General features: G+C 34.6%; 1 long non-coding RNA gene across 1 annotated transcript; it reads left to right on the top strand.

The window, feature by feature from the left end:
* The first annotated feature begins 22,735 nt into the window (after window positions 1-22,735).
* LOC116597023 lies at window positions 22,736-44,162 on the top strand. Its single transcript, XR_004288443.1, has 3 exons — window positions 22,736-22,747; window positions 29,671-29,673; window positions 43,934-44,162. It is a non-coding gene; the product is annotated as an uncharacterized LOC116597023 (long non-coding RNA).
* Window positions 44,163-72,089: the final 27,927 nt, after the last annotated feature.

A 72,089-nucleotide genomic window follows, 5' to 3' on the forward strand; every position in this document is an offset into this window, starting at 1 on the left:
CACTTGAAACTAATATAACACTGTTATCATATATATATAATATATAATATTTACAAAATATTATATATTATATATAAATATATATATATTATTTATATATATTATATATACATTATAATGTAATATAATATGCTAATATATATTATATATTATTTAATATATTTTATATTATTTAATATAGTTTAATATATTAAAGTAAGTGCCCCAAACATATTTAGACATTTTTACCCTCACTTTCAACTCCTTGTGTTTTAATATTTTCACAAAGAAAAATGTGAGCAAAAGTATCAGTAAGATTCCTTAAGTCCTTAACTATAGATGGCTCTAGAACTTAGTAAGATTCCTTAAGTCCTTAACTATAGATGGCTCTAGAACTTACAGTTTTGTAAATGCACTGTTTAGTCACCTGGTGAAAACACTAAAAATAACATCTAAAGCAGTGATTCTCATCAGGGGCAATTAGGGCTTTCAGGGTGCATTTGGCTATATCTGGAAACAACTTTCGTCCCAGCTGGGGATTCTATTGGTATCCTAGTGGGTAGGGACAAGAATGCTGATAAACCTTTCACACAGGCTACTCCTCACGATAAATAATTTTCTGGTTCAAAATGTCAATAACACCAAGCTTGAAAAACCCTGGTGCAAATGTCTCGATTTGATTTAACATGTCATTTTAAATGAACTAAGTGGTCATTAGTTCAAAACAATCAGATCAGCTTCAAAATTAGGAACTTTATAGAGAAAAGCTGTGTATTTGTTTTTATACTTGTCAAAACCTACACTCAGAATCAAGAAACTTTTTGTTGTCACCAAATTGGTAGATTAAAATGGTGACTTTTAGCAAAATACCTGAGTAACTCTTTTCCTGAAATATTTCATAAGGGATAGCAAAAAAGAGAACTGAAAAGAACATGCTTTCTATGCTCTCTGAGGAAAAAGTAGCTGAAGAGAAAAAAATTTCCATAATTCCATCATTGTACCAGGCAATAGCATCTGAACAACTTGGAGTGTCTGAGGCATATAGTACACACTGAACCAAATTGAAGTAAGATATCAGGTTAATAGAAAGTGCCTTCCCAGAGGCCAGAAGAGAGTTACTAGACGTATCTTATAGGAAATCATAACAATATTTCCCATTGTAGGTTAAGGCTGGAGAGCCAGAGCCAGAAGGTGTGCCTATTCAGTGTTCTAGTTTATCCATCATCCAACCCAACCTCCTTCCCATGTAATTTCCTGTACTGCTGAGATTAGAAAGCAGGGAGCTATATCCAGTGAATTCACAGCAGCTGAATTCTCACACAGCTATGTGTGATTTAGATTTCTATCGGCAGATGTATTCGTATGAGATCAGAATTGAAAACTGATTTAAAATAAGGAAGAGAGAAGAAAGATCAGAGAAAAACAAAGACAGACAGAGATACAGATAAAGAAGAGGATCAAAGAGGCAAGGTACCCACCTGCCAAGCAAGTGCGTAGTGACTTTAGAGCCAATAGTTCTGGTAGTAACTACTTGATTTTTTTATTGCAAGGCACAGTTAATGTGATGGGAAACTGTGGTTGCCAGTTAGCACGACAGCTTTCTCATCTCAATTTCTGGTGTTGGCCAAGTGAAGTGTGTGAAGATTAATGTACTATGTACATTAAGGTACTATGAATGTACTAATGTGTTATCATAGTGTTATTTAAAATAGACAAAATATGGAAACAACCTAAACATTCCACAAGGATAGGTCACTTAGATAAATAAATGTACATAAATAGAATTTATATAAATTCACTTATTAAAATAAAATTATAAAATAATGTAGATCTGTGTTCATCCTCAGATGTGATGATCTAATATTCAGGCACTCATTTCCTTAACAAATATTTATTGAACACCTACTATATACTAATGATGACAAAATAGGAACATTTCTATCAATTAAATAAATTAATATTTTGAAGTTCATGACATAGCTTTAAATGAAAAATGTTATGAAATAGTATGAATGATAATGCTCTATCATTAAAAAGCATGTGTATTGCATATTCATTAAAAAAACCTAAAAGGTCATTCAGAAAATGCAAACAATGACTATTTCTGAACTATATGGATAAAAAATAACTTATTTCTTTATACACTGCCTAATTTGTATAGCAGAGGAAATAAATTATTTCCATTTTTAAAGTGTAATAATTTAGATATTTAGGATATACTTAAAATTTTCCTTTATTTATAATACATTATTTCTTCTCAATTCTGACATTTTTGATAATATAATATAAATGTACTTACATATAATGCATGTGTATGTATGTTACCTTACACGTGTCTAACATTTCATGTATTTATAACTGATAAAATTAATATAGTATTCTTTCTTAAATTGTGATGGAAAGGAAAAGAATTAGCCAAAAAAAAAAAATTCTAGACATGTAAAAATGCCATTATTTATTTTTTACAAATGGCATGATTTATTGAAAATTTTTAATGTGCAAGACACAGTGCTAAGTACTTTACATGAAGTTCCTTAATCAGTCCTTGCCACAACCCAATATACTTGATCAGTAACCGACCATCTCTTTACAAATTAGGAAACCATTGCCCAGAGTAGCTAAGTACTTTACCCACTGGATGTGCCCAGTACATGGACCATAGATTTTAAGAGTTTTCCAGAACTTCTGAGTACATGTTTTAAATATTACACCTTTTTATTTAACTATAATTTTATTTAAGTTCAAAATTATCTTCCAAAAAATTGTCCTTTCATCCTACAAAAAATATAAAGCATATTAAGTTCCTGATAGCATTTTCAATGCTGATTATCTTATCACAGGTTTTGTGATTGGTGTAGCATAACCCCTGACAGCTGGATTTTCTTTTCTTTTTTTTTTCTTAAGATTTAAAAAAAATTTTTTTTAAGTAATCCCTACACCCAACGTAGGGCTCGAACAGAAAACCCAGAGAGTAAGAGTTGTCTGCTCCACCCACTAAGTCAGCCAGATGCCCGCCTTTTCTATTTATAATGAAAGTGCCTGACTTACGTTTTGATTGCCAGGCCTTCACTTCAAGGAAACATCCACTTCAAAGATGGCTATCTTGAATAAGCCCATCATCAAATGTATAACTAAATTCAGGCCACCCTCAGTCTCTTTTGTTTTAGAGGTCATCGTTGCTTTTAATAACTGATCATTTGGACTGCTTCTTTTCTCTCTTTCCACATTTTGAATTCCCAATCTCATATTTTAAATTCACCAATAAAGAGTGAACCCTTAGAAACTCTACACCCCACCTTCAACCCCAATAAAGGCAGAATCCCATGCACTCTCTTTCTTCCTGTAATCTGGCTACGTGGCTCCAGGTGTGCTATGTAAATTCCAGGACTTATGTGTAAGTAATAAAACTTTCTCCCCTCACCCCCAGGCTGCTGGTTTTTGCTGTCGAGATCTTGCAGTGAAAATAAGAACCACAGGGGCGAGTCAAGCCACATGGGTCACCAATGGGCTGAGGCAGACACAAAACAGATAGGCTATGTGAATTTAGTCGTCTTACAGCATGGTGAAGAGGCATAAGCTTACTGTGTACATATTCACAGGTGTCAAGTTTAATGCCTGAATTTAGCAGACTCAATTTGTGATAACCCCGTGATTGGTAGTGAAATTCTGCTGCTTGCTATTCACAGAGCTACGCAAACATATGTTTTGTCTATCATAGTTTCCTTCTGCCATAAAAGAAATCTTGTTTTAGAACCTCTATCTTTCCACTTTGGAGGTGAAAATGCAGAAATAAATAAAGGAGCATATCACAATCACCTCAGAAGATTATTATGTAACTTTATAGCAGTAGCTTGCTGTCCTTCAAAAGAATTCTTGCTAAGAATGATAAGCTGTGTGAATCTAAGGAAGAAATTAGCATACTTTCTGAATTTCTGCAGTATGGATTTGTCTATCCTTGCTCTACCACAGCTAAGCAGGCTTCTTGTTTCTGTCTTTGCAGTTCTTAAGAAGTCATATCCTTTGAAAGAAAGTTAATGATTGAAAGTTACCTTCCTATTAGTTAAGTGATTGATGTTAGATAATTGCATTGTGAAAGAAAGCAGCTACAAATAAGATCCTTTCTATTTTCACCAGCTTGACACTCTTTCTTAATAAAGCACCAGAATGTTACTTCTCAAATGCTATTATTCATACTTTGTTTTATAACCAAAGCACCACCTAAGAAAAGAACAAAGGTGGCAGTGAGAAATGAAGAATGCTAGTGTTAGATGTGAATGTGGTTTATATTTTTCCTAAATTTGCAATAATGCTAAATATATTAGTCCATATCTAAGGCCAATGCAACCAGATGAACCTCAAGCATAATATGCAGAAAATAAATCATGAATCCCATAGCCTAGTGGAATATGCTTACTAATATGATTATGAAATAAGGAATTCTCTGATCTACAGGACTGTGCAATTCAAATCATTTAAATACTCACATGTTAAACTACATATTGTACTAAGTACTTGGAATTCAAAATTGAAAATATGAAACCTCTGCTCTCAAAGTGGAAATGTGACACCTAACAGATGAATTCGAGTCAATGCAATGGAATGTAACAATGAGTTTGTGCAAATACTTTACACAAACTCAAAGTAAAAGAACACGAGATGCGGGGCTATAGGAGCTAAACTTTATGGATTGATGGATTTTGTCAAACTAGGAAGGACAAAAAAAAAAAGATAATTTCAGGCAGAGGAAATGGCATAAAAGTAGTACAGGTGGTGAAACTGCATGGGGCACTCACAAAATGGGTTGCAATTCATTCAGCTAACATGGAAGGGCCATGGGATAAGAGATGAGAGATCGAACTAAAAGGTGGGTTAGAGACACATTGTGCAATTTAAATTACCATCTCCGTTTTAGGAAAATGACTCTTATGGTAATGATGGGTGGGGTGGAGGATAGGACCAAGGACCAAGGATCATTTTTGAGTCTATTGTAGGAAGTTAAGTGAGAGATGAAGACAGAGATTGAACAAGTAGATTGGAGGCTGACTAGGGGGCAGAAGAAGACCTGGAGAGGTATAGCGGTAAAGTCAACATGAAGATGTTCAACTTCATGGGGGAAATTTAAGAAAGAGCATGAAACTTCAAGTTTAAAAGTGTGTGATGATTTGAGAATTTTCATTCATTTCATTTTATAACATCTCTGTAAGATAGTCAGCACCATGCCTGACTTGTCAATAAAACAACAGAAGTTCTGACATCGGATAGTTGGTCTAGTTCAAAAAAGATTCAAATCTAAAAGCATTAGCTCTCCTGATTATTGTTCTCATATATTTTTCAGAGAAGAACTTAAGTTTATATACAATTGTGAAAAATTCTAGGACATACTAATTCTCCATTTGAAAATACATCTCTATCTATATATTTAGGTCTTTATGTCCACATTAACATCTATAAATCTATACAGACATATGTCACTTTATTGTGGTTCACAGTATTGTGCTTCTTTTTTTAATTGAAGGTTTATGGGAACCCCACATCTAGCAAGTCTATCAGTACCATTTTTCCAACAGAAAAATTTGCTCACTTTGTGTCTCTCCATCACATTTTGGTAATTCTTACAGTATTTCAAACTTTTTCATTATTTTTATATAAGTTATAGTGATCTGTGATCAGTGATTATTACTTACTATAAGCTCAGATGATAATCACCATTCTTTAGCAATAAAATATTTTTTCATTAAGGTACGTGCATTCTATTTTTAGACATAATGTTACTGCACACTTAATAGACTACCGTATAGTGTAAAGATAACTTGTAAATTCATTAAGAAACAACATTTGTTTGACTCAATTTATTATAATATTTACTTTATTGCAGTGGTCTGGAATTAAACTCACAATATTCTCTGAGGTAGTCATGTATCTATCTACATCCACATCTCTATCTGTATCTATAATGTACATCCATCATCTTTCTTCAGCATAATCTTCAAAAATAGGAGAAATTATGGTCTTAAAATCTGAAAAGAATTTCTTCAAAGTAACAGATTTACAACTGTTAATAAAACAGTATTTTTTGGAATATTGTGGGACTTGTGATTCTTCTTTTTCCAATTCAGTTTCTATGAGGTCTTTATGACTCTACTCAGTCTGGATACCTATGTTCAGAAACTTCTGGAATGTCCTGACAAACATTTTACATGTCTTAGTTCCAGCTTTAAATACTAAAATTATCAAAAGTAGGGGTGCCTGGCTGGCTTAGTTGGTAGAACATATGACTCTTAATCTCAGGGTTGTGAGTTTGAACCCCATGTTTGGCATGGAACTTACTTAAAATTAAAATATAAATAAATAAACAAACAAATAAATAAATAAATAAATAAAATTACCAAAAGTCATTTGGTAATTTCTTCTTATGTTGCAGGGGGTTGTTGTCAAGCAATAAAGGAAGGTTTAGACCCAGCCCATTAAAAACTCAAAATATTTCATTTTAATCATATTCTAGTTATGGTTTGGAAAATCTTACAGTCATCAATCCATGTACGTAAAATAACTTAAAAGGAGAACATAAAAGTATTTAAGTTACTATATTACTATTGTTAATATTAATAATAGTGAACTAGAACTTATTGAGTATTCACTGGTGTCAGTGTTCTAAATGCTTTCCATGCATTCTAAAAGCATTATCCCATTTAATCCTCACAACGGATGATGATGATGGTGATGATGATGATTGTGCATCAATAGCCCAGAGGTTTAAGAACAATAAACAAATATTCCAAGGTCACACAACTAGTAGCTGTCAATACTACAACTCAAATTCAGTTTTGTTTGGATCTAAAGTTATTATATTACATTATACTAGTATTATATATTAGAGTTCTTCATGCAAAGTCCCTACCACAATGCATAGAAAAAGTTGGCACTAGAACTGGCTTTAATTAAAAGTCACAGTTGCAGTTTCTTATTAAATTAAAAGTCATAGTTTCTTATTAAATAAGAAATAAATATATCAAAATAAATGCAAAGACAATGAACACAACAATGCAAGAAGATTAAAAAAAAGAGTATTATTGATTGGGGATGCATATATCATAATTACTATTTACATTTTAATTCAAAGCCAACAGCATAATTGCCCCCCTCCTGATTTTTACCCAAGCAATCCTTGAAATAATATGATAAATTCTACACATTTTTAAAGAGTAAACTCATAATCACGATGGAAAATCATACAATAGGTAAGCAGTAGATCCTATATATCAAGAAATTCTTGGAAAATAGGAGGTAGATGGGGTACGAATTATTGACAAGAAAGAGCTGAGGAAATGACAACCAAAGCCACATCGTGGAAGATTCTGAGGTAATCTCGAATGACAGTGAATAATAAAAAACAAGAGAGGATTCCCATGGACATTCTTTAGGATTTTGAAGATCTTTGTTCTGACAAGTTGCCCATTGGCAGCATGAGTAGTAGTTTTCACTCTCAGTCTCCCTCATACATTTTCTAAACACAGTGAACCATCTACTAAGGCAGAGCAATGACCACAATAACCAAGACTAGAAATTTTCAGGAGATGATATAACTCTGGACCACCACCAGGACCTCTGAGGCAAAAACAAAAACAGAAGAAACACATCTGACTCAGGCTCCCATGCAGAAACAGTGACTCTCCCAGAGGCAAGACCTCTGACATCCAGACTCTAACTACAGAGAGAAAGCCGAGGGGCCCCCAAACTCTTGAGACTGAGAAGGACACGCAATTGTCATGGCTAGAAAACAATTAACTTCACACTCTCCCTTCTTCATAACCAAGCAGAGTGTTTAGCTATAGTAAGACTTGAATATTCAATATCTTCAATAAAAATGTCATGCTAACAAAAAGACAGAGTATTTTAAAAAGTTAAAAGAATATTTTAAAAGAAGTAAAATAAACATGAGTGAACATTAACTTAGTAAATTGGATGGTCTAATTAAAAATTGCTACCTAAATGCTGTGCTAAGGGCAAAATTGTAGAATATATTAGAGAAAACACAGACAAAATGAAAAGATCTGTATGTTCCAAGATACATCTAAGAGAAGTAAATTTAAAAAGCACAGAAAGAATGAACAGAGAAAAATAGAGACATGGCTGAATAAATTTTTTAAAGTGTGGAAATATACTCTTGTAATTGAAAGGAGTAATGGGGGTCTAAGCAGAAAAAAATGGAAAAAACAATATATTTTAATGAAACAAATTTAGACATATCCTTCTCAAGTTTCAAAACTCCAAAAATAAATATAAATAAAACAACAACAGAAAATTCTTGGCATAGTTGTTTTTTTTGTTGTTGTTGTTGTTGTTTTGTTTTGTTTTTTATCTCCACTAAAAGATAATGACAACATGAAAGGAAATTATTTTAAACATATCATCTTGGGGTGCCTGGGTGGTTCAAGACTAAGCTGGTCAAGTCTGTCTTCGCCTCAGGTCATGATCTCAAGGTCCTTGCATTGAGCCCTGCATCAGGTTCCCTGCTCAGTGAGAAGCCTCTGCCTCCTTGTGCTCTCGCTCACTCTCTCTGTCAAATAAATAAATTAAATCTAAAAAAGAAAAAAAAAATATCATCACATGCAGAAAAAAACTAACATTCCAATTTTAAGACTAAATCAAACATTCTCTAAAAAATATTTTTGCAAAATTCATTGATGATAAATTAAAGAAAGCAAAAATCAACCCCCCCACCAAAAAAAAATATGATACAAGGCATATTGTTGAGGAAAATAAAATAAAACAATACTATATTTAAAAAGTTATTTATAAAAATGGACCTTAATCAAAAACGTGAAATGAGGGGCGCCTGGGTGGCTCAGTGGGTTAGGTCTCTGCCTTTGGCTCAGGTCATGATCCTGGGGTCCGGGGATCGAGCCCCCTTCGGGCTCTCTGCTCAGCAGAGAGCCTGCTTCGTCACTCTCTCTCTGCCTGCCTCTCTACCTACTTGTGATCTCTCTCTGTCAAATAAATAAATAAAATCTTTAAAAAAAAAAAAGTGAAATGATATTGTAGGCACCTCTATGTCACTATTAAACCTGAGATCCAAATCCTGATTTGCAAGACTAAAAATTAATTGTCTTAAACTTCATACTAAAAAAAGTAATAGTAATAATTTTGTAAAAACACAAAATACCCTCAAAATATATTTAAACTAATATGAATTAACATGGCTTGAAGTAAGAAATTTCTGATCATTCCATTTATTGGCAAAATTACTATTAGAAAATATAATTAAAAGAAAACATTCTGCTGAACATAGTTATAAGTATAAAAATATTAATATTATCCATTGCTAATAAGTGTGTGATAAAGTATAGATCATCACACATTTTTGGTGGGAGTGTGAAATTTCTCATCCTTTTTGGGAGGAACTTAGAATTGTCTATGAAAAAAATGTGTATATTTTGTTCTGACAATTTAACTTTTAGTTCTTTCTCTTTCTGTCTCTGTCTCTCTGTTTCTCTCTCTCTCTACCTCTTTCTCTTTCTGTGAGTGTGTGAGCATGTGTTTACAAAGTGAGAGAAAGAAATATTAACAATAGCATGGATTATAATGAAAAATATGGAAACAAAAAATGTGTTCAATAAATTATGATAAGCCCATAGCCCATATCTTGATGTCCAGATATGGAGAGCTCTCCAAGCCACATTATTAAGTGAAAAACAACAAGCTTCTTAATAATAGATATAGCATGACCCTTTATTTAAGCATACTTTGAGAAAAACTGGGCCCTTGAGTATATGCCTTCTATATCTATTTTTATAGAAAGATTATAATCGTTGTTATTTTAATAAATATATCTGAAATACATACTTAGTGTTGTTCATAATTTTCATATAATAATACTGAAGAATTCCATATTTTCTAAGCTTTAATTTTTAACTTACATGAATAGACTATTATAAAATTATAAACATCTGAAAGTAACAAATTTGGCCCAAATAGGAGTTTGTCACTAGAGTTATTCAATGCTCAGTATTTATTAAGTATCTGTTATATGCATAGTAACAGGCTAGCCTCACATTTTGTGCCAAAACCTGTGATAGACTTCCCTTTGATTGTAATTACAAACTGAAACAATCACTTCATTGATTTTAACATGAACTAATAAATATCTAGATTGCTTTGCCTTATGATCTCTTTTCCTCCCAGCTTTAGTGAGAAATAATTGACATACAGCACTGTATACAATAAGTTTAAGACATACAATATGATGGTGTGATATTGTGAAATGATTACCACAGCAGGTTCAGCTAATATCCATGTTCTTACAAACACAATTGAAAAGAAGAAGAAAAAGAAGAAAAGAAATAAATCCTCTTCAAGAGGAGAACTTGGAATTTACTCTTTTAACAACATTCCCATATATCACGCAGCAGTGTTAGCTATAGTCATCATATCACACATTACATCCCTAGTACTTTTTTATTGCATAACTGGAAATGTATATCTTTTGGCAATGTTCCATCAATCCTTCTTTGTCCTCTGCCTCTGGTGACCACAAGTTTGATCTCTTTCTTTATAAATTAAGACAACTTTTTTTTGAGATTCCTCATTTAATTGATATCATATAATATTTATCTTCCTCTTTCTGACTTATTTCACTTAGCATAATGCCTTCAATATTCATCCATGCTGTGGCAAATGGCAGAATTTCTTCATTTTTTGTGGCTGAGTAGTTTTTCATTCAATATATATACTATGACTTCTTTATTTATTCACCCAAGATGGCCACTTACACAATTTCCATGTCTTGGTCATTGTAAGTAATGTTGCTAATGAACAGGGGGGTGCACATATCTTTCTGAGTTACTGTTTTCATTTCCTTTGGATATATTCCCAGAAGTAGAATTGCTGGATGATTATGGTAGCTCTATTTTTAACATTTTGAGGATCCTCTATACTGTTTTCCACAGTGGCTGCACCAATTTACATTTCCACTAACAGTCACCAGCATTCCTTTTCCTCCATGAATTTTATGTGACCAGCTTTTGTTATCTCTTGTCTTTCTGATGATGGATTTTCTAAAATGTACAAGGTGTTATTTCATTGTGGTTTTAATTTGTGTTTTTTTTAATGACTAGGGATGTTGAGCATCTTTTCATGTACCTATTGGACTTTTATATACCTTCTTTGGAAAAATGTCTACCCAGGTCATTTGTACATTTTTAAATTGGGTTATTTGTGTTTTTGCTATTGAGGTGTATGCAATGGTGGGTGTATGAGGTGTATGAGGTGTATGCTATGTTTTGGATATTAACTCCTTATCAGATATATGGCTTACAAATATGTTTTCTCATTCTGTAGGCTGTCTTTGCTTTGTTGATAGGTTTTTTGTTTTGTTTTGTTTTGTTTTGTTTACTCTGCAGAAGCTTATTAGTTTGATATAGTCCCACTTCTTTATTTTTTATTTTGTTGCTTATACTTTAGGTATCCTATCAAAAAAATTATTAGCAAGATTCATATCAAAGGGTTTTATTCCTATGTTTTCATCTGCGAGTTTCATTGTTTCATGTCCTACATTTATGTCTTTAATCCATTTCAAGTTGTTTTCACCACTCTGTCAAATGGGGCTGAAAGGTACTCTCACAGTAGGGGGTGGCAGAGCAGTCTCAGCTTCCTTTCCTGGGTGGGAGGGAGAGAGACTACTCCAGGCTACGCTCAGTTTCCCCATCTCTCTAGCTGGAAATGTCCAGGAGCTACCCTCAGACTTGTGGTGTATGAATGCATCCCCCTGCCTGCACATAGCATGGGAAGGCTGCATGCCTTGTACCGACTTTGCTCTGGGTGCAATGGTCTTTGTCTGCACGTCTGGTGGCTGTACCACCACTGAGTTCCCTGCTTCCAGTTTTCAGGTCCTTTGGGTCAGATGTGGCTGGAAGATTCTCTCCACAGCAAGTGGGACTGTGACTCAGCACTTTACCTGGACTTGAACAAACTGGGTTTTAGGTCCAGCAAAATACCTTTGCAACACCCTATATCACTCGGGTCTGTACCTGACTAACTTCCCTGCTCAGAGGGCCCCTCACTTAGTTCTGCAGATTAGTAAAACCACTGGCTGGGCTTACTACTTGGGCACTGCTGGTGTGAGCTCAGTCTGCCAAGATCTGTGTGCTAGTTGTTGTGAGCACACTTCCTTTTCTCCATCACAGTCAGATTGCCAGTGGTTGAGCCCCTCAGATTCCTCTGCAGCCCTTGTGGTATGAGATTAGAGTAGCGGCTCCTGCAAAATGACCCACAGTGTCAGAGATTCAGGGAGCTGGTTGTTGCCCTGTGGACTCTTTTTTCCCACTTGAGGAACTAGAGGCTCAGGAGAGACCTCTCCACATGATGCTGCACTTCCCTGGGGAAGGGACAATGTCATCCCTATGTAGTTCCTTCTCTTATCCTTCTAATGCAGTCTGTCTTGGTCTCCAACATGCAGAAGTTTGTGTTGTAGGATTCTCTCAGTGGTGTCTTGTTCTTGAATAGATCTTAGTTGTTTTTCTTGTGAGGGGGAGTGAGGTTAGGGAAACTTCCATCACCATCTTGGTGACATCACTGTCTCATGATCTCTTAGTAAACTGTTAAAGTAGCAGTCAGATATTTTGACTATCTTCTGATACAAAAGAAAAAACAAATAAATGATGAAAATTTTGCTTGAATTTTTCCCTGCCAGGACAGAGAAGCTAATTCATAGCCTCATTAATTACTAAAGATAAAATCCAGTCTCGGGGCGCCTGGGTGGCTCAGTGGGTTAAGCCGCTGCCTTCGGCTCAGGTCATGATCTCAGGGTCCTGGGATCGAGCCCCGCATCGGGCTCTCTGCTCGGCAGGGAGCCTGCTTCCTCCTCTCTCTCTCTCTGCCTGCCTCTCCATCTACTTGTGATTTCTCTCTGTCAAACAAATAAATAAAATCTTTAAAAAAAATTATAAAAAAAAAATCCAGTCTCAATTATCTATTAAGCCTAACCAAACAATTCAGGGAAGTGGGAACCCATTCTACAGCCTCAGTTAGGTAAAGAACCACACCAGCAGTCATATACAACTCTTCACAGCCCATGGTTAGGGCCCCCTTACCCATTTTCAGAGCTTAAACAGGTGGTCCCTTCAATAAATGTTGGATAATTGGATATTGCTATGTTAAAGAATAAAAGTGGACCCCATCTACATCACTGAGAAAAATTAACTTGAAATTGATTAAATATTTAAACATATGACCTGAAACAATGAAACTCATAATGAAAAGATAAGGACAAACCTCCTTGAGATGAGTCTAGTTTATGTTTTTTGGATAAGATACCTAAGGCACAAGCAAATAATTTCCTTATTACTCTCCCTCCAGTCTGTTGAAAGACACAATTTCTTGGGAATAAAATTCTACAGAAAATATTTCCTTTTATATCATATATACAGAGATAATTTCAAAAAATGTTTTTATAGCCATTAAAAAGTTAGAGGAAATTATCAGCCTGTTTGGCACTATTTTATTTTAAAAATATAGTCTAGGGGTGCCTGGGTGGCTCAGTGGGTTAAGCCTCTGCCTTCGGCTCAGGTCATGATCTCAGGGTCCTGGGATCGAGCCCCGCATCGGGCTCTCTGCTCGGTGGGGAGCCTGCTTCCCTTCCTCTCTCTCTGTCTACTTGTGATCTCTGTCTGTCAAATAAATAAATAAAATCTTTATATATATATATATATATATATATATAGTCTATATAATGTATTTTATTTACTTAAATTCTTGTGTCATTTAGGAGTTTTGGATAAAGATGGGTAGTTCAGAGGAAAGGACAATACATGAGCCCTGGATTTGGAAAAAAAAAAAAAAATCTAAGAAAGTTATTGATAACCGAATAAAAGTTCAATAGCTCTTTTTCCTCTGGTTTTCATTGCAAGACAGAATTTAATATCAATAAACTTTAAGCAAACAATTATATGGAGAATATGCTGTCTTATATTTTATTTTTTAAAAATTTTTAAAAAGTTTTATCTACTCTTATCATCTAGGACTGTTCACGGAAAAGTAAAATGTGTTTAAATAAATAAATGAATAAATGTTTGCTTAAATGAATTCATTAAAAAATTGATGACTACAAACCCAGGAGATAAAATAGCTTGATTTAGATTCCATATATATATATAATGAAATAATTATTTAGAAAAGATTTATTACACTTCATAGGGACTGAGCATTGGGACAGAACACTGAATAAGCCAGAAATCACTCCTGCTTTCAAGAATGGAATTACCTAAGGAAAGAATGAAACTTAAAAAATAACTTAAAAATAAGCTAAATACTAGCATAAATGAAGGCTAGTTTGGAAGCACAGAGGGAGTAGGAAACCTAGAAAAATCTGAAGAATAAATAAGAGTTACCAATAGCAAGAAAGATGGGGAATGAGTAGTGTGGGTAAGGAAAGCAGGTTAAAGAACTATTTCCTTTAAAGTCATCTCCGTCTTCTCAGATGAATAGCTCGGTTTCTGGAAACACTTTTCTTAATACCTTAACTAAAAAGTTAGCAAGGGAGCCTGTAATATATGTCTCCATGACATGAATTGTATGTAAACAACTTTGAAATTTTAATTTAAAAATTAAAAAAAAAAAAGAAATTCTGACAATGCCTTAATTTTGACACCCATCACCCTTTTTTGGGTTATTCTAATAGTTGCTGATCTCACTGTCCTACTTGAATAGAATCTTTTCAGTGCCTTCCTATTAATTATTAGTGCTTTTTTCCTAGAAAACAATACTAACCTTATACCACTTGTCTTTTAGATGGTGTCATGGCTTCACACATTAATATCCTTATCATGGCCACCGCAGGTGCTATTTAGGTGACATTAAGTGCCCTTTCTACTGTCTTTTTAAACATATCTTTCCATGAAACATCTATTACAGTTACCAGGAAAATCAAACCTACTGTGTCACTTTACTTATAATATTTTTTCAATCTTATAGTATTTTCCAATATTCTCTGTAATTTACTCATCCATTTAAGAATGTAGTGAGTGTCTAAACTATACCAGAGTCTATATTTATATTAGGATGGGCCATTACCATAAAAGAAACACAGTTACATGAGAGACATAGATACGGAAACCAAAAATTATAATGTAATACAGTAAATATTTCAACATTTTTTTTCATCTTTCAAAACTTAAAATTTCTTATGCAATGAAACCTTTCTTGAAGTCTTGCTTTAAAATAAAATTTTCTTTTCCCTTTTCAGCTGTAACACTTTTTTTGTATCTCCATGAGGATACTTAATTCTTTTTGCATTAAAATTAGTTTATTCAATTATTTAGTAAATATTTTACCATCTAGTCTGTGCTAGACGTTTCCTGTGTGCCCCCTACTGGCTTACAAATTCACTTAGAAAAGAATTATCCATTTTATTATTTCATTAATACGGAGAAAGGTTTTTTGTGAAGGATAAATGTATTATTCTGTTTTCTGATTAGAAAATACATAATTTAAGTAAAGCACTGGGAGATGACTTTCTGATTGTAAAAAGGATATTAAACAATAAAGTCATGTCTCTCTTAAAAGAACTAATCCTATGTTATATCATTTTGTTGACAATATTTAACAAAAACAGGGGCTTCAGAAACAGGGGCGCCTGGGTGGCTCAGTCAGTTAAGTCAGTTAAGCATCTGTCTTTGGCTTAGGTCCCAATCCCAGGGTCCTGGGATGGAGTCTGGAGTCAGGCTCCCTGCTCTGCGGGTAGCCTACTTCTCCCTCTCCCTCTGCCTGCCACTAGCCTTGCTTGTGCTCTCTCTTTCTCTGCCAAATAAATAAAATAAAATCTTAAAAAAATATATAGGTTCAGAAACAGACAGTGATGTTACACTACTCTTCCTTCATGAGAATGCATTTAATGCATTATGTTTACTTTGGGGTTTGACAATTTAAGAATTATATTTTAAGAATGAAGTGCATGCAAAGACATAAACAGAATGGTGAAGCTTTGGAATAGTAAGCTATGGGAAAAGAGTTGAAAACTTAGAGAAGTGGAAAATGTTTATGTGTGGGAAAACAAGCATGGCAGAGAAAATGGAAGTAGAGGATTATTATCATTAAATTGTATGTACCCATCCAACATAAAATCTGGAATTAATAAAAATTATATAAGTGGGCCAAAGGCAAGGGAAGCAAGGGCAAAAATGAACTACTGGGACTTCATCAAGATCAAAAGCTTTTGCACAGCAAAGGAAACAGTTAACAAAAAACAAAAGACAACTGAAAGAATGGGAGAAGATATTTGTAAATGACATATCAGATAAAGGGCTAGTATCCAAAATCTATAAAGAACTTACCAAACTCAACACCCAAAGAACAAAGAATCCAATCAAGAAATGGGCAGAGGACATGAACAGACATTTCTGCAAAGAAGACATCCAGATGGGCAACAGACGAATGAAAAGTGCTCCCCATCACTTGGCATCAAGGAAATATAAATCAAAACCACAATGAGATACCACCTCACACCAGTTAGAATGGCTAAAATTAACAAGTCAGGAAATGACAGATGCTGGCGAGGATGTGGAGAAAGGGGAACCCTCATACACTGTTGATGGGAATGGGAGATGGTGCAACCACTCTGGAAAACAGCATGGAGGTTCCTCAAAAAAGTTGAAAATAGAGCTACCGTATGACCCATCAATTGCACTACTGGGTATTTACCCTAAGGATATAAATGTAGTGATCCAGAGAGGCACGTGCACCTGAATGTTTATAGCAGCAATGTCCACAATAGCCAAACTATGGAAAGAAACTAGATGTCCATAAACAGATGAATGGATAAAGATGTGATATATATATGTACAATGGAATACTAGGCAGCCATCAAAAGAAATGAAATCTTGCCATTTGCGATGATGTGGATGGAACTAGAGGGTATTATGCTTAGTGAAATAGGTCAATCGGAGAAAGACAACTATCATATGATCTCCCTGATATGAGGAAGTGGAGATGCAATGTGGGAGGTTTGGGGGGTAGGAAAAGAATAAATGAAAGAAGATGGGATCTGGAGGGAGACAAACCATAAGAGACTCTCTTGTCACAAACAAACTGAGGGGGTTGGGGGGAGTGGGTTAGGGAGAGGGTGGTGTGTTTATGGACATTGGGGAGGGTATGTGCTATGGTGAGTGCTGTGAAGTGTGTAAACCTGGTGATTCACAGACCTGTACCCCTGGGGCTAATAATACATTATATGTTTATTAAAAAATTAAAAAAATTTGAAAAAAAGAAGAGAAAAGGAAAAAGAGAAAAAAGGAGAATAAAACCAAACAAGAAATTGAACAAAATGATAAAAAAATATATAATTGAGAGATGGAGTCAGATTTTGTTTTAAACATGTGGTAGAAGTCACCTACTAAGAGAGACTTGTTCAGGAGTGTTCACTCAGAAACTCAACAAAAGTTGAACCAGAATTCTTTAACTGGAACATTGTAGTAGAAGTAGGACTTTGTAGTAGATTATTTCTAAGTCTACTTTTCAAGTTATGAGCCAAAAATACTTCACATATCTAGCCATATTCTAATTTCCATTGTTTCTTTATTTTAGGATTATATTGTTTTCACTTCCTCTGGAAAGAATGGTATTTAAGTGACAATATTTAAGTAAAGCAATCATTTCCTAGTGTGTAGAAATTAGCAAGTCATAAATTGTTCGTAAATTGTCTAATCAGGGGGCGCCTGGGTGGCTCAGTGGGTTAAGCCGCTGGCTTCGGCTCAGGTCATGATCTCAGGGTCCTGGGATCGAGTCCCGCATCGGGCTCTCTGCTCAGCAGGGAGCCTGCTTCCTCCTCTCTCTCTCTGCCTCGCTGCCTACTTGTGATCTCTCTCCGTCAAATAAATAAATAAAATCTTTAAAAAAAAAAAATTGTCTAATCAGTCATAACTGAAGGTTCAGTTTGGCTTCACATATAATTTTTTTTTTGTATAAGCACAAGTAAATCTGTGCAGATTGGGCATATTTAACATCAATAACAAAACTATGAATGGGCTCAATATTTTATATATTTCATGGTTTAGGGGTATCTTCAGCACTCTTAGCTGTAATATTTACAACATGTAATATTAAGACAAGTACTATTTAAAAATAGGGTTATAAAACTATAAAATTTAATATGACATGTGACATTAATATATTTGCTAGAGAGAATGAACAGAAGGCCTCAAAGAGCAAAGAAAAAACACAAGGAGTGAGAGAAGAAGTATGACAAAGATTGTGTAAGAGAAGGGTGGTGACGCAGGTTTCTAAAGTCATGGGAGGAGCTATCCACTGAGTGACCAAGAATAGCCTGGATTGTAATAAGGCTACAAAGCCACCCACAGTCTCATTTTTTCATCTCTGTGCTGAGGATATGGGTACAGATCATCTGAAAAACACTTTTGAACTTGAACATACGACTTTATAAAATCCCCTCTGTATTTCTAATCACATAGAATGAATCTCAAACTGCTTGGCAAAGCAGGCAGGGTTTCTTTTTCTGGAAAGAAAGATGTAGTTATTATGACTTTGGGAATATCTGTCAACCCTCAATTATCTAATTTTGGAATTCCATTTTCTTTATTTATCTCTCATCTTTCCATTGCTGACTTTATGGTCCTTTTACTGCTTATTAACACCAGAAAGCTTGTAAGGGATAGACCGTGTGGGACATTTAAATCAACAAATGCTTGTACTATATGATCCTTTTAAAATCATGAGAGTATGAAATGGAATAAAACAAGGCCTTTGAATTCATCATGGACTGAAGGGTTCTTTTCATTACCTCAGATCATCAAGACTTGACCATTAAGCTTACAAAGCATCTTGTAAGAATATCCCACTCAACAACTAATGATGATGTCAACAAAAACACTGCACTGTAACAATAATTATATAATCATTCAGTGAGTAGAATCTTATAAATAGGAATATTAGTATTGATCTCCAAAGACCATGCCTTTCAAGATTGCTCATAATTAAATCTCTAAGGCTGGAAAAAAGTAATCAAGTTACAAAAGAATTCATTTTGAGATAGCTTGAGATATCAGAATGTAAAATAATATAAAATGTGTTACTTGAATATGCAGACATATTCATTGGTGTTGAATGTATTCATGAATTCAATTAGTATGTATAACAATATTTGAGTACTGTAGTAATGAAAAAATAAACAAGTTAATATGATAATTCTACTTACAGGCTTGTATGTAAAGGAAGCCACTGTATAATTTTTATTTTATTTACTTATTTAAAAGATTTTATTTATTTACTTAAAAGACAAAGAGAAAGAGCATGAGCAGAGGGATAGGAAGAGGGACAAGCAGACTTCCTGCTGTGCACAGAGCCCAAACTTGGGCCTTAATCCTAGGACCCTGAGATCATGGCCTGAACCAAAATCTAGAGTGGGATGCTTAACTGACTGAGCCACCCAGATGTCCCTATAGTATAATTTTTAAATGATTTTCACTTTTTATAAAGTAAGATTTACATTGGTGAAATATTTTATGTTTCCATCCTTTGAATGGTCTTTAATTATTTGTAATGAAATAACTATAAAAATAGTTACTGATTTTGGAAAATCAAGAAGTTATTTAATAATCTTTGTATGGCGCCATTAGCATCTAAAATAATTTTCATTTGGAAGACACTTCTAAAAGTTCCTAACTTGTTGTGCAATAACTACATAAATTGATGTCCAACTATCATTGGGTCTTTCTTCTAGTCCTATGGAACTGAGAACTTTTTCATGAGTGGGTATTGATTTTTACCAGATGCTTTTTTTTTTTTTTTTGTATGTGGTTTTGCAAAAATTATTCCATTTCCTACAAATGGCTGCAAAATATTTCCCACCCAACAAGCTTTCTACCATATGACTTTGCCAGTTGAGTCTGTCTTATCTCTTGAATTTGTGCAGATTTTGGGACCGCTTTATTTAATAAAATATGGTGGCCGGGATTCTCTGCTGGCTGATTCTGGATATAGCCATTACTGGTCAGACATTTTCTTCTGTTTAACACTTGGAAGACAACTACCACCCAAGAAGTTCAGTAATTCTGTAACTGCTATACTGTGAGATATTTTCTCTTATTTTCTTGATTACATGAGAACTATCAGTTATATTAGTCTTTGAAAGAACCAACTTATGGGACACCTGGGTGGCTCAGTTGGTTAAGCATCTGACTTTTGATTTTGGCTCAGATCATAATCTCAGGGTCCCAAAATGGAGCCCTGGGTGGGGCTCCATGCTCAGCAGGGAGCCTGCTTCTCTCTCTCTCTATTCCTTCCCCTGTTCACTCTCTCTTTCTAAAATAAATAAATAAATGTTTAAAAAATTAAAAGTAAAGAAAAAACAGTGTTATTAATATTCTCCATGGACTCTTTTTCTAATTCATTGATTTCTGCTTGATTTTTGTTATTTCCCTTTTTCTACATACTATAGACTTACTTTTCTATTATTTTTTAAAGTTATTAAGGAAGATACTTAGGCCACTGTTTTTAAGCCCTCATTTTTTATAGTTATTTAATATTATATGGGTTTCTTAAGAGTGTTTTCATTTATAACACAAAGTTTAATATGCTTGTTTTTAATTCTTATTTGATTTGAAATACTTTATTTCACATATTGTGGAATTCTTATTCAAGTCATGAGTTATAGAGAAGTGCATTTTTAAAAAGATCTGAATATTTAGATATTTTGTTGATATTGATTTTGCTGTCATTATCAGAGAAAATTCCCTGTCAGATTTTAATTTTTTAAAATTTATTGAGGGTTATTTTATAGGTATATTGCTTCTCTTGACCAATGTGTCCTGGAAAATATTTTACTATTATTGGTTATAATGTTCCATCCTACATGTCACCTAGGTCATGTTGCTAGATTGTGTTGTCTAAATCTTTAATAACTTCAGCTTCTACTTCCACCACATCTACTTGTTCTATCAGTTACTGGAAGAAGAATATTAAAATCCTTAATAATTACAGATTTGCCTATTCCTTCCCTTATTTCCATTTTGTATTAGTCTCATGTTATAGGTGTATATATATCTAGGATTGTCAGGTCCTCCTGGAAAATTGTTATTTTTATTGTTATGTAGAGTACCTCCTTCTATAGGACTCTGTCTTTTTTATGTTTTTTAAAGATTTTATTTATTTATTTGACAGACAGAGATAACAAGTAGGCAGAGAGACAGGCAGAGAGAGGAGGAAGCAGTCTGCCTGCCAAGCAGAGAGCCTGATGTGAGACTTTATCCCAGGATCATGACCTGAGCCAAAGGCAGAGTCTTTAACCCACTGAGCCACTCAGGTGCTCTGGATTCTTTGTCTTTATATCCATTTTTTCTGACATTCATAGAGCCATGCTAACTTTTTATTTACTGTCTGCAGGATATATCTCTTTTTATAATATATGTTAAATGTATAACACATAAATAATATGTGTTTCTTACTTTTTTTTTATAGAGTCTATAAATCTCTGCCCTTAAATGGTTTGAGTTTACCATCCTGCTATTTGTTTTACATATGTCCCTTCTGATTTTTCATCCTTTATTGCTACTTCGCTGTCTCCTCTGAGTTAGTTGAACATTTTTATCACTTCTTTTTATGTCACTGATGGGCTTATTAGATATCACTTATTTTGCTATTATTTATTTTAGTGGTTACTCTAAGGCTAACTATGTATCCTTATCTTACCAAAATACATTAACAGTCAATACTGGTCCTCTGAGCACTTTTCACTTCTTATTCACACCTGACACTTTAAATAGCCTTTTGCACCCTTGGTCCTTGTGAAATTCCCACTTTGCATTTCTCTCTGCCCATTTTTCATTTTCTGCTTCACAAATGTGTTAACCTTACAACAGTATAATTCAATTTAACCACAGATTCCATTACCATCCCATTATAATTACACAATTTATAATTCCATTAACTGATTTTTGTCACATCTCTTATTTCTGCATGCATTATAAACTAACATCTCACAGTATTATTATTTACTTTAATCAGTCAGTTGTTCTTTAAGTAAAGTAAGAGAAGAAAGAAAGTGTAATCTTTTATATTTATCCATTTGCTTACCTTCCCTGGTGCTCTTTATTCTTTCTAAAAGATGCAGATGTCCTTCTGAAATCATTTCCCTTCAGCAAGGCTATCCTTTGGTAGTTACTGTATTGCATGTATTCTAGCATCAAATTCTTTCAGCTATTCTTAATCTGAAAATATATTTATTTTGCCAAAATTTTGAAGAATTTTTTTTTTTGGCTGACTACTTAGATCTTATTATTGATTGATTTTTTTAAAAAATTTCATCACTTTAAATATATTGTTTTCCTTTATTATTTTTTACTATTATAAACTTCATTATTTCTGAAAATAAATCAGCAATCATTTTTATCAATATCTATATGAAATATGTCTTTTTTATTTGGTTTGCTTCAAGACTTTCCTTGTATCTTGTACTTCAGTAGTTTGAATCTGATATTGCTAGGTATGGTTTTTCTTTTATCCTCTTTTTTAGATTTTATTTATTTATTTGAGAAAGAGAGAGAGCAAGAGAGATCATGAGAGAGGAGAAGGTCAGAGGGAAAAGCAGACTTCCCATGGACCTGGGAGCCCGAAGCAGGACTCAATTCCAGGACTCTGGGATCATGACCTGAGCCGAAGGCAGTCATTCAATCAACTGAGACATCCAGGCACCGTAGGTATGGTTTTTCTTTACACTTATCTTTTTGTGTGTGTGGTTTCCTGGACTTTATGGATCAGTAAGTAGGTGTTTTTTTATTATGTATATGACTTTTGGGCCATTATTTCCTCAGATGTGTTTTTCTTCCCCCAAGACTCTGCTTGTCTTCAATCTTTTTTTCCCTCTGTGCTTTTAAGATTAGGTAATTTATATTTATTTGTATTTGGGTTCAATGATCATTTCTTCTATCATTTCCAATTTTATTTTGTGTATTTAGTGAATTTTTATTTTAGCTATCTTGTTTTCTAATACTAGAATTTTTATTTTACATTTATATTTTCACTCCTTTACTGAGATTCACTCTGTCAACTCAGTAGGTGATACTGTCCTTAAATTCAATGAACTTATTTCCTTTAATCTTTTAAATTTGTCTTTTTTTTGGCTTTGTCTTTTTTTTTAAGTTTTATTTAGCAATAGTTTTGGACTTACAGAAAGCTTACAAAAGTGGGACAGAGTTCTCTTATTTCCCCAAGTTCCCCTAATGTTAATATCTTACATAGACATAGTATAATTATCAAAACCATGAAATTAACATTGGCACAAAACTGTTAACTAACTGCAGACCTTAACAGAAGTTTCTATTAAAGTCTTTTTCTTTTACATCTAACATCTGGATCATCCTGTTTTCATGATTATTTTACCAACTTTTTAAAAAATTGTTTATGGATCACAGTTTCCTTTTGTTCTGTGTGTGTTGTTTCCAGTAGTTTTTGATAGAATACTGGACGTTGTGAATAATATGTCATAGATTCTTTGGATTCTATTATGTTTCACTAAGAAGTTTTAATTTGTATTTTGTCAGAATGTTCAATGACTGGATTATGGCCATGAAAGTTTGTTAGGGATTGGTTTTATATTTTGTTAGTGCTAATCTGTGAAATATCAAAGGTTAGAGGCACTCAACCTTCACACTATCTCCTGTCCAGAAACCTTATCAAAGCTTGCTTGTACTTTTGTTAGGGCAGAATGTGATATTTTGGGACTGGGTTCTTATTCCTAAGACAGTTACTTTCTGGGGTCCCAGTTAGAAGTCATAATTATTATTAGACATTAAGAAGATACCTTTATTCTTGGGCCAGAATTACAATATTCCCCAGTGTTTATTTTCCCCACACTCTGCTCTACACCTAGAATTTCTATTTCATTGTCAGTGCAGAAAAGCAGGGAATCCGACAGTGGTTCCATCCTGTGCATGTACAACTCGGGCCCTGATGATGGATTCTTGAGTAATTCCAAGTAGATACCTTGGCCCCAACCCTGTGCAGCTCCCTGCTCTCCCTAGATGGCCCAGACACCTAGCATTTCCTTAATTCTAATTTTAGTTTTTCAGTTCAGCAGGAAATGTTGTTCTCTTCTAACTCCAGGCCTTTGTGGTATTGTCAGGAAATTGTCTTCAAGTGGAGAGCTCATGGAGCCAGAGATTCTCTCTCAAACTTCTCTACTGGGGATCATTTCACTGCCTGAGAACCATTGTCTCTTATATTTTGTCCTAGTTTTATACGTGTTTGTGTTTGGAGAGACTAATTCAGTACACATTTATGTCGGGGTCATGCCCCCAAGATGGCGCCAGTCGTGACCCTAAGATGGCGCCGGAGCAGTACAGACAGCCTAATAAACATCCGCCCTGGCCACACGTGACCTCGTGCTTGTCACATGAGCACCGTATGCCACCACTGCCTAGGAGCCCCAGATACCTCCTGTTCAACGTGAACACCTCTGTGATTGGCTGTATACTCCCTGTTCACGTGAACATCCCTGTGATTGGCTGTTATGCCCTATATAAGGCAAGGGAACTTCCCCGCAAGGGGAGGAGAAAGATCGACCAGGGAATAAACAAGAGTTTGTGCATCGACCTGTGTGTGTGTTGCGTCATCTCTGCAGGCACGGAGAGTGCGACACATTTATTTACCTTGGGTGGAAGAAGGTCATTTATCTTTTTATCCAATAGCTTTAGGTGGAATCTACTATTGGCTCAACTATATGTGCTGAAAATACTTCACATGGTACTACAGGATATTCAGCATTTAAGTTGAAGAAAACGTTCAAGAGGACTAGAGCCAGACAGTAGTCAGAGCTGCAAAACAAATTTTATTCAAGAACTAGCAATAGGGGGAAAAAGACCTCAGTATAGAACTAGGTTCAATTCTAAATATAACAAGGAAAAGTAGGGATTTATAGCCAAAGAGCAGGATGAAAGAGTTGGTGGGTAGAAACTGACTAAAAGGAGGCATTATTATCGCTTCTCGGCCTTTTGGCTAAGATCAAGTGAAGAGGAGGGGTATCCTTGCTCATGGACCACCAGGTGATAAGATAGCAAGGGTGAGGGATGAAGTGTTTGATCAGAGCTCTCAAGGGTGATCAGACAATAAGGTGGAGGTTTGTCCCCGAACTGACTTAGCAGAATTCTTGCTACGACTGGGCTCTGCAGGCTCAGCAAGGACAGGGGTCAAAGTCAAAGGCTAGTTGGGAAGACCGTTCAGAATGTGGTCAAGGGGAGAGTCTTTGTCTGGGTCTAGACTTTAGAAACTTATTGCAAACTTGATCATTACTCTATTATTGTTATTTATTTTATTTATGTTTTATTTTATTATAGACAGTATTATGTTTCTGCTGATTTAATATTTTTGAAAAAGAGTTGTAGCTAAGGAATGGAGAGTATATTTAATGTTATAGACTTTCTTTTCCTGAGAAACATGTCAACATCACATACATTGGAAAATCAATATATTCTTTGAATTAAGGTAATATAACACTTATCCAGTATCATAAACTTTTCAAAATGTAAAACAACCCTAATTAGAGAGCTTCTTGTCACTTCATATGATAAATATTTGCCTATTCAATGAAATTCTTTTTTTTATAGATCCAAGGTTGAATTCTTTCTTCAAGTGAGAATGGTAAACACAAGGAGTTAAAGATCTCTTTAGATCATAGAGACTAAGTTTGAAATCCTTTATCTGACAAGTGCACCCAAAAACATATAAATAACCATCTGAGAAAGTTTCCTCCATTGTTCTAAGGATTGTATGTAAAATAATAACATGTACTTTCTAGGATTGTGGCAAAATTCATATGTAATTTTTTTTCAAAAACTGGCATAGTACCTAGTTGATACTAAAAACTCAATAATGTTGAATTATTAAGATTAAATTTTGATGGTATTATGTGACAATGTTAAAATATGTATACTTTAAACTTCTAAGGGATCATTGTTATAGAGAGTTTTATTGCTGCTTCATGTCTGTGTCTGTGGGAGAAAAAATAAAGAGACAATACAATCTGAATCCAGATATAGTAGAGTTTATTTACAAAATGATTAAACATTGAAAGACTAACTTGTCATCAAGCCTTCCTCCAGAAACTATTTACATTAAAAGATATCCCTCTGTCTGGAAAGACTTATGTCTACATTTTTAGCTAGATGCCTGGATCAGTACTTTGACTGTTCTTTCTGCTAAGTGTACAATTTATCTGGTATCCTCTCTGAGCAAGAATGAGTAAGGGTGTGGAGGAGGATGGATCTGGGCTGTGTGCTGTACTGTAGAGACAGAAGTTGGCTAGAAAATAAAGGAGCATACCAAAAATAATTAAGCCCAAAGGAGTAAAAACAAGTTTAGAAACTAGCAACTGAAAATAAGTTCTAAGGAAAATAAGGGCTGGAAAAATCCCGGGAGGCAATGTTACAAGGTCTAGATTTGGAGCAGAAAATGTTTTATAAAATGTCAGCATAAGAGCCCTTGTTCAGGTAGATGGTGTTAAGGGCCTTGAACTAGTCAGACAAGTTAAACATGTGTTACTGTTAGGAAAAGGATATAAGAATTAGAAAGACAGGGCATTGAAAAATGTTTCACTCATCACTTATTAAGAGAGTCTTTAAAGAACAGGGAACAGTTGTAAAGTTAAACTTTGTGGGTCTAGAAAAAAAAAAACCATCAAAATAAATGTATCAAGGGGATGTATTTGTGCCTGAATCAAAAAAGTAAGAAAAAAACTTGCCTGTTATGAACTGGTAAGACTGAAATCAAGAAGAAAGTATTAGTCTTAAGTGTATTTACAGTTTATAATCATTTATAACAAGTTTTTGGTTTAAAAGAAAATAGGTTAGTTTGGTTTTGGTTTTAAAATTTCAATTGTGGGGGTTCCTGTGCGGCTGAGTCATTAAGCATCTGCCTTGGGCTCAGGTCATAATCTTGGGGTCCTGGGATCAAGTCCTGCATTTGGCTCCCTGCTCTGGGGAGCCTGCTTCTCCCTGTCCCACTCCCCCTGCTTGTGTTCCCGTTCTCGCCGTGTCTCTCCATCAAATAAATAAATAAAATCTTTAAAAAATAAGTAAGATAAAATAAGATAAGTAAAATAAAAAATAAAATAAAATAAAATTTCAATTGTGTACATAAATATCCCCATTCCTGTACTTGTTCTCTGTTTCTGAATTAGAGAGTTAATAAATAGGCTTCTCTTTTGAATTCCATCCCCACTGTTTATATTAATGCAGATTTCTAATTTTTCACTTACATTAATTTAACTTAATTTAACTTTAAACAGCTTTGTTAACATGTAATTCATAAACACACAAAAGATGGACATTTCAATGCATAGAGTTTGATGAGTTTGGAGATTTGCAAACACCCCTGAAACTATCACCACAACATATCTCTCACCTCCAAAGTATCCTCCTTCTTTGGACCTTTTTTTTTTTGTTTTCTGTTGTTTTGTTATTGTGTAGTAAGAATACTTAACATTAGATCTACCCTCTTAATAATTTTTTAAGTGTCCAGTACTGAATTATTACCCATAGGCACATAGTCTAATGGATCTCTAGAGTTTCTTCATCTTGTACAATTGAAACTTCATACCTGCTGGGAAATTCCCCATTTCTCTTTACTCCCAGGCTCTCACAACCATCAGTCTCCTCTTTGTTTCTATGAGTTTGAGAGTTTTTAGATACCTCATATAGTGAATCATTTAGTATGTGTCCTTTTGTGACTGACTTATTTCACTTATCATACTGTCTTCCAGTTTTATCTATGTTTTTGCATGTGGCAGGAATTCCTCCTTTTTATGGCTGAATAATACTCCATTGTACATAAATACCACATTTATCCATTCCTCGGTCAGTCGAAATTTAGATTGCTTCCTGTCTTGGCTATTGTGAATATTCCTGCAATGAACATAAGAGTACAAATATTTCTTCAAGATTCAAATATCAGTTTTTTCAGATAAATACCCAGCAGTGGAATTGCTGGATTATATGGTAGTTTTATTTTTAATTTTTGGAGGAAACTCCATCCTGTTTTCCACAGTGACTGTACTATTTTATATTCCCAGTAACATATATGACAGTGCCAATTTTTCTATATCCTTGTCAACATGTGTTATCCTTTGTTTTTTGTTTGTTTGTTTTTTGATAACAGCTATCCTGACAAATGTGAGGTTTTACACATTGGGGTTTTGATTTGTGTTTCTCTGATGATTATAATATTGAGCATCTTTTCACATACCTGTTGTCCATTTGGATATCTTTTCAAGTTCTTTTCACATTTTTAAAAAAGATTTTATTTATTTGATAAAGAAAGAGAACAAGCCAGGGAGAGATGCAAAGGGAGAGGGAGAAGCAGACTCATCGCTGAACTGGGAGTCCACTGAGGGGTTCAATCTCAGGATCCTGGGATCATGACCTGAGCTGAAAGCAGATGCTTAACTGACTGAACCACTAAGGAGCCCCTCTTTGCCAATTTAAAAAAACATCAAGTTATTTAATTTTTTACAATTGAATTGTAGGAGTTTTATACATGTTTTAGTTATTAACCCTTTATCAGTTATATTAATTATATATAATATAATTAATATACTAATTAATATAATTAGTAGCTACATATATCTCATATCTCCCACAACTCTAATGCCACCACTTTTCATCCACCCCTCATAAGCACTTGCCTCTCTTATTTCCTCCTATAGAATCCCTGAACACAATCAATTACGTTTCTCTTAATCAATTATGTTTCTAAATAACAAAGCAAAGTTTATTTATATATTTTTATTTGTTGTGTTTTGTTTCCTTTCTTTTTTTTTTCCCCCAGATAATTTCTGCCTTAGTCCAGCTTGAGGTAAAGAAAGAAACCATTGTGATAAAAAAAAGAGAAAGAACATGCTTGAAAACAGAATATAAGTCAGTATCTCAGTATTATTCTGGACTTCATATTTGTTTTGGTTTTCTTTAAAGCAGGAAGACAATTTTGACTCCAAGTAACAAAGGCTTTTCCTAATCCTTCATAGATAGACCCTGTTGATCTAAGAACCTAGATAGGTCTTTACTTTTCATTTGATTGTTGAATTTCTTTTTTAGATCCCTTTTGTTCCTGCATTTGTATTGTGAATATATAAGAGCAATGATGAAATATCTCCAAATTCCTTCCGCTCATTGGTTTCTGACAAAAATCTTACTGGCCTTTTTCTTTTAGTTTTTATCGGATTCTTCAGGCTGGGCTTGTATTTCACAGATTCAGTTTTACTCTTCTCTGCTATTTACTACTTCCTGCTAGATGATTTTTTAAAAAAATTTATAATGATAATTCTCAAAAAATTAATATTTTTCTCTCAGAATTTGAATAAATTCATTGACATCTTAAACATCTTAAACTTTGTTAAGATTATAAAAAGAAAACATTTCTCTCGCTTATCAAAGTGTTTCTTTAAGAGATGAACACTTATTTATTTATCTTATGTAAATTTCCTTCTTTAGAATATCTATAAATACATGATATTTTTCACTTTGCTTATTCTTTCAGGAAATATGTGTTTGCTTCTTATTATGATTAAGATTGTCCCATTGGATTTTTTTTATGGGTGCAGTTTCAAAATTAGTCTCACACAAAGAAGGAAAAGAAAGGATTATATTATAGCATTGTTGTATTGTTAACTGAGGACTTTTTTACAGAAAACAAAGAGAGAGGGTTCTACAGAGAAGAGTATCATAACATGGTGACTAATTGTGATAGTTGGGGATCAGCTTGGGGCAAAACACTCTCCTCTACCTGGAGTTAAATAACAAAAATTTAGCTGAGTAAATTTGAGGATCTAATTGGGTTTATTCAACAATTCATACGTCTGACAGCATTCCATGTAACTAATAGAAAGGAGTTTCAAAGAGCTGTACAAAATGGGAAATTTTTAGGCATAAAGAGGCAGAGACAAGGAAAGAGCTGATTATGTCATCTTTCTTTAGAGGACAGAAGTGCCTTTATCAGGCAGAATACACATCAACTGCTAACCAGGAAATCTCAGATTAATTGCTTTAAGTGTTATTCCTGGGAGAGGCTGAAAATACAGAAGTTAGGTATTAAGGCTTGGTTTATTGAGATGGGACTTAGCACAAATGACTCCATTTGGCATCTGTTTTTTGTTGTTGTTGTTGTTGTTAACACTGACATATTGGGTCTTGTTGAAAGCCTGTCCTGGAATTAAGTCTATTTACACTAATCTCTGTGTATCTACTGGGGTTCCATGATAATACATGGTAGCACCCCTTTTTATGCTTCTTTTTTTTTTTTAAAGATTTTATTTATTTGACAGAGATCACAAGTATGCAGAAAGGCAGGCAGAGAGAGAGAAAGGAGGAAGCAGGCTCCCCGCTGAGCAGAGAGCCAGATGTGGAGCTCAATCCCAGGAACCTGGAATCATGACCTGAGCCAAAGGCAGAGGTGCTAACCCACTGAGCCACCCAGGCACCCCTATACGTGCCTCTTGAAGTTAATGAATGCCTAAACAACTTCCTGAATCTGTCATGGCCAATCTTCACTTTCAACACCTGACATTCTAACTTGAAATATTTCTTTTTATTCATTTAGGAGATTCTGTTCCAATTATGCACAGGTGAACTTTTTCATTGAACTCAACATCCAACAGACATGGTGATATTTCTCTTTACCCAATCTCTTCTATGTTATATTTTACATAAAAATCTCATACATTGAGACATTTCAATGAAAATTTTAAAGGAAAGAAACTCAAATGTGCTGATTTAAGTCATCAATGTGAAATTGAGGACTTTCCTTCTATTCCAAGATAATGTATCACCCGTGAAAAGTGGAAAATTAGAGTTTGACAGCACTTTTGAAATTTTTTTAGTATATTCTACGGAAAATGAAATGTCTGCCCAGGGCTTTGAGCTTTTATGAGAAAATCCAACATAAATGCAAAGACTTGACCCTTCCTCAGTTGAAAGCTTCTTTTGCATGGCTTGCATAATGATTTGGAGTTTTCAATATGTAATCAACATTTCCAAAAAGAAGACAAAGACAAGGAGATGAAAAAGAGAAAATGAAATGACTCTTCCTTAGAATTCTGTCTCTGATTTACCTCTTTTCAGATTTGAGAATTAAAAAAGAGCCTATTTAACCTTTTAAAAAAAGAGAAATAGTATATTTAAATTATAAATAATAATATATTATATATAAATATAGTATATTAAAATTATTTATAAAGTAATATATATTATACATATACTTAATGCATATTAAATATAGTCCATATAGTTGCCTCCTTAAATGTAATATGCTGATTAATGTTCTTTTCCCACAGAATTATTAATTATGATTAATTTAAAAGTGAAATTTTTGGCATACTAATTGGAAACAAAAGAACTATGTACAACATATCATATACTTAATCGTCTTGTTTAAATTTCCAGTTGAATTGGATTGCCTGGCTACAAAATATGTTTGTTTGATCACCCATGGCAGTCCTATTTTTGAAGTTAAGACTTAAGATTCTTTTTTACTCTTTTAAAGTAAAATAAGAAAAAGTTACCCACCTATTCAAATATTAAATATGATTTGGTTTTTAGGTGACATTTACACCTATTTTACACACATTGTCTATTGTGCTTGCTTTAGTGAGTATATGACGACTTATGAAGTTAATATCACTAATCTATATTTTGTAAATAAACACATAAGCCAATATGTTATTGGAAAATTGGAAGATTTGCTAGTTGCATATTTGCTTATTTTGAGTAAATTTTGTTTTTCTCACTCTCACCTAATTCTAGAAAAAAGGAACTTATCTATTGTAAACTTGCCTAAAGAAATATGTGTTCATAAAAAAAAAAAAAGAAATATGTGTTCAATACCAATTATGTATACAGTATTTTTACAGTTGCAGTGCTAAGGAGTTATAAAGGGTGTTTTTCATGTGATACTGGTTTCAAAAAGCGTATTCTGTTCTTGTTAAAGAAAAAAAAATATATTATTGTGTACTTTTTATAATAAGTACTAGTACCAGCAAACTTATAAGTAATTTAATTATGTTGTATAGAAGTGACTGAAGTGACCAGATAATATAAAGTCCAGTAAATGTTTACTACTAAGATGTGTTCAAAGTGAAGATATAACTATATTTTTGTCTTACATGTATAGTCATTTTTAAATAGGTGGAGGGAAGGAGAAACATCTCATCCCAAGAGAAGTGATTAACTTGAAGAAATGAAGACAGTAGAAAATATGGTCTGATCCTTGCCCATAAGAAGGGATATATGGTAATAAATATGTAAGGATGCAATAATGCTCTAAACCAAGAAAGGTGGTTTTATTTGCAGGAGATGAGAGACATTAAACATGAACCTTTGAATATTGAATGCTTCATTATATATAATATCCTTCTATTAAAATGCATTTTCTACAGTAAAAAAGTAGAGCTATGGAGATCTTATTAGACCACAAATAAAAATAAATTCCAGATGGATCATAGATTACATGAAAAATAGTTTTTAAAAGATATTAAATTACATGGACAATTCCTTCTATAATTAGGTGTAGGGGAGGTTTTCTAATAACAATTCAATATCCAGATGAGACAACACAAAAGACTGGCAAATTTAAATAAATAATATTAAGTCCTTTTCAAATGGCAATGAGCACTGTGAGAAACATCAAAAGACAAATGATGAACTAGGTGGAAATATACACCATATACATCACTAGTAAAGAACTAATAACCTTTTTTAAGAACTAATATCCTTAGTATATGAAGAACTCTTAAAATTGCAGTGGAAAAAAAACACAAGAATCTGATTGAAAAATGGGCAAGAGAAATGATGAGACAATGTTGAAAATAGAACATAATAATGGGATCTTGAACACATGTAAGAAAGTCCAACTTCACACTTAAAAGGAATGCAAAATAAAACAAGAAGATACTATGCCTACGTATTTAGTTAGCAAAAATTTCAAGTCTGAGAGCAAATTCTGCTAATAAGGCTAAGAGAGCAGCACATTATTTTTTTATCCTGCAATGGGATGTAAAATGTAATACTTGTGGAGAACAATTTGAAAACATCACTTCTAGAAATTTACCCTACAATTAAACCACCACCAAAAATATATATAGGCTTATCATTCTTTGTAGCAGTAACTGTTAATAAAAATTTTTGAACTAACTTAAAAAATAAATAGTTTGATTCAGTAATGATCATATGCTCAGAAAAAACTATGCAATTGTATAAACAATTGGAAGAGAAGTCTACAAACTTATATGGAGCAATTTTCAAGATGTATTTTAGCAAAAAAAAAAAAAACTAAAGCAAAGTGTCAAATATCTTTGTATAAAACAGAGGGGAAATAAGAAAATAGACATCAGAATTAAAATTTATCTTAATTAATTAATATATTTACTTGCAATATGATCGGATACCTTCATGTAATGGATATATTTACTTATGTAATAAATGAATGGATATATTTATATATTGGCACCTCTTCTGCCCCTTCCATCATACTCTACCCGTTTTCAATAAATAATTGATTTCATTTATTTTGGGTAATTCCTCTGTTTTTCTTCCAAAATAGAACGCTAGCTAAAAAATATATGAGGGAAGAGAGTCAAACCATTACCATTAGGCAATCATCATGGTATTAAGTATTTCAGGCAAAAATTTCAGGCAAAATTAAGAGTAAATTTTTGATGAGGAATAGCATATGTATGTAGTCATAAAGTATCTTTCCATAAATCAGTTATTAATTATAGTGAAAAAATAGTAAGTTTAACTACGATAAGAAAAATAATAACTTTATCTAGGGCATGAGCTATCCAAATGGTCATAATTCACACCATCAGCATTTGAACAAACTTACTTACCATGTCTTACCTGATGTGGTGTACTTATGTAACACAACCTCACTTCTGTGGTATTTCTCTCCAAAAGGCACAACCTGAATCCAGTCACAAAAAAACTCCAGACAAATATAAACTGGAGACTGTAATAGCTTCTTGCTGTTGCTATAAATAATGACTGCATACATAGTAATTCAAAATGACATGAGTTTATTGTCTTGTGGTTTTAGAGATCAAAATCTGAAATGGGTTTATGGAGCTTAGATCAAGGTATCAGCAGAGCTTTGCTCCTTCAGAAGCTTATGGAGGAAAATCTGTTTTCATCCTTTTTCCAGCTTCTAGAGGCTGCCTGTACTTCTTGACTTATGGTCTATTCTTCCATCTTCAAACCCAGTGATGTAGCATCTTTAAATCTCTCTCTCCTTCCTCCATCTTTCTCCCTTCCTTCTCTCCTCTCCTTTTTTTCTCCCCTCTCTCTTTTTATCACTCATTTCTATTCCATTGAAAAATATCCTTCTCTGATCTTAACTTTTTTAAAGGAACCTTATGGTTACTGTACTATCCACCTGGATTATACAGGATAATCCTTCCATCTTGGAATGCTCAAATTAGTCATATCTGCCAAGTCCCTTTTGTCATGAAAAATATCATTATCACATGTTTCGAGGATTTAACAGGAAGACATCCCTAAGAGATAATTATTCAGCCTGCCACATAGACATTTTTACAAAATACTTGGTCTATCCTAAACAAATATCAGGGCCATGAAACACATAAAGTTTGATGAATCATTCCAGTTAAAGAAGACTGATAGATTAAAAACTAAATACTATGCCTTACCTGGGTTTGGATGCTGCATCAGGAAAAAACTGCCATAAAATATTATTAGGATAATAGAAATAATTTGAATAACTAAACCATGATTATGTAAGCAAATGTCCTTAATTTGAGAAAAACACATTGAAATATTTAGGGAAAAAAGAGCATACTCCTGTAATATAATTTTAAAGGGATTAACCACAGTACTAGGGGAATGATAAAGCAGATGTGGCAAAATATCGGTAACTAACTTAACTGTTAAAGGGATCCAGGAGTTCTTTGCAAGATTCTTGCTAGTTTTTCCTGTAAATTTGAAGTTATTTACAAATAAACCAGTATTAACATATACCCTTGGAAGATCTCTCATAATACAATCTTATCAGGTAAGCTTTTCATTATTAGCACTTACTGTAGTTGCCCAGAAATGGTCTCCATGATATCAATGAAGAATACTAGAAAAAAACAATAATTGGGGCTCAGGTGAAAAGGTGCTAGAAGCAAACGTTCAGTGTTGATCCTTGAAATAAGCCTGCATTCAAGTACAGTGGGATGGTACTACATCAAATGTTACAGTCAATGGTAAATTAATTTTTTGGAATTACAGAGTATTTCAGGGAATTTTTTAGTTACAGAGTATTTCAGGAATATTTTTTAGTTAGAAATACATAATACAAGCATTAATTAAGGCAGACGTGTACATGATGGTTGGAAGAAAATTACTTTGAATTTGGCAGCTAAAGGAGTTTATAACAGGTTATATGATTTTTCTAGCACACTTATTTTGAGATGACAGAGGTTAAAACTGGGATGCTAGCAGGTGGCCTGGAGAGGAAGAGGTACATAGTTATTGTTAGAAAAAAAAAGAATCAATAGAATGTGATATGCAAGATATGGTGAGAAAGATAAAACAAAGAATAGGATATTTTTACTTGATTTTTTTATTAGTTTGGATAACTAAGCAAGTAATGGAAATTTTGACAGGAAAATTGGTGTGTGAGAATGATTAATTAAATATTTGAGATAATAAGTCAGATAAATTGTAAGATAAACATTAAGAAATAACCTATAAGAAATTATGGATTTAAGACCAAATCTTAATAGACAAAAAAGAAGTCCAGTTGTAAAACTTAGTTATGGAAACATGCCTACTGATTCTGATATTTTACATTAACATTGGACATAGTTATCTGATGTTATGGAAACATGGAAAATCTAATATGGTGAGAAGAGAAATCTATTTTAACTTAATCTATTTCCATACTTACACAGCAATAAGCTGTCAGTTTATGCACTTGCAAATTTCCATTTTCTTTCAAGATAAAATGGATTTTGTGTGTACAATTTGTCTCTAATTTTATCACATAGTGTTATTTTAAGGCAATGCAGCAGATCTATTTTTGTTAAGAAAGCATCATAATTTTAGAAATTGTGTGAAAATTAACTTCAAAATCTATAAAATCACATTCAAATTGTCATCATTAATTCTACTTAGTACTTTTCAGGAAAAAAAATCATTTACTTCTTCTTTAAGATATGCAGTATAAATTCTGCTATGTTAATTGGTCCTGCAAAACATGATTATCACTCAATACTTACTTAAATACTCTGCAGATTGTTTTTAACCTTTTTTACACTTCCTGTTGCTCTGATCTTCTGAAGATTTCCTAATTGAAACCAATTTTTTCTTTCCAAAGGTCCCTCTGTACTTCTAATGTCAGTGGGCCGCATTCCATTGGATCCTATATTTGTGAATGATCCTTCAAAAATATAATCCCCATTATCATACACAAATTTTATTGAGCACTTGCAATGCATTAAATTTTACATGAAGTAAGTAATATTTAAGTATGATGTATTGGTTCCCTATTACTTCTGCAACAAATTAACACATACTTAGGTCTTTGAAAAAAATACAAAATTACTTTCTTACAGTTCTGGAAGTTAGAAGTCTTAAAAGCAAACAAGCAAAGGTATTGGCAGGGCTGTATTCCTGCTGGAAGTTTCACAGGAGAATCTGTTCCCTTGTCTTTTCCAGCATCTAAAGCCCAGCTACATTCCCTGCCTACTTCCCCCACCTTCAAAGTGAACTATTTCAATCTCTGTTTTCAGTTGTCCCAGCTCTTTCTTCTCCTCTTGATCTTCTTACATCTTTCTACAATGACTTTTTTTATTACATTGACCCATCCAGATAATGTAGGATAATGTCCCTTTCTCAAAATTCTTAGTCTTATTATATTTTCAGAGACACTTTGTCAGGGAAGATTCTAGGGATTAGAAGATGGGCATCTTTGAGAAACCATTATTCTGTCTACTCCTCATAAGTCAGAGAGAGAAATATTTTTCCAGTGTCACTCAGCTTGTTAGTTAGCAGAGGTCAGAATAAACCCAGAGTTTTATTACTCTGAAAGCGGTCCCTACACATTGTGGACTTTTTGGATAGCTCTTACAGCTTCCATCCTTTGGAAGCCTTCCAACCACTTTTATTGCCAACAAGAGTACCAGAAACCACACATGCTTCACAGATTAATGACCATGGAAATGAAGTGGCCATAGAATTTCTGCTTTACCCCTCCAGAAGTATTATGGGCATATATTACTTCACTACAAGCTTTGGTAAGTTTTTTATATTTCTTATTTTTCACTGCTAGACAAAGGTATAAGAGTGGGTTGTTTGATCTTGATCCTTAAAAAAAAAAAAAATCTGTTCTGACCGTGCTGCTTTCCTGCATATACAGGAAACATACCAACAATATGATAAATGTTTTGTTCACATCCTCCAAGTTTGTTGAGTTTTCAGATCATAAGTTCTAGATATAGATAAACATATTGATTATTCTGCTAGAGTCTGAAATAGGAAAGCCAAAACAATTGTCATGCCTCCATTAAGGAAATACTCCTGGGTTATTTGAAAAGGTATCTTATTCATTACACTTTTATTTTCTAGAAGGAGTTTGGAGTAAGATAACTACCAAGAAGCCCATGTTTAAATATATTACAATTACGTAGTAATCCATTTCATAATCTATTTTTAAGGGAAAATATATTTATTTTTAGCAGAAATTCTTACATTTATCCAAACTGAATAAATTACTAAGTAAATTGTACCATAAAGAGATGGGTTTGCTACCAAAGCAAATAAACAAACAAAAAACAAATTAAAAAGACACAATCTTTCTAAAACAGAATTTTCCCATATATAGCATTTATTTATAAAGCTCTTGTTTGTATTTAAATAATTTGTGTTTGATCAAGTTTTCTATGCAATAGTTCTTGCATAAGATCTTTTGATAATTTACTGAGGGAACATATTTTAAACATGTCTTATAAAAACTATATTTAAAAATAACACAGACTGTTATTCTTGAGCAGTTTCTATGTACCCAGTATTGTAATAAATGATGATATTTACAGTAATATTTTTGAGTAATAGTTTTTTCATTTTAAAGATTCTTAAATTGAAGCTCAAAGAATTTAACCTGACTATAGGTTATTTTATTGTGTCCAGCTTTTTGAATAACAATAAAGAATCTAGCATTTCCAAGAGTGGTAACTGTGAAAAATGATTCAAATTTTCATAATATAAAGTTAAAGACTTCATAGTATTTAAGGTGCATTATGCATGTTTTTTGATATCTTAAAAGTTGGCATATTTTGGAATGTCTAGATTTGTTCTGTGTATTCCTAGAAGATATTCACACTGTGAACTTACATTCACTGTTTTGTAGTCAGTCCGCTAGATGCTAAGAAATAGTGTAGTAAACCACAAAGATATGTGACCTTTCTTGATAATTTCTACAGCTCTGTTGGGGGAGAAAGACTTTAAAGTGATAGACTTATAGTTCCTAGGTATAGTCCAAGGTGGCAGGGGATTAGGAGACCTTAGTTTTTTCTGGTCCCAGGAACTCAGCTAGATAGCTATCAAATCATTCTGAACACCTGTGAACTCAACCAGAGATCTAAGAAAAGAATAGCTGCAACTCTACACATAGAAAAAAGGCAATTTTCTGCAAGATAAGAGCTGCGGAGAAGTGAATCTGAGGTGATAAATGGAATGATAGACCTCAGGGGGAGGGAGCCTCAGTAAGCTGGCACTGAAAACTGATCCAGCAGCTGAGTGCAACATCAGAACTGTTTAAAAATTTGCTCCAGTGAGGAATTTCGAGGCCTAAAAGATGCCGAGGTGGCAAAGTGGGGCAGAATTCTATGGAGGGACAATGTGGTCTCAGAATCTCTGGGGTCACAGGAAGACCAGGAGTGCCTGAAAGCCCCAAAGTTCCTAGAATCAGACCAGGGAAGCCGACTGCAATCAGTGAACTTAGGAGTGGGCTCTCAGCTAGGGGTTGTCATAATGGTAAACTGAGGTACGGTCAAGTGACCAGTCTCTGAGCACAGGCCTGGCAAGTGGAAGAATTGCTGAGAGACATCCCCCCCAGGGGGTGGGGGGATCAGAGTGGGTGCACACTGCAGGAGTTTGTAAGGTTTGGAGACTTGAAACAGGGCTGTGTATCTAAGAAAAAAATATTCAGTCACAGACTAGGTGAGCACAAAGAGCAGTTGGAAACCAGGGAGACAGGAGTGATTGATTGCTTTTCCTTGAGGGTGCACAGAAGAGTGGAACCCTGAGATCTCTCTCTAGGGTGGGAGATTAGGAGGCCACCATTTTTATTCTCATCCTCAAAGCACAGTGGAAAGCCTTCAGAAAGCAAAAACCACATAGAGCAAACCAGAGCAGATTATTTAGCCTGGCCACTGGCAAGGGCAGTGCAACTCTGCCCAGGACAGACACCCGAGCATCAAACATAACAGGCCCATCCCCCAGAAGATAAGCAAGAACATCCAGCCAAGACCAAGTTTATCAATCATTGAGAACTGCAAAACTCTAATGCTAGGGGAAAATAGTATATAGAGTTCATGTTTTTTCCCCCATGATTCTTTAGTTTTCCAATTTTACTTTTTTTTCTCTTTCCCTTTTCAACCAATTTATTTTATCAACTGTTTCTTAAAAATCTTTTCTTAATTCTCTGGGGCACCTGGGTGGCTCAGTGGGTTAAGCCTCTGCCTTCGGCTCAGGTTATGATCTCAGAGTCCTGGGATCGGGCCCCACATCATGCTCTCTGCTCAGCAGGAGGCCTGCTTCCTCCTCTATCTCTGCCCTGCCTCTTTGCCCACTTGTGATCTCTGTCTGTCAAATAAATAAAATCTTAAAAAAAAATCTTTTCTTAATTCCCATCTTTACAGTTACATTCTGTCTTTTCATTGTATTCAAATATATCTATATCTATATATTATATATATAATATATATAGATATATTTTTTTTTCCTTTCCTCACAATTTTGGGATGTAGTTTCTTCTGACAAACAGATCAAAATACTTTCAGGGTATAGTATATTGCCCTGTTTTGCTCACTGTCTGATTATATTCTCTCTCTCTCTTTTAAAAAATTTAATTTGAAAAAATTTGTTTTCAGTTTCAGGTAGCTTCTGATTTGTTTAGTACATATTTCTCTGGGGTTGTTTTTGCCATTTTAGTATTTTATTCCTTTATCTATTCTTCTCTGGACAGAATGACAAGATAGAAAAACTCATTCAAAAAAGACAACAAGCAGTACTGTCTGCCAGGGGTCTATTCAGTATGGATATAAGTAGAAATCAGAACTAAAGTTCAGAATAATGATTATAAAGGTACTAGCTGGGCTGTAAAATGCCTAGAGTACACTAGAGAATACTTTTCTGGAGAAAAAAAAAAGAGCTTAAACTCTAATGAAGTCAAAAAAAGCTATTGATGAGCTGAAATAAAAATGGAGAATCTGCTAGGATATATGAGACATAAGAGAGAATTAGTGATATAGAAACATAATGATGGAAAATAAAGATGCTGATAAAAAGATAAACAACTATTGGCTCATGAGGGGAGAATTTGAGAGATAAGTGATAACATAAAACAAAACAAAAATGTTAGAATAATTGGGATCCCAAAAGAAGAAGAAAGAGAGAGGCAGAAAGTATATTGGAGCAAATTATAGTGGAAACTTCCCTAATTTGGGGATGGAAACTGGCATCTACGTCCAGAAAGCCCGAAGAACCCCCCCTTAAAATCAACAAAAAAATAGGTTAAGATGTCAACATATAATAAATAGTGAAACTTGCAAATCTCAGAGATAAAGAGAAAATCCTGTGAACAGCTCAGGACAAGAGGTCTACAACCTACAAGAATAGAAACATTAAACTGACAACAGATCTATCCACAGAGACCTGGCAGATCAGAAAGGATTGGCATGACATATTCAGGGTGCTAAATGAGAGAAATATGCAGCCAAGAATACTTTACCCAGAAAGGATGTCATTCAAAAATAGGAGAGATAAAAAGCTTCCAAGGCAAACAGAAACGAAAAGAATTTGTCATCACTAAATCAGCCTTACAAGAAATATTAAAGGGGATCCTTTAAGCAGAGAGACTAAAATTAATAGAAACCAGAAAGGAACAGAGACAATATACAGAAATGGTAACTTTATAGGTGATACAATGGTACTGAATTTATATCTTTCAATAGTAACTCTGAATATAAATGGGCTAAATGCTCCAGTCAAAAGACAAAGGTTATCAGATTGGATAAAAAAGCAAGACCCATTAAAATGTTATCTGCAGAAGACTCATTTTAGACCCCAAAATATCTCCAGACAGAAAGTGAGGGAGTGGAAAACAACTCATCATGCTAATGGACATCAACAAAAACCTTGGGGAGTGATCCTTATATCAGATAAATTAGATCTTAAGCCAAAGACTGTAATAAGAGGTGAAGAACACTATATCATAATTAAAGGGTCTATCTATTTAGATTGATCTAAAGAAGATCTAATAATTGTAAATATTTATGCCCCTGACATGGAAGCAGGCAATTATATAAGCTAATTAATAAAAAAAAATTAAAGAAACACATTGATAATCATACAATAATAATAATAAGGGACTTTAACACCCCACTCACAACAATGAACACATCATCTAAGTAGAAGATCAACAAGGAAACAATGGTTTTGAATGACATACTGGTTCAGAGGCATTTCACAGTTATATTCAGAATATTTCATACTAAAGCAACAGAATACAGATTCTTCTTGAATGCACATGGAGCATTATCCATAATAGATCACATCTTGGGTGATAAATCAGGTCTCAGCCAGTCCTAAAAGATTGGGATCTTTCATTGCATATTTTCAGACCACAGTGCTTTACAAGCTGAACTCAATCACAAGATGAAAGTTGGAAAGAACTCAAATACCTGGGGGCTGAAGAACATCTTACTAAAGAATGAATGGGTCAACCAGGAAATTAAAAAAAAAAAAAGAATTTAAAAATTCATGGAAACAAATGAAAATGAAAACACATCTCTTCAAAACCTTTGGGATACAGCAAAGGCAGTCTTAAGAGAGAAGTAGATAGCTCCATCCATGTTGTCGCAAATGGCAAGATTTCATTTCTTTTGATGGCTGCATAGTATTCCATTGTGTATCATGCTTAGCGAAATAAGTCAAGCAGAGAAAGACAACTATCATATGATCTCCCTGATATGAGGAAGTGGTGATGCAACATGGGGGCTTAAGTGGGTAGGAGAAGAATCAATGAAACAAGATGGGATTGGGAGGGAGACAAACCATAAGTGACTCTTAATCTCACAAAACAAACTGAGGGTTGCTGGGGGGAGGGGGTTTGGGAGAAGGGGTGGGATTATGGACATTGGGGAGGGTATGTGCTTTGGTGAGTGCTGTGAAGTGTGTAAACCTGGCGATTCACAGACCTGTACCCCTGGGGATAAAAATATATGTTTATAAAAAATAAAAAATTAATTAAAAAAAAAAAAAAAGAGAGAGAAGTAGATAGCAATACAAGCCTTTCCCAAGAAAGGTCTCAAATACACAACTTAAACTTACACCTAAAGGGGCTGGACAAAGAACAACAAATAAAGCCTAAACCTAGCAGGAGATGAGAACCAATAAAGATAAAAGTACAAATCAATGAAATGGAAGCCAAAAGAATGGTAGAACAGATTTAAAAAACTAGGAGCTCGTTCTTTGAAAGAATTAATAAGGGACACCAGGTGGCTTAGTCAGTTAAGCATCTGCCTTTGGCTCAGGTCATGAACCCCAGGTGGGGGGTTGGAGTCCAGCATTGGGCTCCTTATTCAGTGGGGAACCTGCTTCTCCCTCTGCCCACCATTCCCACTGCTTATGTTCTCTTTCTCTACCCCCATCTCTCTTTGACAAATAAATTTTAAAAAATCTTTTAAAAAACTGGAAGAATTAGTAAGATTGATAAACCCTTTGTCAGACATATCAAAAAGAAAATAGAAAGGACCCTAATAAATAAAATCATGAATGAAAGGGGAGAGATCACAACCAACACTGAAGAAATACAATTATAAGAACATACTATGAGCAAATATATGCCAAATAATTAGACAATCTGGAAGAAATGGATGCATTTCTAGAGATGTATAAACTACTAAAACTGAACCAGGAAAAAATAGAAAACCTGAACAGACCCATAACCAGCAAGGACATTGAAGCAGTAATCCAAAATCTCCCAACAAAAAGAGCCCAGGGCCCAATGACTTCCCAGGGTTTTCTATCAAACTTTTTAAGAAGAATTAATACCTATTCTCTTGAAACTGTTTTTAAAAAATTGAAATGGAAGGAAACTTCCAAACTCATTTTATGAGGCCAGCATTACCTTGATCCCAAAACCAGACAAAGACCCCATCAAAAAGGAGAATTATAGACCAATATCCCTAATGAACATGAATACAAAAATTCTCACCAAAATACTAGCCAATAGGATCCAACAGCACATTAAATGAATAGTCAACACAACCAAGTGAGATTGATCATTGTGTTGAAAGGTTGGTTCAACATATGCAAATCAATGTGATACACTACATAAATAAAAGAAAGGACAAGATCCATATGATCTTGGACAAGAAAGGACAAGATCCATATGCAGAAAAAACATTTCACAAAGTACAGAATTCTTTCTTGATTAAAATTTTCACCGTGTAGGGGTAGCAAGATGTCTATCTTGACTAAAATCTTAACAGTGTAGGGATATCTCAATATCATAAAAGCCATCTATGAAAAACCCACAGTGAATATCATTCTTAAAAATTCTCAGTTTTTCAGGAACACAACAGGGATATCCACTATCACCACTATTCAACATAGTCCTGGAAGTCCTAGCCTCAGCAGTCAGACAACAAAAAGAAATAAAAAGCATCCGAATTGGTGAAAAGTCAAACTCTCATACTTTTTGCAGATGGCATGATACTCTATGTCGAAAAACCAGAAGACTCCAACCCAAAATTGTTAGAGCTCATATGGGAATTTAGTAAAGTGATAGGATATAAAAATCAATGCACAGAAATCCGTTGCATTTCTATACACTAAAAATGAGGCAGAAGAAAGAGACATTAAGGAGTCAATCTTATTTAAGGTTGCACCCAAAACCATAAGATACCTAGGAATAAATCTAACCAAAGAGGCAAAAGATCTGTACTCAGAAAACTATAGAATACTCATGAAAGAAGACACACACAAAAAAATAGAAAAACGTTTCATGCTCATGGATTAGAAGAACAAATATTGTGAAAATTTCTATGCTGCCTAGAGCAATCTATATATTCAATGCAGTCCTCATCAAAATTCCATCTATGTTTTTCACAGAGTTGGAACAAATAATCCTAAAATTTGTATGGATCTAGAAAAACAAAACAAAACAAAACAAGCAAACAAACAAAAAACCAAATAGCCAAAGAAACAGTGTAAAAGAAAACCAAAACTGGTGGCATCATGATTCTGGACCTCCAGCTGTATTACAAAGCTATAATCATCAATACAGTATGGTACTGGCACAAAAACAGACACATAGATCAATGGAACAGAACAGAAAACCCAGAAATTGACCATCAACTTTTTGCCAATTAATCTTTAACAATGCAGGAAAGAATATACAATGGGAAAAACACAGTCTCTTCAAACAAATGGTCTTGAGAAAATTGGGCAACCACATGCAGAAGAATGAAACTGGACCATTTCCTCATACCACACACATAAATAGACTCAAAATGAATGGAAGACCTAAATGTGAGACAGGAGTCCATCAAAATCCTAGAGAACACAGACAACAACGTCTATGACCTCAGTCGCAGCAACTTCTTCTAGACATGTCTCCAAAAGCAAGGGAAACAAAGGCAAAAATGAACTATTGGGACTTCATCAAGATAGAAAGATTTTTGCACAATGTAACAGTCAACAAAATCAAAAGACAACCAACAGAATGGGAGAAGATATTTGCAATGTCTTATCAGGTAAAGGGCTAGTATCCAAAATCTGTAAAGAACTTATCAAACTCTATACCCAAAGAACAAATAATCCAATCAAGAAATGGGCAGAAGACATGAACAGACATTTCTCCTAAGAAGACATAAAATGGCCAACAGACACATGAAAAAATGCTCCACATCCCTCAGCACCAGGGGAATACAAATCAAAACCACAGTCACATATCACCTCACACCAGTCAGAATAGCTAAAATTAACAAGTCAGGAAATGACAGGTGTTGGCAAGGATATAGAGAAAGGAGAACCTTCCTACACTGTTGGTGGGAATGCAAGCTGGTACAACCATTCTAGAAAACAGTGTGGAGGTTCCTCAAAAAATTGAGAATAGAGCTATTCTACAACCCAGCAATTATACTACTGGGTATTTATCCCAAAGATATAAATGTAGTGATCCAAAGGGGGCATCTGCACACCAGTGTTTATAGCAGCAATGTTCATGGTGGCCAAACTATACAAAGAGCCCAGGTGTCCATTGACAGATAAATAGGTAAAGAAGATATGGTATACATACAATGAAATACTACTCAGCCATCAAAAAATGGAAATCTTTTGCAATGATGTGGATGGAACTAGAGGGTATTATGCTAAGTGAAATTGTCAGTCAGAAAAAGACAATTATCATATGATCTCATTCATATGTGGAATTTAAGAAACAAAACTGGATCATGGGGGAAGAAAGGAAAAAATAAAATAAGATGAAATGAGAAAGGGAGACAAACCATAAGACTCTTAATCACAGGAAACAAAATGAAGATTGTTGGAGAGGAGGGGTGGGGGGCACATGATGTGATGAGCACTGGGTATTATATAAGACTGATGAATCACTGACCTCTACCTCTGAAATGAAAAATACATTATATGCTATTTAATTGAATTAAAAATTAAAGAGATAGACTTAGACATATTCATTAACTTAAAAGTGTTTATAAATACTTATTTACTGTAATTTTGATTAATAGAGAAAACATGTCATCAGTTGAAAGTACAGAAAGGCAACATTTGTATACAAATAAATAAGCCTATTTAAAAAGTGAAAGACATAAAAAAAAATAAAAAAATAAAAAGTGAAAGACATTTCAAAGCAGCTATGATAGCTGTTGAGACAACTCTGTTAGCTGGGGTGTTCATCTATTGGTGAGATGTCATAAATTCAGGGTCTTCAGATACAACTCAGATACTTTAGAGTGCCTCAAAACCTTAGGATCATTTGAGATTTTCTGTAGAATTATTCTTACATTTCTATGCATGGGCTTCTTATGTACATTATGTACATTTATTATGTACATAAATTATGGACACAAAACCAAGATTATAATTAAATATAGTGGGGCTGTATGAATAAGGCTATGCATGTAATATCAATTATATCTTTTCTTGTAGTCCCTAGAAGTTTTTCTGCAAGTTCATCTGACTTCTTTCTCCTAGAATATATTTGTGAAGATTTCTCTTTCTAGATAATGGTCGGATACTTCGAGATATATAATAGCAATGGTGACAAAATAGCCACCAACCTCCTAATTGATTTCCTCCCCATACAATAAAAGAACATGTAGCAAAAATTAAATTCTACCCCAAACCATATTCTCAACATAAACTGAAGGCAGATATTGGTAAAACTTCAAAGTAGTGATAAATAAAAAAGATGGAAACAAAAAAGTTGCATACAAACTTGTGTGCCCTTCCCAGTTCTAACCCACCTTGAGAATTTGTGGAAAGCAAAGGCAAAATGAGCAAACCTGAGGGCAAGACAAACAGGGAAATTAAAGACTGTGTGTGTTTGTCTGAAATGACTGCCAAAAGGACTAAATCTATCCTCAGTTTAAAAGTACTAAAAGACAGCAATAACAACACGACCACAGTTCTGGCCAGAAAACAGCATGGACTGCAGGGAAGGTATTCCAATGTACATGTAATTTAAAGAGGCACGCAAGGTTGAAATCAGCATTCCTGGAAACAGATACACAACTCTGGGAAAGCAAAAAAGTCAAAAATGAAACAGAAAACAAAAAACAAACAAACAACAACAACAACAACAAAACAAGAGGAAGAAGAAGGAGGAGAAAGGAAGAGAAAAGAAAAATGAAAAGATAAGAAATGAAAGGAAAAGAAAAACTTAAGAGGAGAGAAAAAAATTTAAAAAAACAACAAGTAGCTTTTGGCAACTGGGTGACAAAGGAAAAAAGAGAGAGAGAGAGAGAGAGAGAGAGAGCGAGCGCACTATTATGGACTGAATTGTTTGAGTCCCACAAAATCAATATGCTCCAATCCTAACTGAGATGACCTGAGAAGGTGCAGTCTTTTGGAAGAAATTGGGTCATGAGATGAAGCACCCATGAGTGGGATTCAAAGTCTTATGAAAGAGACCCCAGTGAGCTCTTTCTGCCATGTGAGGTCAGAAGGAGCGGTTGGCTGTTTGTAACCTGGAAGAGAATCCTCTCCAGAATCTGACCATGCAGGCACACTGATCTAGTACTTCCAGCCTCCAGAGCTGTGAGAAACAAATACTTGTTATTTAAGCCATTGCCAGACAGGTAAAGCCTTTGTAATTGCCTGAGGATGGGCCTAAAAGATCACACATAGGAATTTGGCCAGGGGCCAGACTCCTCAATTATAAGGACTGTGTTATTCAGCAAAAATCTGTAAGAGGTGCAAAGAAACGTAGATATAAACATAATAACGGGAGACTTTACAGTGTCTTTGAACAATTGTCTAAAACCCAGGAACAACAACAACAAAAAAAGGCATGAATACAGAATTCTATGTATATCATATATATTGTATGTTGATATATGTCATATAAGTAATATATTATCATATATCAAGTAATATATTAATATATAGAACTAAAATATGAAAGAATGTTTAAACTCCTTCATAATTAGAGAAATGTAAATTAAAACAATATTTAAATACTATTCTCATCTATCAGACTGGCAAAAATTAAAAAGTATGAGTACACATTCTGTTGGCAAAGTTGTAGGGAAACAGACATTCTCCCATATTGTTGGTTGAAATGCAAACTGGTATAATCCTTCCAGAGAGGAATCCGGCAGTAAGTAACAAAATTATAATGTCTTACCTTTTGACCCAGTAAGCCCACTGCTAAGAAACTACTGGAAAATGTACCTGCAACTATATGCACCATTACTCACTGCAGCATAATGTGTAATTGACACGCATTAAAAACACAGTGCCCACACCTAGAAGAATGGTTGGAAATACTTAGTATATCCACACACACACAAAAATACTATCTGGCTGTAAAAAGACTGAGGAAATCTCTATAAACTGATTCGGAATCCTTTCCAGGATCTGCAAAAAGCAAGATGCAAAAGAGTATAGATATATGCTATCCTTCATGTAAGAAAGGGGATCAGAGGGAAAATACATCTGTAGTTTTATATCTTTATCCATTAGGGCTGCTATAACAAAATACTACAGCAGACTCATTTCTCTCAGTTCTGGAGACCAGAAGTTCTAAGATCAGGGTTTCTAATTATGGTTGGGTGAGGGTGCTCTTCCAGGTTGAAGATCTATTGTGTCCTTACATAAGTGGTTGGCGGGGAGCATTATGGATCTCTGGAGTATCTCTTCTAAATGCTCTAATCCTATTTATGAGGACTCCATCCTCATGACCTAATTGCTCTCACAACCTTTATTTCCTAGGGGTACTTGGGTGGCTCATTCAGAGCCTGCTTCTCCCTCTCCCTCTGCCCTCCCTTCTGCTTGTGTTCTCTTTCTCTCTCAAATAAATAAAATATTTTTTAAAATGCTCTACCTCCTAATACTATCATACTGGGTATTACGATTTCAACATATGAACATATGAATTTGGGGTAACACAAACATTCAGACCATTCAGACAGACAGACAGACAGACAGACACAGACACAGACACACACATACACACATTTGTGTAAAAGAAAATCCCAGAAACTAAAGAGATTGATTACTTAAGGGACTGGAGGGAAAAAGGGTGAAAAGAAAGAATTGAGTAATAGGGGAAGGAAGGGACATTGCAATGAGTGTACTTTGTATAGCTTTTTACTCTTTGAATTGCATTCATCTTCACATACCCCCAATAAGTATTTAAAATGACTTAATGATTTTGGATATGGTGAGAACCCAATCGGAACACATACAGTGAAAAAAACAAAGCTAACTATATTACCAATGAAAAATATAACCACACTAAAGCAGGTAAGCAGTGTTTAAGGTAAAGTTAGGATACATCTTTGACCCTGCAGATTTATAGTTTCATCAAATTAGGCTTTTCAAACACCTACATTAAACAAAAGTAGTGATGATGTCTCTAACTTTCAAAATAGCATTGGGCCACGTTTGCTACATAGTCTAAGCTCGACAAATGGATGAGTGAATGATGAATTTTAAATATAAATAGTTATTCAGTGTTCGTTTAGCTGTGGTTTTCAACTGGTTTTGACTGTACCCCGTGGGGGTCATTTTGACATTATCTCAAGTTTTTGGTGTCAACTGTAGAGAGGGCAGTTGCTACTGCCATCTAGTGGGTTGCTGGTGGCATCTAGTGGGAGAGGTCAGACTATTGCTAAGCATTACACAAGGCACAGAATATTCTGTCTACAAAAAATAATCTAGCTCAGAATGTCAAAATTGCCAAAATTGTTGAGACACTCTGGTTTAGACTAATGCAGTTGTGGTAACAAGTAATAGGTTAATGAAGATCTGTACTTTCCAATATGTAAATGAAACAAAATCTGTTCAGGATCCTCTATATGAATTAATAAAAGCAGATGCAAGTGTTATCCGAAAACTATTTATATAAAATTTAGAGAACAATGATAATTGCACTGATTTTGAATAAAGTGGAAAAACAATCCTTTTTCTGTTGTTTCAGTGTTGTTGTGAAAATCACAGATATTAATTCAGGTTTACCCAACATCTGATCAGAGAACTATATGTTCTCTTTTGGGAAGTGAAAATATCTTTTAAAAAACTCATCAAACACTCTAATTACTCTATTCTTTGTTCTGCACAAAAATTAGCCACAGATTCCTGCAGAAAACAAGGATGCAGATGTTGCTTCTACACTCAGCTGGATGATTTCATTAAAACCAAATTGTAAACTCAAATATATATTTCAGTCTCTTCTCTCCCTTATGGCTGTAGCATTTTAAGACTTAGTTTATCAACTTTGTATAAAATATAGACTAAGAAATGTGCTTGAGATATCACTTTTGAGATATCAAAATCCCTTCAACAAAAACATAATTTTCATGCATTTTAAATTGATATTTCCATATGTTATACTATTAAGTCTATTTCTCAAGTGGAATCTCTGGAAGTTCTGAAGACATTATTGAATTCAGAGAGTTCAGCATGCCACCACTTTTAAAATCTCTTTCTATACTGAGAATGTTCAATTATTTTCCTAGCAGAAATATTTGCCTCTCACCAACCACTTGATCATGTTAGTCAACCAGATGTATTATGTGTATCACTGAATCTTTCAAACTTAATAGTTCAGACATACTCTCACTGCATGTGGTCTAGTACGTTATATTACTGTGTCCTTCTATAAGTGGTATACAAGTACTTTATTGTTACAGTTCATTTTTAAACACAAATAATATGAAATAGTTTATAAATTTTCTGAAATTCTCAAATAACTTAGGCACAAGTGAAATAGTGTGAGAAACATTTAACTAGGCAATGCATATAATTTGGGCTCAAGTGGATTATTTAATTATTGACATATTCCTGTGAGATAAAACAAGTGGTTTTCCAAAAATAAATATTCAAAAAAAGTTTTTGCCTAAAACAATTTTTAAAAGACTGCCCTAAAAAGAAAAAAAAAAAAAAAAAGTCTGCCCTGAGATCAGTATACTTAAGTTAAAATTATACCTCACGACATTTTAATTCTGAATAGGATTTTTAAAAGCATTGAAAAAATGATGATTTTTAAAAGATTTTTATTTGTTTATTTGAAGAGAGAGATGGAACACAAGCAGGGGGAGTGGGAAAGAGAGAAGCAGGCTTCACACTGAGCAGGAAGCCCAATGTGGGTCTCAGTCCCAGGACCCTGGGATCATGACCCAAGCTGAAGGCAGATGCTTAATGACTGAGCCACCCACGTGCCCTGAAGAACTGATAATTTTAAGAGAAGGCTAATAATCATAAAAACAGCAATAGATTTCTTTCCTTTCTAAAGCTAAATAATATTCCATCTTTTATATACAACACATTTTCTTCATCCTTTGTTCTGGAGATGGGCATCTAGGTTGTTTCTCTATTTTAGCTATTGTAAATAACTGCAATAAACAAGGAATTGCAAATATTTGTTTACAATTCTAATTGCATATTTTTTTTATCTGTATACAGAAGGGGGTTGCTGGATCATATGGTAGCTCTATTCTTAATTTTTTGGGGAACATCCATACTTTTTTCCATAGTGCCCACACCATTTTACTTTCACACCAAGAGTTCCAATTTCTCCACATCCTCACTAACCTTTGTCATCTTCTGTTTTTATAATAGCCTTCTTAACAGATATGAGGTTGCATCTTATTTAGCTTTTCCTTTATATTTCCCTGATGATTAGTGATGTTGAGCCTCTTTTCATACATCCGTCGGCCATATGCATGTCTTCTTTGGAAAAATGTCTACTCAAGTCCTTTGTCCATTTATTAATTGGACAATTTGTTTTTAGTGGTTTTGCTTTTGTTTTTTTTATATGCTACTGAGTTAATGGAGGTCCTTATATATTTTAGTTATTAACCCCTTATCTGATATAATGGTTTGCAAATCTTAAAGTCCGTAGGCTGCCTTTTCACTTTGTTAATTGCTTCCTTTGCTTTGTGGGAACTTTTTAGTTTGATGTAGTCCCACTTGTATATTTTTGCTTTTATTATCTATGCTCTTGGTGCCATATCTAAGAAATCATTGCCAAAACTAATGTTGGAAACATTTCCCCTAATTTGTGTGCTTTTTTTCCCCCTAGGAATTTTACAGTTTCAAGTCTTATTTTGTTTCAAGTCTTTAATCCCTTTTGAGTTGATTTTTGTATAGTATAATAATGTAAGATAAGTGTCCAATTTCATTTGTTTTTAATGTGAATATCAAGTTTATATGGAATTATTAAGGCTTAAAAAAGAAAATCCTGTGAGAACATGAATGAACCTCAAGGAAATTATGCTAAATCAAATAAGCCAGTCACAGAAGGACTATTACTGCATAATACCACTTTTATTAGTTATATACAATAACTAAATACAAATCAGTCAATAGAATGGTGGTGGCCAGGGACTGTGAAGGGGAGGCAAAAGAGAGATGCTTTGTCAGGTATAAGCCTTCAGTTATGCATGGTAATTATGTTCTAGACATCTGTTGTATGACATTGTTCCTACAGCTAACAATATGGTATTATATACATACAATTTTATTAAAAGGGTAGATCTCATGGTAAGTGTTCTTACCAAACAAACAAACCAACCAAGAAACTAAATTTTCTGCCCATTTGCTGTGGCTATTATTTCATAATAGTGATAATAGCTGTATAAAGAAGATTTGAGTTGCTTAATTTTACCTCTGAGAAAATTAAGAGCCTAAGATGGTTGGGGAATGTTCCTAAAGTTGTAGAGAAAATAACTTAGGCAATAGTAAGATTATGAACACAGGCCGGTAAAATTTTGAATCCATATAATTGCCAACAGACTACCTTCTAGTTTACATTCTTTGTCTTTAAACCATTCAACAAGGCTTAAAGGAAAGTGGATTGTCTGGAGGGCTGTACTTGTAAACAGCTCAGGAAGTCATGTTGTTTTATTTCAAAATCAGTTTTACCCATATAAATTGCTCTTTTTCTAAAGGTTGTATAAGAGATGGGAACTTTGAAATCATGCTCTCTAGCTTCAGATCTCTACTCTGTCACTTACTATCTTTGTGACAATCAGAAAGGTGCTTAACTCTTTTGTTCTTCAAAATCTTTTATTACCATGTTTATACAATTATTATAGCTATTAAAAATGATAACATGTGTAAAATACCTAACATAACAGCTTAAACTTAAACAATGGTCATATGCCAATTGTAACTTAATGAAGCTGGAAAAAATTAAAAGTTACAACCTCACTTTCCTTATCACATTATCCTACAGAACACATAGTAGTTTTGTAGTATGTACTATTTTTCCATGTAAGTATGTACTAGTTTATTGTCTGTTTCCAATATAAAATTTTAAAAAATTCTCAAAAGAAATCTAACCTATAAGATGTATGCAGTTAATGGCCACTACTGTTGTCACTGCTGTTTTATTGTTGATATTGTAACTACTGCAGGATAGCATATGGGACCTAGATGACCACAAAAGGAACTATGATTTCATCTAACATGCATCATACACGTCATTAAATATGATGCCAGAGTGATCTAGTTAATGGCATCTGTCTCTTTAGCTCTCACATCTTGGCATTCTTCTCAGAAAATCTTGTTTCTCATTTCTAATATATCCCATAGGTTATGAATTCTAAAGTTATTAGAAGGATTATACTTTCCTAAGAACTTGATCTTGAACTTGAACTTGCCTTTTGTTTAACTAAATGAGCAAAAAAAAAAAAAATATCAGAAAATATCAAATGGAATCTATTTTGGAATAAACATTTGATTTCTCTTTCTTAAAATCACAATTCTGTCTATGATAAAGTTTTCAAGATTATCCGGAATGTCAGAATTGTGTGCACACAAGTAATTTACTTTCTTACGCCTTTTACTTCCTACTCTTTTGGAAAGTAAGGAATTTTTTCTGATCAGAAATCAATACATATCTTAAATCATAGGCAGTAATTTTTAAGTTTTAAATTTAATTTTAAATTAGTTTACTGCTATTGTAAACCATTTTAACCTTGGTAATGGCCACCAGAAATTCTATTCTTTCCTAAATCAGGAAAATAAAGATGACTTTTTAATTTCATTAATTTTTATAACTAGTTTAAAAAGAAGTAAAATTATTAACAACCTCTATATAATAACAAACATATCTACTGTGAATATCCATAATTGTTATTTAGAATTCATACACAAAAGGAAATTTTATATCAAAGTATATTCTCAGTTTTATTAACTTGAACAACTTATAGAAGCTGTTAATGATATTTGCTTTACCTTGTTGGCAAATTCATATAATTGTTAAGCTTTACACAATAATAAAAAATGTAATAGCATAAAAAATTTTTAGAATATCCAAAAATTTACACACCATACTAAACTGCTTAAACTTAAAGGTGAATTAATAGCATTTACCATAAATGTACATATTAATTCTTTATTCAGCATTTTCAGAATTCATGATCTGTCTCAGCAAATAATGTCACAAGTCAGTGCCAGATATATTAGCCCATAGCTCTTCAGTGTCAATCCATAAACCAAGATACCTTGTTTTCCATATACTTCTGCTATCTAGAATTTTAAAAAAAACATGCTGTTATATATTGAATGTCTTATATTTTGATGATGCTTTTCTCTCTGTGTCATAATCTATTTATATAAAAATTTTCATAGATCCACAGTAATTTAGAGTAGTCCAGGAGAGCAACCTAATATTTTAAAAATATAATGTAGGTCTCAGAAAAAGAAGGAAGCTCAAGAATTTTTGGACTGCAGGTGCCTGGTGGGCTCAGTCAGTGGAGTACACAACTCTTGATCTCGTGGTTACAAGCTCGAGCCCCAAACTGAATGTAAAGATTACTTTAAAGTAATAAAGAAAAAAACCTTCAAAATAAAAAAAAAAAAAAAGGAAACCTTAGACTAAGCCCAGTAATTTCAAGGAAATGAGGTATTAATAATAATGAAACATTTATAGAGTGCTTACTACATCTTAGACGTTGTCCTGGGATCATACCTTCATTAGCTCTCTTAATCCTCATAACGACTGTATGAGGAAGCACTTTGTTATTATTCTAATTTTCCAGAAGAGAGATTTAAGGCACCAAAAAGGGAAATAGCTTGACCAAAGTCAAACTGTTAATAAATGTTTAAAGCAGAACATGAACCCAGATTCTTCCCACTAAGCTTTATGTTATACTTCCTCATAAATCATGAGTTTTTGTAGTGTATTTCAGTTTACTGAATCTTTTCATGTGCTTTATCTTATTTTTTAAAATTTTATTTTATTTTTTCAGTGCTCCAAGATTTATTGTTTATGCACCACACCACGTGCTCCATGCAATACGTGCCCTCCTTTGTACCCACCACCAGGCTCACCTATCCCCCCAAAACCCTCAGTTTGTTTCTCAGAGTCCACAGTCACTCATGCTTCATCTCCCCATCCAATTTCCCTCAATTCACTTTTCCTTTCCTTCTCCTAATGTCCTCCATGTTATTCCTTATGCGCGACAAGTAAGTGAAACCATATGATAATTGATACTCTCTGCTTGACTTATTTCACTCAGCATGATCTCCTCCAGTCCCATCCCTGTTGATACAAAAATTGAGCATTCATCCTTTCTGATGGAGGCGTAATATTCCATTGTATATATGGACCATATCTTTTTTATCCATTCATCTGGTGAAGGTGATTTACCTTATTTTAAAAATATCATTTTATTATTATTTGAAACAAATATTGTGCATATTCATTTGAGCTAACTGTGGATGAGAATTTCAATATACTGACTAAGAGAAATAGCAAGTAAGAGAAAAACTAGAGACATGCATTGAACTGTCTGGTTTCTGGATCTATAGACTGAATATTTGTGTTTGCACAAAATTTATATGTTGAAATTCTAACTCCAAGGTGATGGGTTTAGGATGTGAGACCTTTGGCAGATGATTAGGTCACAAGGGCAATACCCATGCAAAAGAGGTCTCAGAGACATTTCTCACTCCTTCTACCATATGAGAACATAATGAGAAGGCACCATCTATGATCCAGAAAGTGGACCCTCAACAAACATTAGATCCTCATGTATCACGATCTTGGATTTCCCTGCCTTCAGAACTGTTAAAAATAAATTTGTGTTAAGTCACAGTGAACATCATACTTAATGAGGAAAAACCGAGACAGGGATGACCATGTTATATTCAACATACCATGTATACTCAACACAATACTGGAAGTACTAGCCACAACAGTCAGAGAACAAAAAGAAGTAGAAGACATCCAAAATAGTAAGGAAAAAGTAAAACTTTCACTATTTACAGATGACATGATACTATATATAGAACACCTAAAAACTCCACCAGAAAGCTGCTAGAACTGCTAAAAAATAAATAAATAAAAATAAATAAAATAAATCAGTAAAGTTGAAGAATACAAAGTCAATTGTACAGAAACCAGGGTCATTGGTATACACAAAGAAGCAGCAGAAAGGGAAATTAAGAAAACCATCTCAAGTACAACTGCACCAAAAATAAGCCTATCCAAAGAGGTGAAAGACCTGTACTCCTGTACTCTCAAAACTAAAAACCACAGATGAAAGAAATTGAAGACACAAAGAAATGGAAAGATATTCCATGCTCATGGATTGGAAAAACAAATATTATTAAAGTGTCTATGCTACACAAAGCATTTAATGCAATCCTTATTAAAAAAAAAAAAAAAAACAGCATTTTACACAGAGCTAGAACAAATAGTTCTACAATTTGTATGGAACCACAGAAGACCCTGAACAGCAAAGCAATCTTGAAACAAACAAACAAACAAACAAACAAAAAAACAAAGCTATGGGCATCATAGTTCCAGACTTCAAGTTATAATACAAAGCTGTAGTAATCTAAACAATATAATACTGGTACAAAAATAGCATAAAATAGAAAATCTAGAAATGAACACACAATTAATCTTTGACAAAGCAGAAAAGAATATCCAGTGGGAAAAGGGCAATCTTTTCAACAAAAGATGTTGGGAAAACTAGACAACAACAGACAAAAGAATGAAACCGAACCATTTTCTTACACCACACACAAAAATAAATTCAAGCTGGATTAAAGACCTAAATGTGAGACCTGAAGCCATGAAAATAGAAAAGAACATGTGCAGGAAATTCTCTGATGCTAGCCATGGCAACTTTTTTTCTAGATAGGTCTACTGAGGCAAGGGAAACAAAAGGAGAAATAAATGACAGGGACTACATCAAAATAAAAATCTTCTGCACAGTGAAGGAAATAATCAACAAAACTAAAAGACAGTTTATGGTATGGGGGAAGATATCATCAAGTGACATATCCAATAAAATATTAGCATCCAAAATATATTAAGAACTGATACAATTCAGCATCCAAAAAAATCTGATTAAAAAATGAGCAGAAGACACGAATAGACGTTTCTCCAAAGAAGACATCCAGATGGCCAATAGACACATGAAAAAAGGCTCAACATCACTTATCTTTAGGGATATAAATATAAACTACAGTGAGCTATCACTTCATACTTTTCAAACTGGATAAAATAAAAAACAGAAGTAACTGTTTTCAAGAATGTGGAGAAAAAGGAACACTTGTAAACTATTGGTGGGAGTGCAAACTGGTGCAGCCGCTCTGGAGAGCAATAAGGGTATTCCTCAAAAAGTTAAAAATAGAGAGGACAAGATGGCGGGGAAGTAGGAGGAGGCACCGCTTCAACCTGTACCCTAAAGTGAGCTGATTACCTACCAAAGAACTCCGATTGCCCATGAAATCAGCTTGATATCAGAATTATACACGTCTGGATCTCTACGGGGACAGAAGACGCCAGTGGGCAGATAAAGCAGAGTGGGAAATGTCGGACTGATATCGGGAGGTAAACAAAAGGGGGGGGCCATCAGAGGCGACCCATTGGAAAGCAATAACCCAATACGAGAGTGCCCTGCGTCTGGGGACCAGCATTAACTTGGAGTCTGGTTGAAAGCACTCAAAAAGAGCAAAGGATCATGGGGGGAAATTGTGGGAATTGGGGCAGTTAGGGACAGGGACTTAAGTCCCGGGACCCAGGACAACCACCCCTGGCACTGAGCCAAAGATAGTGCGGCGGAGAAACCAGGTCTTGGTCCCTGAGCAGCCAGCGCGCCTGGGAACATGTAAGGTCCGGCTCCCGTGAGGGGCTGGGAGCCTTGCCAGCCAGCAGAAGCACAGCCTTTCTGCACTCTCCACACCCGCGCCGGTGCTGTTCTATCAGAGCCTGAGACAAGCGCACCCCACACCCTCCCCTGAGAGAGGTGTGTGAAGAAGCCAGCCCAGAGCTCTTGGACTGAAAAGACCAGGCACTCCCAGCCTGGGCCAGTGGGAAAACCTTAGTGTGTGATCACTGCTTGGAAACTCTCTCTCAGTCTGGATCTGCCCAGACAGCCGCCACTGTTGTGGTTTTGGGTACAAGCAGGAGTTCCTGTGTCCCCAGGGACCCCAACTCATAACCTGCTCTACCAGCAGCTGAGGGGGAACTTATGTGCTCTGGAGCACCCAGAGGGGAACAGACTGAGGCTTCTTTCAGAGAGGGAGGTCGGGGTGCAGTTTGCTTTCCTCTAAACCTCCAAAAACCATCAAAAGCTGTCAAGGCAAGAGAAAACAAAGGAACAAACATAAAAACCTCCAGAGAACAAAAGCCTGAAAAACTGTTTTCCTCAGAGTCCACCCCCTTAAGGGGGCGGGAGGACTTAACTCAGGGAACATTGCCTGAAAACCCATGTGTCAGGCCCCTCCCCTGGGAGGAAAATGAACGAGGAAAAAAAAACAAAAACAAACAAGGGAAAAAAAAAAAAGAAAGAAAAAAAAAAAGACGACAAGAGAACAACCACCACTACCTCATAGATACAACTTTTATTTTTAATTCATTCCCACTATTCTGGTTCATTTTTTTATATAGATAATTTTTTAACATACTTACCATCACAGTGAGATGTCCAGTACATCAAATTCCATAATAACCTTTTAACCTGAACTTTTTGATACATATACCCATGTTTTTCTTTTGCTTTTCTATTTTTTAATTTTTAAAAAATTTTGTTTAGTTTATTCTTTTTTTATTTTTATTTTTTAATATTCATATAAAGTTAAACTTCAAGGTAATCCCCTTTCCACAATCAATGCTACCCTTATAGGTAAAACAATTTTTAATCCCCCTTTATCTTAGGAAAGTTGAGTCCTTTAACAAAGATATCAAGATACATCCAGGAAGAATCAAAATAACCTTCCTCACCCACACTGAGAATTTATAACCACTCTCCAATCTTTTTCTTCTGCCATTGTTTCTGTGTATTTGTGTTTGTCCTGATAGTATATAAATCTTGTACTTGGGGTTCTTTTTGATGGGGTTCTTTTGTGTGTGTGTTTTTGTTTTTGCTTTTATATATATATTTTTTTCTCTTGTTATATACTTCTATCAGTCTTTTTGTTTGTCTGTTTTTGTTTGTATACTTCATAAATCTTACCTTGGGGCCCATTTGGGCTGAGTCTTCTCTTTTATCTTCCCTTTTTTTCCTCTCTCTCTCTTTTTTTTTTTTCTTTTTTTTTTCTTTTTTCTCTCATCTGGGTGGGGACTCCTGATTGCTCAGAAGCGTTCCAGGGTGCACCTTGACTGCACCATGGTCAATACATCCAGCTACATCCGTTCAGCCATCTCTCACCAAAATGACTAGGAGGAGGAATGCCCAACAGAAGAAAAATACAGAGGATGGGTCTTCTGCAACAGAGTTAATGGCTATCGACATAAACAATATGTCAGAAAGGAAATTCAGACTAGCAATTATCCAGGCAATATCTAGATTGGAGAAAGCCATGGATGACCAAATGAAATTGATTAGGGTAGAACTGAAAGCCACAAGGGATGATGTTCACAATGTTCTCAATGAGTTCCAATCTAATCTAAATTCTCTAAAAGCTAGGGTAACTGAGACAGAAGATAGAATCAGTGATCTGGAGGACAAACAGATAGAGAGAAAGGATCAGGAGGAAGCCTGGAACAAACAGCTTAGAAACCACGAAAACAGAATCAGGGAAATAAATGATGCCATGAAACATTCCAATGTCAGAATTATTGGAATCCCTAAGGGGAGGAGAAAGAAAGAAGTCTAGAAGATATAGTGGAACAAGCTCTCCATGAAAATTTTCTGATCTCGTGAATGGAACCAGTGTTCATATACTAGAGGCAGAACGGCTCCCCCCCAAGATTATAGATTCTCAAAAGTCCTCGAGACACATAATAGTAAAAATGAAGAATTGTAATTGTAGGCAGGCCCTCTTGAAGGCAGCTAGGACAAAGAAGCTCCTCACGTACAGAGGAAAGCCCATCAGAATAACGTCATACCTGTCCATAGAAACCCGGCAAGCCAGAAAGGGCTGGCAAGATATATTTAGGGCACTAAATGAGAAGAACATGCAGCCAAGAATACTTTATCCAGCAAGACTGACATTCAAAATGGACGGAGAGATAAAGAATTTTATAAAGATAAAAGCAAGGCTTAAAAGAGTATGGGACCACCAAGCTGACACTGCAGGAAATATTAAGGGGGGTTCTATAAAAGAGGAAAAATTCTAAGAATATCTTTGAACAGAAATACAGAGACAATCTACAGAAACAATGACTTCAAAGGTAACATGATGTCAATAAAAACATATCTATCAATAATCACTCTCAATGTGAATGGCCTAAATGTGCCCATAAAATTACACAGGGCTGCAGATTGGATAAAATAACAGGACCCACCCATATGTTGTCTACAAGAGACCCATTTCGAACCCAAGGATACACCCAGACTGAAAGTGAAGAGATGGAGAAGCATCCTTCATGCCAATGGACCTCAAAAGAAGGCCAGGGTAGCAATTCTCATATCAGATAAATTAGATTTTAAACTTAAGACTGTAGTCAGAGATACAGAAGGACACTACATAATTCTTAAAGGGACTATCCACCAAGATGATCTAACAATTGTAAATATCTACACCCCCAATATGGGAACAGCCAATTACATAAGAAAACTATTAATCAAGATAAAGAGTCATATTGATATGAATACATTAATGTAGGAGATCTTAATATGCCTCTCTCAGTAATAGACAGATCATCGAAGCAGAAAATCAATAAAGAAACAAGAGCACTGAAAGACACATTGGACCAGATGGACCTCATAGATATATACAGAACATTTCACCCTAAAACAACAGAATACTCATTCTTCTCAAGTGCACATGGAACCTTCTCAAGAATAGACCACATACTGGGTCACAAATCAGGACTCAACCGATACCAAAAGACTGAGATTATTCCCTGCGTATTTTCAGATCACAGTGCTTTGAAACTGGAGCTCAATCACAAGGAAAAGTTTGGAAAGAACTCAAACACCTGGAAGCTAAAGACCACCTTGCTTAAGAATGCTTGGATCAACCAGGAAATCAAAGAAGAACTTAAACAATTCATGGAAACCAATGAGAATGAAGACACTTCGGTCTAAAACCTATGGGATACAGCAAAGGTGGTCCTAAGGGGGAAATACATAGCCATCCAAGCCTCCCTCAAAAAAAATTGAAAAATCCAGAATACACCAGCTGTCTCTACACCTTAAAGAACTAGAGAATCAACAACAAATCAAACCAACTCCACACATAAGAAAGGGAATAATCAAGATTAGAGCAGAGATCAATGAGGTAGAAACTAGAGATACAGTAGAACATATCAATGAAACTAGACGGTGGTTTTTTTTGAAAGAATCAATAAGATCGATAAACTGTTGGCCACACTAATCCAAAAGAAAAGAGAGAAAACTCAAATTAATAAAATTATGAATGAAAAGGGAGATATCACAACTAACACCAAGGAAGTAGAAACAATCATCAGAAGTTATTATCAACAGTTATATGCCAATAGCTAAGCAGCCTAGATGAAATGGATGCATTCCTGGAAAACTATAAACTCCCAAAATTGAACCAGGAAGAAATTGACAACCTGAATAGACTGATATCTAGTAACGAGATTGAAGCAGTGATCAAAAACCTCCCAAAGGGGATGCCTGGGTGGCTCAGTGGGTTGAGCCGCTGCCTTCGGCTTGGGTCATGATCTCAGGGTCCTGGGATCGATCCCCGCATCGGGCTCTCTGCTCAGTGGGTAGCCTGCTTCCTCCTCTCTCTCTCTGCCTGCCTCTCTGCCTACTTGTGATCTCTCTCTGTCAAGTAAATAAATAAAATCTTTAAAAAAAAAAAAACAACTCCCAAAAAACAAGAGCCCAGGACCTGATGGATTATCCACCATGACCAGGTGGGATTCATCCCTGGGTTACAAGGATGGTTCAACATTTGCAAATCAATCAATGTGATTGATTTCTTCTCTCAATAAGAGAGAAGGACCACATGGTCCTCTCAATTGATGCAGAAAAAGCATTTGACAAAATCCAGCATCCGTTCCTGATTAAAACTCTTCAAAGTATAGGGATAGAGGGAACATTCCTGAACTTCATATAATCTATCTTTGAAAGACCCACAGCAAATACCATCCTCAATGGGAAAAAGCTCGCAGCTTTCCCGTTGAGATCAGGAATATGACAAGGATGCCCACTCTTACCACTCTTGTTCAACATAGTATTAGAAATCCTAGCAACAGCAATCAGACAACAAAGAGAAATGAAAGGTATCCAAATTGGCAATGAAGAAGTCAAACTCTCTCTCTTCACAGATGACATGATTCTTTATATGGAAAACCCAAAAGACTCCACCCCCAAACTACTAGAACTCATATAGCAATTTAGTAACGGGGAAGGATACAAAGTCAATGTACAGAAATCAGTGGCTTTCTTATACACTAACAATGAAAATACATTTACTATAGTACCAAGAATCATAAGATACCTGGGAGTAAACCTAACCAAAGAGGTAAAGGATCTGTACTTGAGGAACTACAGAACACTCATGAAAGAAATTGAAGAAGACACAAAAAGATGGAAGACCATTTCACGCTCTTGGATCCGAAGAATAAACATTGTTAAAACGTCTATACTCCTAGAGAAATCTATACCTTTAATGCCATTCCAATCAAAGTTTCACCAGTATTTTTCAAAGAGCTGGAGTAAATAATTCTAAAATTTGTACGGAATCAGAAGAGACCTTGAATCGCTAAGGAAATGTTGAAAAACAAAAACAAAACTGGCAGCATCACATTACCTGATTTCAAGTTTTACTACGAAGCTGTGATCACCTAGACAGCATGGTACTGGCATAAAAACAGACACATAGACCAGTGGAACAGAGTAGAGAGCCCTGATATGGATGCTCAACTGTATGGTCAAATAATCTTTGACAAAGCAGGAAAAAATATACAGTGGAAAAAAGACATTCTCTTCAATAAATGTTGCTGAGAAAACGCGACAGCTATATGGAGAAGAATGAAACTCAACCATCCTCTTACACCAAACACAAAGATAAACTCAAAATGGATAAAAGACCTCAACGTGGACAAGAGTCCATCAGAATCCTAGAGGAGAACATAGGCAGTAATCTCTTTGATATCAGCCACAGCAACTTATTTCAAGATATGTCTCCAAAGGCAAAGGAAACAAAAGCGAAAAGGAACTTTTGGGACTTCATCAAGATCAAAAGCTTCTGCACAGCAAAGCAAACAATCAACAAAACAAACAGGCAACCCATGGAATGGGAGAAGATATTTGCAAAAGACAGTACAAACAAAAGGTTGATATTCAGGATCTATAAAGAACTCCTCAAACTCAACACACACAAAACAGATAATCATATCAAAAAATGGGCAAAAGATATGAACAGACACTTCTCCAATGAAGACATACAAATGGCTATCAGACACATGAAAAACTGTTCATCATCACTAGCCATCAGGAAGATTCAAATTAAAACCACATTGAGATACCACCTTACACCAGTTAGAATGGCCAAAATTAGCAAGACAGAAAACAACGTGTGTTGGAGAGGATGTGGAGAAAGGGGAACCCTCTTACACTGTTGGTGGGAATGCAAGTTGGTGGAGCCACTTTGGAGAACAGTGTGGAGATTCCTCAAGAAATTAAAAATAGAGCTTCCTTATGACCCTGCAATTGCACTACTGGGTATTTACCCCACAGATAGAGATGTAGTGAAAAGAAGGGCCATCTGTACCCCAATGTTTATAGCAGCAATGGCCACGGTCACCAAACTGTGGAAAGAACCAAGATGCCCTTCAATGGGCCAATGGATAAGGAAGATGTGGTCCATATACACTATGGAGTATTATGCCTTTATCAGAAAGGATGAATACCCAACTTTTGTAGAAACGTGGATGGGACTGGAAGAGACTATGCTGAATGAAATAAGTCAAGCAGAGAGAGTCAATTATCATATCATTTCACTTAATTATGGAGCATAACAAATAACACAGGACATGGGGAGATGGAGAGGAGAAGAGAGTTGAAGGAAATTGGAAGGGGAGGTGAACCATGAGAGACTATGGACTCTGAAAAACAACCTGAGGGTTTTGAAGGGGCAGGAGTTGGGAGGTTGGGGGAGCCAGGTGGTGGGTATTAAGGAGGGCACGTAATGTATGGAGCACTGGGTGTGGTACAAAAACAATGAATACTGTTATGCTGAAAAGAAACAAAAAAAATTAAAAATAGAACTACTGGATAGATCCAGCAATTGCACTACTGGGTATTTATCCAAGAATACAAAAACACTGATTCAAAGAGATACAGGTACTGCAGTGTTTATAGCAGCATTATTTATAATAGCTAGGATATGGAAAAAGTTCAAGTGTCCATGGATTGATGGATGGATAAAGAAGGTGTGGTGTATATATACAATGGAATATTATTCTGCCATAGAAATGAACAAAGTCCTGCCATTTGCAAAGATAAGACTGGAGCTAAAGGGTACAAAGCTAAAACGAAATAAGTCAGTTAGATAAAGACAAATACCATATGATTTCACTCATACATGGACTTAAAGAAATAAAACAGAGGTACCTGGGTGGCTCAGTTGGTTAAGCATCTGCTTTTGGCTCAGGTTATGATTCTAGGGTTTTGGGATCAAGCTCTTCATTGGGCTCCTTACTCAGCAGACAATGTGCTTCTCCCTCTCCCTCTGCCTGTCAGTACTCCTGCTTGTATTTTCTCTCCCTGTCAAATAAATAAGCAAAATCTTAAAAACAACATCAACAAATAAAATGAGCAAAGGGAAAAAAAAGAGAGAGAGAAATAAGAAATAGACTCTTAATTGTAGAGAACAAACTGCTGGTTTGCAGGAGGATGGTGGGTGGGGGAATGGGTGAAATAGTTGATGACGATTAAGGAGGGCACTTGTGATGAGCACTGGGTGATGTAGTGGACTGTTGAATCACTCTATTATACAGCTGAAACTAAGATGATACTGTATATCAACTAAGTGGAATTAAAATAAAAACTAACTAAATAAATAAATTAATTTGTGTTGTTCAAAATACAGTATGGCATTGTAGAAGTTCAGAAAGACTAAAACTCTGGACTATGAGGGAATAAAAATACAGGGCATAAATTTACAATAATCAGGTATAAAATTTTTTATTGAAATATAAGGTCATGCTATATTTCAAAGTAAATTATGTTTTAATGTATAAATCATTGTATTTATAAGCATGCCATAACTTTTTAAAGTGACATTTTTATAGAAGCATGAAGTGGCAAAGTAAAATGATAAGATCAAAGGATAATTAGTAAAGATTCAGCATTTGGACTCTTTTAAGTCTTCTGAAAATTATGTTGCATTCCTTTAAGATATTGCATAAAATTTTCTGAGTCAAATTCAACTAGGTAAAAAAGAAATATTTTTATTTTCTTTTAAATATTTTGTGAGTAAAAGATAAAATGTCCTATATTGCTACATTACTGACATGAATACTATCACTATCAACAAGGTCTGTTTTTTTTTTTTTAATTTGGGGAACATTACATGGACTTTAATACAATATATGGAAATAAAATGTACATTATTTTGATTCAGTTTTTCAAAAATACGCTTTAACAGAATTCTTAGGAGTTCCTTTAAACAATATAGATGTTGCAGTAACTGTGGGTTTATTTTATTTATTTATTTATTTATTTATTTATTTATTTATTTACTTATTTTCAGTGTAACAGAATTCATTGTTTTTGCACCACACCCAGTACTCCATGCAATACGTGCCCTCCTTAATACCCACCACCTGCCCCCCCCCAACCTCCCTCCCCACCTCCCACCTCAGGTTGTTTTTCAGAGTCCATAGCCTTTCATGGTTCACCTCCCCTTCCAATTTCTCTCAACTCCCTTCTCCTCTCCATCTACCTATTTTTTTTTAAAGATTTATTTGTTTGAAAGAAAGAGAGTGATTAAGGGAGGGGCAGACGGAGAGAATCTTCAAGCAGACTCCATGCTGAGAGGGGACCCTGAGCTCATGACCTGAGCTTAAACCAAGAACCAGATGTTTAACTGACTGAACAACCTGGGCACCCCTAGCAATGTCTATTAAATTCTAGACAAGAGCAATAATTCACATGAAGCCGTATGAGTAAATATACTGTCTTAATGGGACAGAATTTTTACACTGAATTCACATTTGTATTTTTAAAACTTTCTTGGGGGAAAAACATGATTTTTTAAAATTCAAATTCAATTAGCCAACTTATAAAACATCATTAGTTTCAGATGTAGTGTTCAATAATTCATCAGTTGCATCTAACGCCCAGTTCTCATCACATCACATGCCCTCCTTAATGTCCATCCCTTCGTTATCCCCTCCTCTCACCACCTCCCCCCAAGAAACCCTCAGTTTCTTTTTCCTATAGTTAAGAGTCTCATGGCTTTTCTCCATCTCTGATGACTTCATATTCAGTTTTCCCTCCCCACCTCTTTTGTCCTCTGTCTTGTTTCTTATATTCCACATATGAGTGAAACAATATAATTGTCTTTCTCTGATTAACTTATTTAACTCAGCATAATCCCCTCTAGTTCCATCCATGTTGATGCAAATGGTAAGAATGGTAAGATTAAGAATGGTAAGAATTCATCCTTTCTGATGGCTCAGTAACACACACACACACACACACATACACACACATACACATATAAAGTCTCACATCTTCTTTATCCATTCGTCCATTGATGGACATCTCAGTGCTTTCCACAGATGGGCTAATGTGGACATTGTTGCATCCTTTCTTGATTAAAACTCTCTACAGTGTAGGGATAGAAGGAACATACCTCAATATCATAAAGCCCTCTATGAAAGGCTGTCAGGGCATATCATTCTCAGTGGGGAAAAATTGAGAGCTTTTCCCCTAAGGTCAGGAACATGACAGAGATTTCAACTCTCACCATTATTGTTCAGCATCATGCTTTAGGTTTTAACTTCAGCAATCAGACAAAAAAAAAAAAAAAGAAACAAAAGACATTCAAATTGGCAAAGAACAAGTCAAATTCTCACTCTTCACAGATGATATGATAGTCTATGTAGAAAACCCAAAAGACCCCACCCCCAAATTTCTAGAACTCATATAGGAATTCATCAATGTGGCAGGATATAAAATCAGTGTACAGAAACCAGTTGCATTTCTATACACCAACAACAAGACAGAAGAAAGAGAAATTAAGGAATTGACCACGTTTACAATTATATCAAAACCTATAAGATACCTAGGAATAAACCAAACCAGAGAGGAAAAGGATCTGTACTCTAAAAATTATAGAACACTTATAAAAACATGATATATATTTGAGCTTGTGTCTTGATTTGTTCCCATAGTTATCTGATTCTTTAACAATTCTCTCTTTTAGAACATTTTCTAACGGGTCTGTTTAAACCAATCAATATAATTATATTCAGAAATTCTAATTTGGTTAAGGGAAGTTTTGAATATTTATTTAAAAAATATATTCATTTGTCTTATAATATTCATCTCTTTAGCATTTTTAACATTATTTTGATTTTTAATCTATATGAACAGTCTGAATGGCATCTAAAATGTCTGATTTTATTCTGCCATATTTGTAACCACAGCATTCCCCAAAATATCTTAGTTTTATAAAATTTGTGACTAAGAACCTCTGAAAAACACAGAAGTTAAACTTCTGATTAAGATGTAAGATAGTTGAGGCAATCCTTTCTTTGATACACATGAAGATAACAAAGAGAACATTGGAAACCTTTAAATTTATTCTCATAAAAAGGAAAATATCAACATGCACCTGAAACTGAATGAATCATTTCACACAAAGGAACTATAGGTAGTGTTGATATTGCAGACCTGCTTGGCTCTGGGTCCAGGGAGAAACAGAAGTGCTCAGAAGTTCAGCTCCTGAGGGAAATAATAGACCAAAAAAAAAAAAAAAATTGTTCTTTTTCAGGTAGAAGACCAAAGTCAGGATAAAAGGAAACCATTTCTCCCCAAAAGAAAGTATGATAAGAAAATGTGTAGCTCATGAAAGGAATCAGAAAAAAAGGGGTGACCAACCATTGGGGGGGTGGAGATTCTGGTCTCTAGAAGGTACAGCATCAGAAGAAAAGGCCTGCATTCAAATATGCAACCACAGACTAAACATGTAATGTGTCTGGTTGCTATTTCAAAATTTCCAAATTCACAGAGATTCAGAAGGCTCAAATCATCAATACAAAATGTAGAACTATTTCCACAAAGTGTTAGAGACAACACAACCCACTTGTGCTAGGGGTAAATATGGTTGGGGTGAGTAACCTTGGGGAACCGTCCTCAAAAATAGCTAGCAAACCAAAATCCCAAATGACACAAAGATGCAACAAAGTAAACAGTTTAATCTATATGAATTTAAATGATTAAAGCATCTGAAAAATACCTTAATCAAATGTGTTTAGAATGCTTACAGAATAAACAAACATTATGCCTAAAAATGAAAAAGACAATACTATTTACTGTCCCTTTAGTTTGCTTTTCTAGAATGTCATGCAAGCTAAATCATATATGAGGTAGATTTTGGGTTTGTCTTTAACAACTGGCAGAATGTATTTGAGATTCATCCACTTTGCTATCTATACCAATGTTTTGTTTCTTTATTGAAAAAAAAAGTATTCCATTGTATAAATATGCTAGAGTTAATTTTTTAAAAGCCTTTATTTATTTGAGAGAGAGAGAGTGAGAGTCAGAATGAGCAGAGGGAGTATACTAAATACTAAATACAATACTAAAAATGAAAAAGACAAGACCAACTATATGCTTACAGACCTGGGGACTTAGGTGAAAGAGACTACTCTTAAAGTCACAAACTACCAATGCTCTCTTAGAGGAAATAGATGGAATCAAGTATATATCCATGAAAAATGTATGCATGCAAGTGCTTACATTGACTCTATTTGTTGTTGTTGTTGTTGTTGTTTAAAGATTTTATTTACTTATTTGACACAGAGAGAGAGAGAGATCCCAAGTAGGCAGAGAGGTAGGCGGAGAGAGAGGAGGAAGCAGGCTCCCTGCTGAGCAGAGAGCCCAATGTGGGGCTCCATCCCAGGACCCTGGGATCATGACCTGAGCTGAAGGCAGAGGCTTTAACCCACTGAGCCACCCAGGTGCCCCCGTTGACTCTATTTGTAATCAACAAAACCTAGAACAACATTTGTCCTTTACCTCGTTAATGGATTAATTAACTGTGGTGTATTTGGGGGCACCTAGGTGGCTCAGTCATTTAAGTGGCTGGCTTAGGCTCTGGTTATGATCCCTGGGTCCTGGTATCCAGCCCTGCATCAGGCTTCCTACTCAGTGGGGAGTCTGGTTCTCCCTCTCTCTCTCTCCCTCTGCCTCTGTCCCTGCTCCTGCTGGTTCTGACTCTCTCTCTCTCTCTCAAATAAATAAATAAAGTATTTTAAAAATTAACTGTGGCATATTTATACAATGGAATGCTATTTTTTCAATAAAGAAACAGAACACTGGTATAGATAGCAGAGTGAATGAATCTCAAGCACATTATGCCAAGTGTTAAATACAAACCCAAAGTCTACCTCGTATATGATTTGACTTACATGACATTCTAGAAAAGCAAACTTAAAGGACAGTAAACCTATGAATGGTTGTCGGGAAATGGTTGTGATGTCAATGGATTGAATGCAAAAAGATGTTTTTGGGGTGATGGGAATATTCTATATCTTGATTGCAATGGTGTTTACACAATTGCATAATTGTTCTGGCTGGACTTCTAGATTGCAGTGGTGAAAGCAATCATTCTTATTTTGTTTCTGATGCTAAGTAGAAAACTTTCAATCTTTCATCATTGAGTTACAATGTTAGCTGTGGGTTTCAGTAAATGTGCTTCATTGCTTTAAGTAAATTGTCTTCTATTTCTAGATTGCTGAGGTTTTTACCATAAAAGAGTGTTGACTATTGTCAAGTGCTTTTCATGTCCTTTGAAACAATCCTGTGGGATCTTTCTTTCTTTCATTCTCTTAATGTGATGTATAACATCAATTTCTTAGGTTGAACCAAACATGCATGCCTGAATTAAGTGCCACTTGCTCACAATGTATAATCATTTCAGTGTGCTATTTATTTCAACTTGTTAGTGTTCTGTTGGGTATTTCTGCACCTATATTCATAAAGTATATTAGTTTGTAGTTTTTGTGTCTTATGCTATTTTGGCTTTGCTATCAGGGTAATGTTTGATATTAAGGTAATATTATCTCATTGATTCTGTGAAAAAGTGTGTCTTCTATTTTTTGGAAGAGTTTGAGTAGGACTGACTTCAATTCTTTATATGTTTTGTAGAATTTACCAGTGAAGCCATCTGGCCCTAGGCATTCTTTGTTTTTGGTTCGTTTGTTTGTTTTTTGTTTTGCATTCAATAGTTTTAATTATAATGTTTTCTGGACTGGATCTCTTTGAGTATATTCTGCTTGTTCATTGTGATTCTTGGATATATGGATTCATGTCTTCATCAAATTTAGGAAGTTTTCAACCATTATTTCTACTTTTTTTTTTTTTTTCCTGCCCATTTCTCAATCTCCTCTCCTTCTGGGACTTATACTCTGTGTGTTTTTATGTTGTTGATGGTGTCCTTTAAGTCCCTTAGCTTCTATTCCTTTTTCTTCATTCTTTTTTTCTTTTCAATCCTCAGACTGGATCATTTCAAGTGCACTATCTTGAATTTCACTGATTTTTTTTTTTATTCTGCCTCTTAAAATCTTCCACTGAATTTCTATAATAAATTTTTCATTTCAGTATTTGAGTAAAAGAATACATATTCCATGATTCTTTTAACTAAAATGGGTAAATCTACCCATGAAATAATAATACACAGTATTATTATTATCTACCCCTGAAATAATAATACACAGTAACAAACAACATGAAGGCCAGATTTTCTTTTCCCTAAAATAAAATTCAGGAGGGTGGTAATTTTTATGGGGCAGGAATGAAGTTATAATAAGGAAGCCATAAAAGATAAGGCACAGCATTCTGAAGTGCCAGCAATACTATATTTCTTGGCTTTGTTTGTAATTATATGGCCATTCACTTTATATTAAGAAATTAGGTTGCTCATTTCCTTTTTATGGGTCTTTTAACATATAACTTCAAAACTTAAAAAATATATTAGAAATTTTATCACTGAAAAATGTGGATGATTTTTTTCATATACATAGTTGAAGGACTAACAAATATATTAGCTCAAATGTGAAAAGTGGCAAAATGTTATTCAGCATGAATAGGGAAAATGAAAGTAAATGAGGTGCTTGACTCCTCTCAAAATGTTTTAAATAAATTCATGTTTAGCTTGAGAAATCACTGTCCTCAGTTTCACTGAGCTGATTTTTAAAGACAGATGAGCTATGAACAGCTGGTCCATTTTCTTTTTTATGGATTTTTCACTAGAAAGATCTTCATTTCCATTACATCAGTTAATAGACTACCATATCAGACACTGATGCTCACTTTCCTCTCTTGATAACATTTCTGTGATTTACATTTCCTTTTATTGAAGTTTATTATTCATGAACTGTGGTTTTTTCCAAAGCTGATTCTTATCAAACATGACCTTTCATGTTTTTCTGTTGTAATGTAATGCAACTTACTTGGTAGATGATTAAAGTTCATGTCAATCACAAATCTACTCACCATATCTATTTTATGCATTCATCAATGAGGAGAC

The sequence above is a fragment of the Mustela erminea genome, chromosome 8 (assembly GCF_009829155.1).
Source record: "Mustela erminea isolate mMusErm1 chromosome 8, mMusErm1.Pri, whole genome shotgun sequence".
NCBI lineage: Eukaryota > Metazoa > Chordata > Mammalia > Carnivora > Mustelidae > Mustela > Mustela erminea.